The sequence below is a fragment of the Rhinatrema bivittatum genome, chromosome 16, assembly GCF_901001135.1.
Source record: "Rhinatrema bivittatum chromosome 16, aRhiBiv1.1, whole genome shotgun sequence".
Lineage (NCBI taxonomy): Eukaryota > Metazoa > Chordata > Amphibia > Gymnophiona > Rhinatrematidae > Rhinatrema > Rhinatrema bivittatum.
Window position 1 is genome coordinate 3,790,585 of NC_042630.1, and position 71,241 is coordinate 3,861,825.

Consider the following 71,241-nt stretch of genomic DNA (forward strand, 5'->3'; position numbering starts at 1 on the left):
TTGCAAATATTCTGGAAATGAAAATCTCTAAGATACGTTCGCCGCTTGCAGTGGTCAGAGGTTGGTTAATCACACGTCCTCCCTGGCTGCTGATGCTGTCCTCCTTAAGTGAATAATCTGCATCCTGGTACCAGGGGCTGGGTTTAATGAGCTTTTTTCCCATAGATACAGAATGAGAGAAGAAGTTTAGTGACTCAAGCTCTGTTTGCTATTTCTTCTCTTTCTATTTCAGGATTATCTTTCGCTTTCCTCCCTCGGGAGGGGTGGGGAAGTGAGGGCGGAATTTGATGAGGTTGCATAAAGGAGATGGAGAACCTTTCATAATTGTATGTGCACCACGCGGGGCAGATAAAATATGCACCTTCCCTGTTCCCCAGTGTGAGGGCAGCGGCCAGAGAAGGGGTGTCCAGTTCTGGGACGGGGGAGAGGCTGGCCCCGATGATGTCATTTCCATAATGGCAGCCCCCATTCAGGGCACTTTTGTATTCTGTAATCTGTTGTGTTTGTGGCCTTTACAATTCAAAAAAACATGTTGCTGTTGTCTTGGTTCTTTTAAATATTTACAGTACATACAGTGTGCAGATTGCAAGGAAGGAGATCAGTTTTGAGGATTAGAGTTGCCAACTGGTTCCAGGTCATGAGAAACCTGTGGGGCCAGTCCTGGTTTTCCACCCAGTGCATGCTGGGACTGGTAGTTCCTGTTGCTCTAGGAAGCAAGAAGTGCCAGCATCCAGTGGGCCAGAAGCAGGCCTGGCTCAGCCCCCCAGATGAGGGAAGCCTTGGCACAGGGGCCTGGTTTTCAGGATACCCTCCGGGTATCTTCAGAGCCTAATGGCATAGGGGCTCCCTCAGGACAGCTTTGGAAGGCATTGAACCGGGTCACTGGAAATCCTGCTGGCCCTGTGGGATTGGATTTCCTTCTGGAATTCTGCTCTGGATGAAGGTGTTAATTACTTCTCAGTTAAGGAAAAGACGTAGCAATCATTTGAAGGGCGCTGTCTTTATTCTGCTATTGAATTGTGATTTTTTGCATTTGCACTGCTAAGCTGGTTTTTTTTGGGTTTTTTTTGCAGGAGACTTTCTCAAGTGGTAGAATTAGTTAACAAAGCACCAATTTAGCTCCTCCCTCATTCTGGTTTCTGGACCGGGCCGTGCATTCCTCAGTTTCTTACAAATGACTGGGGTGGGTCTCCCATACTGACTATGTCACCTCCGTAAGCAGAGCTCTCTTTAAAACAAATCCAGACCCCATAGGTCAGTCCCGGCCTTGCTGTGTTCCCCAGGGCCTATTTGTTTCTGTTGTGAGTCCTGCCTATCTGCCCCCAAGGCACAGGGACTGTGCATTATGTGTCTCTGTACGTTTGGTGTGTGCAATACAAATCATGAAATAATAATACATAGCATACCTCACAGTCTAATGCATCCAAAATATGTGTGCAGGCAACTTGGGGTGCACAGAAGGACAGCTCATTAAATCCTTCTCAAATATAGGAAGGGAGAAGGATCAGATAAATATTATTAATGATTAAAAAATGCGAGGTAAAGGAAGATAAAGTGACTCCCCAGGATCATATATAGAGAGACAGTGACTAGCACTAAGGCACAGGGAGGTAAAGTCACTCCACCAAGGTCACACAGAGGGTCAATGACAGAGCTGGGGATTACAGCTGAGGCACAGGGAGATAAAGTGACTCCCCTGAGGTCACACACAGAGGGTCAATGACAGAGCCGGGGATTAGAGCTGAGGCACAGGGAGATAAAGTGACTCCCCTGAGGTCACACACAGAGAGTCAGTGACAGAGCCGGGGATTAGAGCTGAGGCACAGGGAGATAAAGTGACTCCCCTGAGGTCACACACAGAGAGTCAGTGACAGAGCCGGGGATTAGAGCTGAGGCACAGGGAGATAAAGTGACTCCCCCGGGGTCACACACAGAGAATCAGTGACAGAGCCGGGGATTAGAGCTGAGGCACAGGGAGATAAAGTGACTCCCCTGAGGTCACACACAGAGGGTCAGTGACAGAGCCGGGGATTAGAGCTGAGGCACAGGGAGATAAAGTGACTCCACCAAGGTCACACACAGAGAGTCAGTGACAGAGCCGGGGATTAGAGCTGAGCCAAGCCTTGTTTTTTTTTTTTAATTGATAATTTTATTGCTATCAGTCATGAACAATAACAATATTATCCAGAAACAAAAGTGTAACAGCATTGTATATCTTATCACATACATATAGTATACACTATATATGTATATCTTATCACATAGTATACACTATATATGTATATCTTATCACATACACATAGTATACACTATATATGTATATCTTATCAGATACACATAGTATACACTATATATATATATCTTATCAGATACACATAGTATACACTATATATGTATATCTTATCAGATACACATAGTATACACTATATATATATATCTTATCAGATACACATAGTATACACTATATATGTATATCTTATCACATACACATAGTATACACTATATATGTATATCTTATCACATAGTATACACTATATATGTATATCTTATCAGATACACATAGTATACACTATATATATATATCTTATCAGATACACATAGTATACACTATATATGTATATCTTATCACATAGTATACACTATATATGTTTTATGCTCTTTTTTTGGTGGGGAAATGGTAGTGAAAACCTCCAAGCCACCTTGTGCGCTCCCCTCAGGCCAGGACTGTGCTGTAGCACCGCGGAGGGGAAGATGCGGCCACTACAATAGGTTAGAGGGCATCAGGATTCCCAGGCAGTGGACGGGCTCCAATGGATCCTGCTACTGATGGGTCCAACACAAAAGTTTAATAAAAAAAAAAAGGCCTTTGAAATCTTATTCCTACCCTGGAAGTGAAAAACATGGTGGTCCAGGGCAGCTTGGACTCACCCTTTCCTTCGCCGGTGCAGGCCAGGCCGATCCAGTCCTGCTTTTGTACCCCCAGTGCCCTCTGGGACCTTCAGTGCTGCTTAATCTTATAGACAGCAGAACTACAAGTCCCAGCATGCCCAGCTCTGGCTGTGCCCTGGCCCCAGCTGCTCACCCTAGATAAGGTTATCTTTCCTGGAAGCTGCAATTAGTCAGAAAACCTATATTTGTTTCTTTGGGTGTGTGTGTGTGTGTGTGTGTGAGGGAAGGAGTCTCTTCTGGGAAATAATTGCATAAGGATCCCTCTCCCTCCCCCCGACACCTCCTCTGCTGACGTGAGAATGGGTGGTGCAGCTGGAAGAGGAAGATTCATTATCTCTGACATTTTAGTTATAGATCGGCTGCTATTAAGCATCACAGGAGACATCCAGTGGGGGGGGGGGGGAGGAACCAGCAGCCTCTCTGTAACACTAATGTGGGGGGAGCTTTCACTGTCTGGCTTTGGGAGCTGATTTTTCCGGCGCTCCTGCCCACGGTGCAGACACCCAGAGGGTCCCTGTGAGAGAGGAGAGACCACCATAAGCAGCGTAGGACACCTCGTGTTTCCTAGCACGAGGGGTCTGCAGGGCCCCTGAAGCCACCAGTGACACACAACATGCGAAACCGGGCGTCGGACCTCTGTGCTTAATGCAACTGCCACCCTGTCCCCTCTTGCCCCCAATGACCCCTGTGCCACTGCCCCAGGGCAGGTAAAGCACCATCTCAGCGACCCATAACCATACTGTCCTTCAACAGCTCTGCCAGCTGCCAGATACATCTGACTGAGATGTGCCGCCTGCACACAGGGCTGTGAGTGTGAATATGCGAGAGAGATGCAAATGCCCACCGGCAGCAATGATGATATCTGCACAGAAATTATGATCAATATTCCCACTGTAGAGGGAATGGGGAAATCGTAAATCAGCTCACTGCCTCTTTAAACACACAGACCCAGCAGCGTGGGATTCACTGATGTATCAGCTCGCTCGCTTCTGCTGCCCCTCCTTTTGGCCTTATTCCTAGCGCTGTTTATTTTCTGACCCTAACATATTCTGTTTCCTGTGGGTTGTTTGCATTTTTTTTGGAGGGAATAGAAAGTCTGAATGTTTAATTAAAATAGCAAAACCTTACATCCTATTTTTAAAAATCTACTCCAACCCTGTCCATTCTGAATTCATGCTTTATGTGTGTCAGTGTGACGCCTGCATGGGGCTCTGATGAGGATCTGCTCTTCAGCTGTCTGTGCTGTATTCATGCTTTATGTGTGTCAGTGTGACGCCTGCATGGGGCTCTGATGAGGATCTGCTCTTCAGCTGTCTGTGCTGTATTCATGCTTTATGTGTGTCAGTGTGACGCCTGCATGGGGCTCTGATGAAGCTCTGCTCTTCAGCTGTCTGTGCTGTATTCATGCTTTATGTGTGTCAGTGTGACGCCTGCATGGGGCTCTGATGAAGCTCTGCTCTTCAGCTGTCTGTGCTGTATTCATGCTTTATGTGTGTCAGTGTGACGCCTGCATGGGGCTCTGATGAAGCTCTGCTCTTCAGCTGTCTGTGCTGTATTCATGCTTTATGTGTATCAGTGTGACGCCTGCATGGGGCTCTGATGAAGCTCTGCTCTTCAGCTGTCTGTGCTGTATTCATGCTTTATGTGTGTCAGTGTGACGCCTGCATGGGGCTCTGATGAAGCTCTGCTCTTCAGCTGTCTGTGCTGTATTCATGCTTTATGTGTGTCAGTGTGACTCCTGCATAGGGCTCTGATGAAGATCTGCTCTTCAGCTGTCTGTGCTGTATTCATGCTTTACACGTATCAGTGTGACGCCTGCATGGGGCTCTGATGAAGCTCTGCTCTTCAGCTGTCCGTGCTGTGTTCATGCTTTATGTGTATGAATATGACACCGGGACAGGGTCTGATGAAGCTCTGCTCTTCAGCTGTCCGTGCTGTATTCATGGTTTATGTGTATCGAATGTGGCATTTGCATGGAGCTCTGATCAAGCTCTGCTCTTCATCTCTCCATGCTGTATGCATGCTTTACGTGTATCACTGTAACACCTGCACTGGGCTCTGGTGTAGGGAGATCTTTTTACTGGGCTGGCTCTCCTGAGCTCATCATGAGGCCCAATAAAAGGACCTCACCTGTTGGCTAACCATTGTGGTTTTTTCTTTTTTTAATTCTGTCGCTTTAAGACGGAAAGTTGAGAGCGAGCATGGCGCTTGGCATTCTGCCTCTTAGCCGAATGTCCCGCGAGAGAAAAGAAGAAACTTTCTCACTTGCTTTAAGCTAATTATTAATGGAAGAGCAGGACGCGTCGCGCTGATGGATAAATTCAAATGAGGCTCGGAGGGACGCTGTCTTCTCCCCGCTTGTTTTCAGAGGTTTAATTGCAGAGCGCACACAGGGGAAGTGCCTGGGGGAGGTTATTAAAAGTTTGTGTTTGCAGAACTGAATCCTCTTTTTGTCACCGCTCCAATCTTCTTGTGTTAATTTTATATCCAGTCCTCCGGGTCCCTGCCTAGATCTCAGCAGCAAGAAATCAAAGCCACTGATTCAGGGTCAGGGCTAAAATGTCATGTTTAGAAGTAAAACATTTCATGTAAGCTGTCTGTCATATTAATTATTATTGAGACACACACACAGCTCTGCCAATGCATCTCACTCCTGCCCTGCAGCACCCCCTGCTATTCCAGTACTGAGACCCTCACATGCAGCTCTGCCAATGCCCCTCACTCCTGCCCTGCAGCACCCCCTGCTATTCCAGTACTGAGACCCTCACACACAGTTCTGCCAATGCACCTCACTCCTGCCCTGCAGCACCTCCTGCTATTCCAGTACTGAGACCCTCATACACAGCTCTGCCAGTGCACCTCACTCCTGCCCTGCAGCACCCCCTGCTATTCCAGGACTGAGACCCCACACACAGCTCTGCCAATGCACCTCACTCCTGCCCTGCAGCACCCCCTGCTATTCCAGTACTGAGACCCTCACACACACAGCTCTGCCAATGCACCTCACTCCTGCCCTGCAGCACCCCTGCTATTCTAGTACTGAGACCCTCACACACAGCTCTGCAATGCACCTCACTCCTGCCCTGCAGCACCCCCTGCTATTCCAGTACTGAGACCCCACACACAGCTCTGCCAATGCACCTCCCTCCTGCCCTGCAGCACCCCCTGCTATTCCAGTACTGAGACCCTCACACACAGCTCTGCCAATGCACCTCACTCCTGCCCTGCAGCACCCCCTGCTATTCCAGTACTGAGACCCCACACACAGCTCTACCAATGCACCTCACTCCTGCCCTGCAGCACCCCCTGCTATTCCAGTACTGAGACCCTCACACACAGCTCTGCCAATGCACCTCCCTCCTGCCCTGCAGCACCCCCTGCTATTCCAGTACTGAGACCCTCACACACAGCTCTACCAATGCACCTCCCTCCTGCCCTGCAGCACCCCCTGCTATTCCAGTACTGAGACCCTCACACACAGCTCTGCCAATGCACCTCACTCCTGCCCTGCAGCACCCCCTGCTATTCCAGTACTGAGACCCTCACACACACAGCTCTGCCAGGGCTCCTCATTCCTGCCCTGCAGCACCCCCTGCTATTCCAGTACTGAGACCCTCACACACAGCTCTGCCAATGCACCTCACTCCTGCCCTGCAGCACCCCCTGCTATTCCAGTACTGAGACCCTCACACACACAGCTCTGCCAATGCACCTCACTCCTGCCCTGCAGCACCCCCTGCTATTCCAGTACTGAGACCCTCACACACAGCTCTGCCAATGCACCTCACTCCTGCCCTGCAGCACCCCCTGCTATTCCAGTACTGAGACCCTCACACACAGCTCTGCCAATGCACCTCACTCCTGCCCTGCAGCACCCCCTGCTATTCCAGTACTGAGACCCTCACACACAGCTCTGCCAATGCACCTCACTCCTGCCCTGCAGCACCCCCTGCTATTCCAGTACTGAGACCCTCACACACACAGCTCTGCCAATGCACCTCACTCCTGCCCTGCAGCACCCCCTGCTATTCCAGTACTGAGACCCTCACACACACAGCTCTGCCAATGCACCTCACTCCTGCCCTGCAGCACCCCCTGCTATTCTAGTACTGAGACCCTCACACACACAGCTCTGCCAATGCACCTCACTCCTACCCTGCAGCACCCCCTGCTATTCCAGTACTGAGACCCTCACACACACAGCTCTGCCAATGCACCTCACTCCTGCCCTGCAACACCCCCTGCTATAACAGTACTGAGACCCTCACACACAGCTCTGCCAATGCACCTCACTCCTGCCCTGCAGCACCCCCTGCTATTCCAGTACTGAGACCCTCACACACACAGCTCTGCCAATGCACCTCACTCATGCCCTGCAGCACCCCCTGCTATTCCAGTACTGAGACCCTCACACACACAGCTCTGCCAATGCCCCTCACTCCTGCCCTGCAGCACCCCCTGCTATTCCAGTACTGAGACCCCACACACAGCTCTGCCAATGCACCTCACTCCTGCCCTGCAGCACCCCCTGCTATTCCAGTACTGAGACCCTCACACACAGCTCTGCCAGGGCTCCTCATTCCTGCCCTGCAGCACCCCCTGCTATTCCAGTACTGAGACCCTCACACACAGCTCTGCCAATGCACCTCACTCCTGCCCTGCAGCACCTCCTGCTATTCCAGTACTGAGACCCTCACACACAGCTCTGCCAATGCACCTCACTCCTGCCCTGCAGCACCCCCTGCTATTCCAGTACTGAGACCCTCACACACACAGCTCTGCCAATGCACCTCACTCCTGCCCTGCAGCACCTCCTGCTATTCCAGTACTGAGACCCTCACACACACAGCTCTGCCAATGCACCTCACTCCTGCCCTGCAGCACCCCCCTGCTATTCCAGTACTGAGACCCTCACACACAGCTCTGCCAATGCACCTCACTCCTGCCCTGCAGCACCCCCTGCTATTCCAGTACTGAGACCCTCACACACAGCTCTGCCCATGCACCTCACTCCTGCCCTGCAGCACCCCCTGCTATTCCAGTACTGAGACCCTCACACACAGCTCTGCCCATGCACCTCACTCCTGCCCTGCAGCACCCCCTGCTATTCCAGTACTGTCACACCCCCCGCCCCACCATTCCCCTCCACACAGGTCTGCAGGTGTCACACCAATACACACAAAGCATGAACACAGCACAGACAGCTGAAGAGCAGATCTTTATCAGAGCCTCATGCAGATATCACACTGATACACGTAAAGAATGAATACAGCATGGACAGCTGAAGAGCAGATCTTCATCAGAGCCTCATGCAGGTGTCACACTGATACACATAAAGCATGAATACAGCATAGAGAGGTGAAGAGCAGATCCTCATCAAAGCCCCATGCAGGAATCTCACTGATATAGGTAAAGCTTGCTTACAGCATGGACAATCGAAGAGTGGGGTGTGGCCATAATTAAAGGTGCAAATCTCTTCTACCAAAAACTGTTATTAGATAAGAAATAAGTTATAGCAGGGAACGTAAAGAAAGGAGACCCAGTGATAAGACTTGTCCGTGAAGGCCGGCTGATTATACTGAGTAACAGAGACGGTCGCTCTCAAGCAGTGTCCCTTCTCTGACAGCAGGATGCGTATGAGACTGGGCATGAGCGGCCGCAGCCGTCATGGTGAGCTCGGGGTGATGCCCCCCTGACCTTGACCTGATTAGCCAGGTAGAGTGAAGAAAGCTTTCGCTCTGCAGGGGATGGTCAGGGAGGCAGCAGATTCGAATCTCCCTGGCTGAGGTAACTGGGGAATCGGCAGCGTAGCCTCTTGTACCCCACTGAACCAGGGGCAGTATTGCTGGGGAGAAGGAGAGGGGCATTGCGCCGGGGCAGGTGTACACGTGTGCGTTGCACTCTTACTCTGTGGTTATTTAATGTCATCTCTGCTGCACATGACAGGAAGGAGAGGAGAGGAGCAGAAGGGGTCATCCTTCGCCGGCTGTGACCCTGGCTAGAGAAGAGGGGTGGATGCCCGAGTCCTTGAGAGCTCGCACAGGAGTCCTGGGGCCTCTGACGTGACCCTGTGTGCGTGGTCTGGAAACACCAGTCCCACGCCAGCTCCTGGGGTGAAATGAAATGCACTGGAAGGAGAGGACTGGGGCCGCCTCCTGCATACACAGCGTTACCATTAGGTTTTTCTCAGGGAAGCAGGGACCTTTCACATGACATTTTTACCACGGGGAGGGGGGGGGGGGGCTGAGGAAGGTGGGTGGACACAGGCACCGTGGCTAAGGGGGCAGAAGGTTTCACCCCCTGAAGAGTAAGAGAAGGTGGTACAATTGGGGACGATATGTGCCGTCAGTCTGACAGCACCGTGCAGTGCACACCACGTGGTAAGAGAGGCCAAGGGTCATGCAGTTACCAGGGACCCAGCGCCTCCCCAGATCTGGGGGTCAGTGCTGCTGACCACGTGCAGGGGATGTCTGCTTCCCTGCTGGGCGGTCAGAAGGACGTTAGGTTCATGCAGCTCTGCTGTCCCTTCAGACTGACTGAGTGTGTAACTGTGCTGCCAGGGTAATAACTTTATAAGAACGCCTACAGTAACACAGTGAATGGGCCAGAGCAGTCCTTCCAGCCCTCCCCCCAGTACAAAGTTTAAATGGGGGGCACATTCAGTACCAGGGCGTAGTCCTGACTCAGTCCTGTAAAACCCTGGCACGGGTCCTCTGCTGATTATCTTCAGGACCCAAGGTGGGAGGGTGCTGCAGACTTTGAGCCTTTACTAAAACAGTTCAAAGCAAACCAGTGCAAGTGTTTCAGTCGTTAAGCAAACAGAGTCCCTGAAGTGGTAGCGAGACTTATCACGGAGAGTTACCCCTCACGCCTGTTCTTCTGCTTTAGGGCTCCCTGACACCCGAGGAGCCCTTCTGATAACCTGATCCTTCCAATGCTTGCATCTCAGCCCGGGAGGGGCGGCTTCTCCTGAATACATCCTGGTTCATGCACAAAACTTACACCAGAGGGACAGGCTCCCTGCCTCCCCACCCCCGATGGCGTCCTCAGCTAAGAGCACCACCACCACAGGGGACTGCCTCTGTGGGTCTCTGTGCCTGATACAGGACTCCAGGAGACAAGGCAGGTTCCCTAAATGCCAAACTCTTCCCAAGAGGACCAGACGTCTCTCTCAGCAACAAATCTTGTGACCAGAAAATTCTCAGGTTTCTCTCTCCAAACCCTGGACTGTACTAAGGCGGTCACTCCTAGAGGAGAGTGCCATAGTGCTGGAAGGAGCACAGAGCGAGTGACGGGACCACAGAACCTTTTACATGTGTAAATGTAAATATACTTTCATTATTATTATCAGGCGAAACAATATGGTTGGACCAGTTTACCATGGCAGTGGTGAGAGCCAGAGGCGAAAATGCCTCTCTACAGGTCTTTAGTAAGACCTGATCTAGAATATTGTATCCAGTTCTGGAGACCTTCCTTCCAAAAGGATATCTAGACAGAGTGGGGGTGGTCCAGAGAAGGGCTCCCAAAACACCAATGAGATGAAGCACCTAGATGTGTATACTCTAGAGGAGAGAGAGAGAGATGGGATAGGACATTCAAATGCCTCAAAGGTATTATTAATAATAAGAACATAAGATATGCTATACTGGGTCAGACCAAGGGTCCATCAAGCCCAGCATCCTGTTTCCAACAGTGGCCAATCCAGGCCATAAGAACCTGGCAATTACCCAAACACTAAGAAGATCCCATGCTACTGATGAAATTAATAGCAGTGGTTATTCCCTATTGATTAATAGCAGTGAATGGACTTCTCTTCCAGGAACTTATCCAAACATTTTTTAAAACCAGCTACACTAACTGCACTAACCACATCCTCCGGCAACAAATTCCAGAGTTTAATTGTGCGTTGAGTGAAAAAGAATTTTCTCTGATTAGTTTTAAATGTGCCCCATGCTAACTTCATGGAGTGCCCCCTAGTCTTTCTATTATCCGAAAGAGTAAATAACCGATTCACATCTACCCGTTCTAGACCTCTCATGATTTTAAACATCTCTATCATATCCCCCCTCAGTCGTCTCTTCTCCAAGCTGAAAAGTCCTAACCTCTTTAGCCTTTCCTCATAGGGGAGCTGTTCCATTCCCTTTATCATTTTGGTTGCCCTTCTCTGTACCTTCTCCATCGCAATTATATCTTTTTTGAGATGCGGCGACCAGAATTGTACACAGTATTCAAGGTGCGGTCTCACCATGGAGCGATACAGAGGCATTATGACATTTTCCGTTCTATTAACCATTCCTTTTCTAATAATTCCTAACATTCTATTTGCTTTTTTGACTGCCGCAGCACACTGAGCCGACGATTTCAATGTGTTATCCACTATGATGATTAGATCTCTTTCTTGGGTGGTAGCTCCTAATATGGAACCTAACATCGTGTAACTACAGCATGAGTTATTTTTCCCTATATGCATCACCTTGCACTTATCCACATTAAATTTCATCTGCCATTTGGATGCCCAATCTTCAAGTCTTGCAAGGTCCTCCTGTAATATATCACAATCCACTTGTGATTTAACTACTCTGAATAATTTTGTATCATCCGCAGATTTGATAACCTCATTCATCGTATTCCTTTCCAGATCATTTATAAATATATTGAAAAGCACAGGTCCAAGTACAGATCCCTGAGGCACTCCACTGTTTACCCTTTTCCACTGAGAAAATTGTCCATTTAATCCTACTCTCTGTTTCCTGCCTTTTGCAAGCCATTTTCAGAGGAAAGAAAGTTCTAGAACAAGAGGTCGTGATAGGCTCAGAGTGGGTAGACTGAGGAGTGGAATAAGGTAGTATTTCTTCTTAGAACAGCTTCCCATGGGAGGTGAGAGGCACCCACGCTACCTGAATTTGAGAGAATGGGACAGGCTCAAAGGATCCTTAGCTGCAGGGAAGATGGAGGTGAAGCTGGATCCATGGTATTGTGGTAGGAAGGAGAGATGGGCCTTGAAGTCTTTCCCTCTCATTGTGTTGTACATTTCTCTGTCCAGTGACTCATGCCCACATTATCTCTATGGCTGTCAGAAATTAGGGATTGTTTTACATTAATATTTTTGGGACTTGAAGCTCTTCTTCCCTCGGAGACTCTCTCTGGTGTTCAGGTCGGGTCTCATGAGGATGATGTAACACTTGGGGATAAATATACACCCCAGCAGCCCGGCACCGGAGGACAGGATGGCAAATATTTCCACGGCCACCATGTACTTGCCCTTGGTGCTTAGGTAGGCCGGGATAAAGGAAATCCATACACTGGAGAAGACCAGCATGCTGAAGGTGATGTACTTGGCTTCGTTGAACGAATCTGGCAGTTTTCTAGCCAGGAAGGCTATGACCAGGCATAGGGCCACGAGGGACCCCAGGTAGCCCAGCATGCCATAGAAGATCACCAGGGAACCCTCATTGCAGGTAGCTATAATCTTTCCAGCCTCCACATGTGTGTTGAGCTCGGGGTAAGGTGGAGAAATCAGCAACCAGAGGGCACAGATCATGGCTTGGATGAGGGAGCAGAGGACCACAATGGAGTTTGGAAGCCTCTTAGATGCCAGCAGCTTCCTCCAGTGGCCACTAGCAGGCGTGGAGGTATCAAAGGCAATGACCACAGTCACCGTCTTGGCCAGAATAGAAGAAATCGAAATGGTGAAGGTGATGCCAAAGGACACCTGCCTGAACCAGCAGGTCTCCATCTTGGGTCTGCCTAGGAATATCATGGCACAGAGGAAGCAGAACTTGAGGGAGACCAGAAGGATGTAGCTCAAGGTCCGATTATTGGCCTTGACGATGGGGGTCTCTCGGTGCTTAATAAAAGTCACCAGGATGAGGCTGGTTAGCAGGAAGAGGAGGGACACAACGACACAGAGAGACAGCCCCAGTGGTTCTTCGTAGGATAAGAAGTCAAGACTCTTCAGCAGGCAGGCGTCTCTTCTAGCATTAGCCATGTGGTCATCTGGACACCTGAGGCACTCCGTTGAATCTTTGAAAACAGCAAGATGGCCAAGGTTAGCTTTAGTAACTTCAAAAGCAAATTGGACAATTCTTTGAAGTGACGAGGGATTGATGAGCATTGGAAAAGGGCAAATACAGCAACTTGGCCACTGATTTAAAAACCAGGACTTAAGGAGATCATTCGATCTGGGGGTTCAGGAGGAATTATGAAAGTTTATTCCATTATTTTTTGGTTTTAACATGCCGCATGTTTTGTGGCTGAGAGAGTGTCTCACCTGTCTTGTATGAGACCTCTCCCTCCGAGCAGGGGATACAGTCAAAGCAGCAGATGGGTTGTCCAAGGGAGGCGGCTTTTCGGTATCCAGGATGGCAACTTGCACTGCACACAGAGATGGGGGTCTGGAAAAGAGAGAGAGAGAGAGACCTGCTCAGATCTTATAAAACCTTCCCAGAGCTTTGGCAGGAGAAGAAAAGGTTAAATGAAATCCTGCAGGGTAGACATTGCTTCCGATGTGCCGACTGCTCCCTAAAGTCAGGAGGAAAGGTCGGCCCGATGAGAAAAGTAAAGTTTGCTTAAGAGTGGGGTAATGCGATCAGAGAGCCAGGAGGAGAGTTAAATCAGTGGCTGAGGTGCGATTCAAGATGATGAATGAGAGAAGCAGAAAATCAGAGTCAAAGAGCGGGAGACTGATTGAATTCCTGAGGCCTGGCTGCACCTGACCTTAGTGAGTCCTCCATTCCACATGATGGCGCTGCGGTTGACGATGAACTGCTGCCCCTCGGGGGCGCTGAGGTTGAACTTTCCGACATGCACGTACTGCAGGGCGCCACTAGCATCGCTCTGCCAGTTGATGATGTCCAGGACCACAGGGGGATTCCCGTTGCGGTCAAAGAAGATCTCGTCCCCAAAATTATTCCGGAAACGCACGTTTTTCACATAGTGGAGGAACTGGAAAGGAGAATGGGAGGGGGGGGGGGGGGGGGAAGGTGGAAAGGTTAAGTGAACCTCATGTGCAGCAGATTGACCTTGGCAAAAAAACCAAAACATTTTCTTTGGCAAATCACGGCAGCCTGGGACTAAGGATGCTGTGAGGGAGTGTCTAGGAAGCTTCCTCAGGCTACCTTAAAGGACCGGGCCCAACTATCCCGCCCGAGCCCCCAGCCTCTTAAGATAGAGAGCCGCAGGGTAAAGGGACCGGCCCTGGGAGCCGACAGATTTCTAACAAATGCTAAGACCACTTACAACTAAAGGTTGGTTCAAGACTTTTCTGTGTAAGGACTGTGGAATACCTGAGGATAACAGGGGAACTGCTGAAGTGTTTCCTTTTCGTTTGCTGCCATTTTGTTTGAGTTTTCTACCCCTGTAAATAAAGAGCACTGAAGCTCTGATTTCCTCTGACTGTAGCCTAACCCACTGACCGTTCGAGCTACCATAGATGCACAAACCCTAATCCACTAATTTAATAAAGCAGATTTGGGACTGCATGTGTCGTCGGCTTCTTGGAAGAGTTTCCGTGGTGGAGGTCAGAAAGTGGAGAAACTCCCCAGATTTGCCGCATGCTGGGTTTTGCAAACATTACAAAGGGTGAATATTTTTCCCCTCATAGAAAGCTTTCTCTGGTACACTCTGTAGTTAGTATTTCACTTTTTATTTTGGCACTTGGGCAAATGCTCAGTTTTTGTGGATGTAAACACAAATCTCTGCTCAGAAACAAGAAACCCAATCTCCAGCTCGGACTTAGCAGGTTAAATGATGTCATTTGGATATCTGGCTACGGTCAGAGGCTGCTGCTTAGCTGGCTAACACTTTATCTGGTCAAAAGTGAGTGTTGGGGTGGGATGGGGTCACCTGTCCAGCTAATGTAGCCGGATAAACGCTGATATTCAGTGTTAGCGGGGTCAGCTATTTAGTTCCCTAAAGTTAGCCAGATAAACTTATCCGCTGACTTGAAGAAAGCTGTGTATATGCAGCAGAAACGTTTATCTGGCTACCTTAGGCAACCAGACAGCACTCAATATTAGGCCCAAAGTGTTTGTCGCAAACTTTTCCAACAATTTCTTAATAGCCAGTGGCTGAAAATTCAACTTGGATTTCTTTCAAGATGTTCTCATGTCGAGAAAATTGGATTCTTTACACCCTGTGATATCTTTTACTGGATTCACAAAATAATATAATTGCAAAAACGTAATGTAATATAAATGACCTAGTTTGCTCCTATGGTGATCCTGAGATCCTGAAATGATATGTGGATCCCTTCTTTAGACAAGGATTAAAGGAGTGCCTTGTGTGGCCTGGAAAACTCTTATCCAACGTCATTTGAAGAAGAATCTCATTTTTTCTGGGAGAGCTCCTGTACAACATCGTGGGGCCTGGTAGGTTCCTGTCCATCGTCATCTGGTCCAATAAATGTAATATAGCCTACAAGGAAACCATTTATTACCTGGATCTGTTTCTTTATTAACTTGATCCCCTTACTGCTCTACATATACTAAGCACACTCTTATGGCAATAGGAAGACTCTCTCAAGCATGCATGTCATTGTATACTGAATACATTTGTACAAAAGAAAGTGTATATAAAATGTAAATGATTATTATACATTTTCACCAATGTAGATCTTAAGGCCACTTCAAAGCTCTAGATTTATCTGTAAAAGGAGAAATGTTTACCTGCCAGGGTTGAAACTTTGCAGTGTCAGCGCATTTTCCGTCACCGAAGGGCCCTTCTCCAACCTTGCAGGAAAGCAGCATGTGCAGGCTGTGCACCAAAACGTAAATGGAATTGTACACGTTGTAAGACAGCTTGAAATTGTTCACGTCCAGTACGTGATCTGGGAGGCTGTCCAGCCTCTCCAGTCCCCTGCATACTCTCTTGCCATTAACGGTGCTGTTTTCGGCAAGTTCGCTGGGCCTCCCACTGGGCCACTGGCAGTTGAAGGCGGCTTCCCAAAAATGTATGGTGAAAGTGTCACCAGGAGTGATAGAGGGATGGATTTGGAGCAGGAATTCTTTGAAGGCAGGCATGTGATGGGATGTCAAGGCCAGGTCTAGAGTCCCACTCAAGACCTTCACCATCTCTTTCTTTTTCACTCCTAAGAAGACTGACCAAGTGTGGTAGGCAATCCAGACCCTCCCACTGATGTTCTGCCTGAAGACCTCTTCCATGAGAAAGAGCAGCTGTGGTTCAGTAGTGATGACCACAATGGCCCTAGCAGAAGATCTCTTGATGGTGTCCACGACCCGCAAGATCCTACTCTGTGAGGGCAGTGTTGGGATCTTCTCCACAAAGGCAATGCAGCCCCCACCATTGTTGATCTCCCTTTGTACTATTATGCTATTCTGGAGACCATTGTCATTCTCGATGTAAAGGACCCCCACCCAAGTCCATCCAAAGTGGAGGGCAAGGCGGGCAGCAGCAATAGAGATGGTGTCCCCACTAGGGACATTGCGGAGGAAAGATGGGAACTGCCGCTTGTCGCTTAGACTGGGTAAGGTCGCTGTGCTGCTGATCTGGAGAGGACACATTTAGAGGAGAAGGAACTCTGCAGAGTCTCAATGGAAACATTTATTGATAGAGAGATAGATGCAGAGACAGGTGGCAACAGATAGAGAGCTGGACAGAGGATACTGAAAACAACAGAGAGAGAAAGATGTGGATGGATAGATATGGATATATAGATAGATGGCTTAGATAGATGGCCATATAGATATTGCTGATGACAGAGAGATGGAGATGTACACATTATAGACACTGACCTGTGGGTATCCATGGAGACCCAGTATCCTGGCCATAGGAAGAGTTGTTGCTGTTGTAGTTCCCCCTATGACACCCAAGAGTTTTGAGGTCTGGACACAATAATAGTTTGGTACAATGTTTTCCCCTCCAGACAGAAGCCAGAGAGTTCCTTCGATGGCTCTTATTTCAACACCACAGCAGTCATGGAGCCGGAAACCTAGGGTTGTGTTTGGCAGAAGGTCTGAGCTTTGATTGATTTCACTTAGGGCGAATATCATGGCCTGGAGGGCTGCGTATATCGTGAAGTCGAATCTATTCAAAAGAAAGCTGGTATGATCTGTCCCATACCATAAACAGGCTTCATAGTCATAACACTTTATGATGACATATTGTGCGCATATAAGACACATTATAAACATCTTCTCTGCACTTTTACAGATCGGGGTAAGACTAAACTCTCATGAACAAGAGAGAAACGGTCGATGTATCTTTAGAAGGCATTTGAATAGAGGCAGAGAAATTAGGAGGTCACAGCAGACAGCGGGGACAGCAAAACAGAAAAAACTGCCTTCAACTCTGGGTGAATTTTATGTTGGGAGAAAGAGGAGACGAGTAGAGGAAATGAGGGAAGGGATTTTTGGGACAGAGAGAAGAGATGGACAGATGGTAAGGAGAGAGATGGATAGAAGCCTTGGGACAGAAGGGAACGGGGAGAGATGAAGAGATGTTTGGAGAAGGAGGCAGCAGTTAGAAGAACGGAGGTATTAGGAAGGGAATGGATACGGAGGAGACAGGAGATTGGAGAGCAGAAGGGAGTGGATCAGACTTGGCACAGACAGGAGACAGAAGATAGAAGAGTAGGGGAGACAGACTGAAGCAGGGTCAGGAAAAGAGGCATTGATATGTCTAGGGGAGACTTCGTAGAACAAAGAAAGCTCTTTTGAACTGGACACTACATGAGATCGAGATCTTAGGGCCACTTTTCAAAAGGTTTAACTGGTTAACAGTGGGAGTGAGCCAGTTAAACCTCTGTTTCTAAAACGGCACCCTCCACCCCCTCTGACCTGTTAACTTAGCCTCTTAAATTCACAAAGTGAGCAAGTGTAGCCAGCAATAACGGGAAAACTCTAGGGGTGTTCCTGGGGTGAGCAAATGTCTTAAAGATTAGAGATGATTTTCAGTTTAATGGGGCAACCTTAGCCACAAAATTAGCAGTCCTAAATCAAGGACGTCAGATTTTGCCTGGCTAGACATAAGAACATTTTAAGCTGAAAATCTACTCAGTTATTTTCAGCTGAAATTTCCCTAAAAATATTCGGCTAAAATGAACTAGTCATCCTTCCTGTTCTCGGGTCTGAGAATTTATGCCTCAGGAGTTTCCTCAGGATTTGGGTGACATGGTCCTATTTTTTTGGTATAGGAGATGAGATGAATGGCAATATTCTGAACACACTGAAAGTGAAAGAGTTTGGACTAAGGAGCCCTCGGACCAGACAGCTGCTGAAATCAAGATAAGATACAGTTTCAGCAGAGACAGAGCCAAGGAAGTGGTAAACATGAATAATGCAGTGCAGATGTTGAAAGAGAGTTCTACCGAGATCAAAGAAGTGAGACAAGCTTTCAGGGAATTCTAAGTTCAACAAAACAATAACTCTGACTCTGACTCTGACTCTCCCAGGTTAAAGCACCTCTAAGCTCGTAACCTTACGCTTATGGTATCACTGGTTTATCTCCGGCCTTACCTTCCTTCCAGCTTGCTTGCAAGCTTCCAAGTTCTCTCTCCCTGTTGATTGTAACTTTGACTTATTCCTACCTATTGTTTATCTTTCGCTCATTTGAATTTGTTACTCCTTTTATACCCTTGTTAAATGTAAACCGATCCGATATGGTTATTCACTATGAAGGTCGGTATATAAAATCTGTTAAATAAAAATAAAAACACATTTCCCATACCTTTAATCTTAACAGAGATTCTCTACATCACCCATCACCTCTATAATTATCCTCATCTCACAGTCTAGGCTGTTCTTCCCCTCCTCATCATTAGGATCGCCATCATCCTTAACATCTTCTTCATCATCACATCCTTAGCATCACAACCACTATCATCACATTCTGAACGTCCTAACCACCATCTCCCTCAATGTCACCACTACCATCATCCTCAGTGTTTCAGCCACCATCACCCTTAACATCTTCTTCATCATCACATCCTTAGCATCACAGCCACTATCATCACGTTCTGAACATCCTAACCACCATCTCCCTCAATGTCACCACTACCATCATCCTCAGTGTTTCAGCCACCATCATCCATAACATCTTCATCATCACATCTTTAATATCACAACCACCATCATCATGTTCTGAATATCCTAACCACCATCTCCCTCAATGTCACTACTACCATCATCCTCAGGGTTTCAGCCACCATCATCCTTAACATCTTCATCACATCCTTAATATCACAACCACCATCATCACGTTCTGAATATCCTAACCACCATCTCCCTGAATGTCACCACTACCATCATCCTCAGTGTTACAGCCACCATCATCCTTAACATCTTCTTTATCATTACATCCTTAGCAACACAACCACTATCATCACATTCTGAACATCCTAACCACCATCTCCCTGAATGTCACCACTACCATCATCCTCAGTGTTTCAGCCACCATAATCCTTAACATCTTCATCATCACATCTTTAATATCACAACCATTATCATCACGTTCTGAACATCCTAACCACCATCTCCCTCAATGTTACCACTACCATCATCCTCAGTGTTACAGCCACCATCATCCTTAACATCTTCTTCATCATCACATCCTTAATATCACAACCACCATCATCACATTCTGAACATCCTAACCACCATCTCCCTCAATGTCACCACTACCATCGTCCTCAGTGTTTCAGCCACCATCATCCTTAACATCTTCATCATCACATCCTTAATATCACAACCACCCTCATCACATTCTGAACATCCTAACCACCATCTCCCTCAATGTCACCACTACCATCATCCACAGTGTTACAGCCACCATTATCCTTAACATCTTCATAATCACATTCTGAACTTCATAACCACCATCTCCCTCAATGTCACCAGCACTATCATCCTTAGAGTCACACCTACCATCAGTCTCATCATTTTTATCATCATGATTCCCACTATCAATATCATCATCATCATCATCCTGAACATCATCACAACCACCATCGTCACATTCTGAACATTATGACCACCATCATCCTTAACATCACAACCACCATTGACGTTATCCCCAGAATTCTTCTCAGCATCATCTCTATAACGACCCATCATCACTGTTTTTATAGTCCTGATAAATACCTCATCCTTACCCTATTCCTTTCTCTACTATCATCAGTATTTTCAACATCACAACCACTTACAATTTACAGTACTGGGGCTTTGGGAATTTGGTAAACTGAGGTTGTGGGTAGACGTCACTGCGATGGATAGCAAAGATCCCACCGATGTCCACCTTTCCAGGTCTGCTGTATCCGGACCCTTTCAGGATCTGCAGGTCACATTTTGGCGGCTCTGTTGTGAGGACTCGGCTCTCTAAAATCCCTAATGTTAGGACCAGTATTGCCTTCATGGTGACTGTTGCATGACTCTATATAGGCGAGGAAATATGTTTATGAAAAATAAGTAAGACTTGGATGCTTAAAAGCAGAGGTGTTAAAACAGGAAGACAAATTGAAAAATAATGCAGAGCCTATCCTAGTAATCTACGAATTATAAAGAGCTCAGACTGCGTAATTAGGTCGTAGGCCAGGTACAGGCTTTTAGGTCTCTGGGAACAGGGAATACTTCCTGCGCCTGAATGTAATTTGCTGAGCTAAATCTAGATAACAGATAATATTCCCGATTCCTCTCTCGCTGGTGTCTCGCCCTTCGGCTCGCACAGTCGTAAGCAGCGTCCCTCCTGCTCCTAGGCTCACTCCAGGGGCTCTGAGATGGAAGAAGGTGGTGGCCCCGAGAGTGAGGGCAACTCTTTATAAAAGAGCATCCAGAGCTAGGGGAGGGGGTGGGTGGGATCGAGCTCTCCCCCCCCCCCCCCCACCGACCCTCAGCTGCGTCAAACAAGTTCAGGCATCACCGAGTCTCTCAGCGCCTAATCACTGCCTTCTACTTCGGCCTCCCCCAACCATCCCCGGCGGTGCGTCCCCGGGGTCCGGAACGCCCCTGTAATTGCCCCTTGGCCACGTTTACTAATCCCGTGGGAGGAGAAGAGTTTCCATTGCGACCAGGGGGGAGGCAGGATTGCACCCAGCAGGTGCAGCCCGGCCTATAATTATGACAGCCAGAGGCCTGAGCGCCTGCAGCTGGGCACGGGGGGGGGGGGGCACAGGGGGGGGGTGTTGTTGTTATTTTACAACTTCTCTCTTGGATTTGTGCGTCCTGTGTTGGAGCAGAGGCCAGAAAACGTTTCTGGATTCTGCTGATAAAGTCCCGGGGGGGTCAGATAAAGACTTTGCTGAGGGGCTTCCGTGCCAGTTGCCTCGTGGCTTAGCAGATAATATCTCTCAGAGAGATGACCACAAGCCGCCCCCATCGGCCCCGAGGATCTCTGCTCCGGGTCGCTGAGTGGGGGAGATGCGTGCGGTCTCGAGAGCTCACGGACGTGGTCTCGTTTCACAGATAGAATTTGCCTTTCAGCAGTTTGAGGTTTGAGAAAAACCACAGGGCAGAGGAAACTCGAGCGAGAGAGAGAGAGAGAGAGAGAGAGGGCGCGGCCTTCCAGTAATAATAATAATAATAATAATAATAGCAAGAATAATCATGATCATAGCGCGCTCTCCTTCTGATCTGTGCCGGGAGTCTGCCTCCTCAGGGGGAGGGCCCTCTCCGGCCCGGCGGGGGCCACGCTGCCTTTCCGTGCGAAATTCGAAAGCGGGAAGTAGCGTTTCTCGGAAACCGGCCCAGAGCTTCCTCAGACTCCCTTCAGCACTTGCGAGATGAGACTGGACTTGTAAATATGGGAACCCCAGAGGGGAGGGGAGGGGAGGGGAGGGGGGAAACCCCAGAATTACCTGGAAGGCAGTGATGGAAGCAGGGAGAGCAGGACAGGAGGCTGCAGTGGGGGTGGGAAGGCCCGGGGGGCAGGGAACGGGTAAAGGCCTCTCCGGTGCACGTGGTGGGGATGGAAAGATTTTATTAAAACCCGGGATGAGCGCAGAGGATCCCTCGTGGCAATGAAGTGAGGGGGGGTGAGGGGTGACCCGCTGGGGTCTGCAGTGCTTTCCCTGCTGTTTGATTTCAGGTTCCTATCTGGGGGCGGGCGGAGGAGGGGGAAAGCTGGTGAAGTGCCCTTGCTTGCCTGTCACTAGCGCCTTTCCCCACACTACACGCGTGTGGCGTGAGATTCTCACCACTGTGCATTGGGGGGGGGGGGGGGGGGGGAGCGGTCTATTTGTGTGACTGCAAATTCACAAGTCACGTGGCCGGGCCGGGATCGGAGCCTGCACAGGGTGAGGGGAAGGAGGGGCTGGGGAGCGTCCCGGCCCAGGGCACGCGGTGTCGGTCTCCCGTGGCTGCCGCGGCCGCACCAAGCCTGCGTCACACCGTCTTCTCAGGCAGAACGGTCTTCCTCTCGCTTCCCCACCGTCTCAGCAGGTGCAGGCCCAGCGCCTCCGCTCCGCCTTCCTCCCCCCTGCTGCTTTCGCTTTCAACCACATCACAGGTCAAGGAAGGTATTTTAAGAAGCAGGAGGCCCGGATCTTAACGTTCCTCTCTCTCTCTAATCTCTGTCTCTCTCTCTCTCCCTTCCACTTCTTGGATGCAGATTCGGAGATTTTCTGGGCCGGAAGACGATACCGGGCCTTGTTCAATAAAGATGGGGGAAAAAAGTGCTTTTGGGATGAGGCCCGTGGAAGTGGTAAAAGGGAGGGACGGGACAGTGAGAGAGTAGGAAGGGCACAGGGGCAGTGAGAGAGTAGGAAGGGCGCAGGGGCAGTGAGAGAGTAGGAAGGGCGCAGGGGCAGTGAGAGAGTAGGAAGGGCACAGGGGCAGTGAGAGAGTAGGAAGGGCGCAGGGGCAGTGAGAGAGTAGGAAGGGCACAGGGGCAGTGAGAGAGGAGGAAGGGTGCAGGGGCAGTGAGAGAGTAGGAAGGACGCAGGGGCAGTGAGAGAGTAGGAAGGGCACAGGGGCAGTGAGAGAGTAGGAAGGGCGCAGGGGCAGTGAGAGAGTAGGAAGGGCACAGGGGCAGTGAGAGAGTAGGAAGGGCGCAGGGGCAGTGAGAGAGTAGGAAGGGCGCAGGGACGGGGCAGTGAGAGAGTAGGAAGGGCGCAGGGGCAGTGAGAGAGTAGGAAGGGCACAGGGGCAGTGAGAGAGTAGGAAGGGCGCAGGGGCAGTGAGAGAGTAGGAAGGGCGCAGGGGCAGTGAGAGAGTAGGAAGGGCGCAGGGACGGGGCAGTGAGAGAGTAGGAAGGGCGCAGGGACGGGCAGTGAGAGAGTAGGAAGGGCGCAGGGGCAGTGAGAGAGTAGGAAGGGCGCAGGGACGGGGCAGTGAGAGAGTAGGAAGGGCGCAGGGGCAGTGAGAGAGTAGGAAGGGCGCAGGGGCAGTGAGAGATTAGGAAGGGCACAGGGGCAGTGAGAGAGTAGGAAGGGCACAGGGACGGGGCAGTGAGAGAGTAGGAAGGGCGCAGGGGCAGTGAGAGAGTAGGAAGGGCGCAGGGACGGGGCAGTGAGAGAGTAGGAAGGGTGCAGGTGAGACCCGCTCCATCGGCTTGTGCCCCCTTCACCTTGGCGCTGGGGGTGACGTGACCTGAACATGTAAGTCGGGGAGTTGCCTTTGGAGCTGTGAGGGGGATGAAGGCCGGGGACGATGCGTTTGCAGGAAGCGATGAGGTCCTCGCACAGCAGCAGCGTTCTCAGCCGCAGGCTCTTGGGTTGCAAAGAGCCTTCCCTTCCCCTTCAGGGTCCCACCGCCCTCGCTCATTGGGAGGGGGGGGGGGTAAGAGAGCAAAACCACCAAAAAACCTCGAACCAGCGCAAGTCGTAACAATACTGAGAGCTTACAGTCACCGTGTTCCTGTCCCGGAGAGCTTACAGCCTTATAGCTGGAGCCAGGGTGGAGCGGGCATCCTCCGGGCCCACAGCCTCACCCTCATGTGTGCCCTCCCCCTCCTGCTCAGGGGACCGCCCCTGAATATTCCTTGCGCTCCTCCCTCCCCATCCTTCTCCCGTCGCTGCTCAGCCAAAGGGAAACTCGTAATTTCATGAGCTGGGAGGGAGATGTGGGAGGAGGAGTGTGGGGAGGAGCTGGAGAAGCAGGCAGCCATCTTTAAAGGCTTGATGATGTCACATAGCGTTTTTAAACCCGAGGCACGGGGCATCTCGAGGTCTGGGTCCTCCGGCCTCTGCTCCCTCCGCGCGCCCCCTCATTTGCGCATAAAAAGCCGCAGAGCACGGCCGGCTGCACGCTGCTGAGGGCGCCGTGGGTGTGAATGTCTGTGACTTCGTGGTAAAGGCTCTGCAATCCTTCCCCTCTCTCTCTCTCTCTTTCTTGACTCTTGGACCTGTTGCCAGGATGTCATGTGACTGTCAGTTCCCTGCCCAGCCCTTGGTGTCACAGGCTGGACCATGGTGACAAATCTAGAGGAAAGAAGCCAGCCTAGGCTTTGCATCATCTCTTGCTAGCCAGTCGAGGGGGGGAACATGGCCTGGAAGTGTCTGTACCCAGTCCTCCTCCTGTCCCACGCCGGGGCTTACGGATCAGGTAGTAAGTTATTTTGGAAACTCTTTTTTGCAAACTTCCCATTATGAAAAACTGTGTGCATGCATGTGGGTGGGTAGGAATGTCAGACTTCATGTGTTTGTGTTGGGAAGGGGGGTGCTAGGATTTGTGTGTTTCTGTTGGGAAGGCTATCAGGGTGCATGCATGTGGGTGGGTAGGGATGTCAGACTTCATGTGTTTGTGTTGGGAAGGGGGTGCTAGGATTTGTGTGTTTCTGTTGGGAAGGCTATCAGGGTGCATGCATGTGGGTGGGTAGGGATGTCAGACTTCATGTGTTTGTGTTGGGAAGGCTATCAGGGTGCATGCATGTGGGTGGGTAGGGATGTCAGACTTCATGTGTTTGTGTTGGGAAGGCTATCAGGGTGCATGCATGTGGGTGGGTAGGGATGTCAGACTTCATGTGTTTGTGTTGGGAAGGGGGTGCTAGGATTTGTGTGTTTCTGTTGGGAAGGCTATCAGGGTGCATGCATGTGAGTGGGTAGGGATGTCAGACTTCATGTGTTTGTGTTGGGAAGGGGGTGCTAGGATTTGTGTGTTTCTGTTGGGAAGGCTATCAGGGTGCATGCATGTGAGTGGGTAGGGATGTCAGACTTCATGTGTTTGTGTTGGGAAGGCTATCAGGGTGCATGCATGTGGGTGGGTAGGGATGTCAGACTTCATGTGTTTGTGTTGGGAAGGGGGTGCTAGGATTTGTGTGTTTCTGTTGGGAAGGCTATCAGGGTGCATGCATGTGAGTGGGTAGGGATGTCAGACTTCATGTGTTTGTGTTGGGAAGGGGGTGCTAGGATTTGTGTGTTTCTGTTGGGAAGGCTATCAGGGTGCATGCATGTGAGTGGGTAGGAATGTCAGACTTCATGTGTTTGTGTTGGGAAGGGGGTGCTAGGATTTCTGTGTTTCTGTTGGGAAGGCTATCAGGGTGCATGCATGTGGATGGGTAGGGATGTCAGACTACATGTGTTTGTGTTGGGAAGGGGGTGCTAGGATTTGTGTGTTTCTGTTGGGAAGGCTATCAGGGTGCATGCATGTGGGTGGGGTAGGGATGTCAGACTTCATGTGTTTGTGTTGGGAAGGGGGTGCTAGGATTTGTGTGTTTCTGTTGGGAAGGCTATCAGGGTGCATGCATGTGGGTGGGTAGGAATGTCAGACTTCATGTGTTTGTGTTGGGAAGGGGGTGCTAGGATTTGTGTGTTTCTGTTGGGAAGGCTATCAGGGTGCATGCATGTGAATGGGTAGGAATGTCAGACTTCATGTGTTTGTGTTGGGAAGGGGGTGCTAGGATTTGTGTGTTTCTGTTGGGAAGGCTATCAGGGTGCATGCATGTGGGTGGGTAGGAATGTCAGACTTCATGTGTTTGTGTTGGGAAGGGGGTGCTAGGATTTCTGTGTTTCTGTTGGGAAGGCTATCAGGGTGCATGCATGTGAGTGGGTAGGGATGTCAGACTTCATGTGTTTGTGTTGGGAAGGGGGTGCTAGGATTTCTGTGTTTCTGTTGGGAAGGCTATCAGGGTGCATGCATGTGAGTGGGTAGGGATGTCAGACTTCATGTGTTTGTGTTGGGAAGGGGGTGCTAGGATTTGTGTGTTTCTGTTGGGAAGGCTATCAGGGTGCATGCATGTGGGTGGGTAGGAATGTCAGACTTCATGTGTTTGTGTTGGGAAGGGGGTGCTAGGATTTGTGTGTTTCTGTTGGGAAGGCTATCAGGGTGCATGCATGTGAGTGGGTAGGGATGTCAGACTTCATGTGTTTGTGTTGGGAAGGGGGGTGCTAGGATTTGTGTGTTTCTGTTGGGAAGGCTATCAGGGTGCATGCATGTGGGTGGGTAGGAATGTCAGACTTCATGTGTTTGTGTTGGGAAGGGGGTGCTAGGATTTCTGTGTTTCTGTTGGGAAGGCTATCAGGGTGCATGCATGTGGATGGGTAGGGATGTCAGACTTCATGTGTTTGTGTTGGGAAGGGGGTGCTAGGATTTGTGTGTTTCTGTTGGGAAGGCTATCAGGGTGCATGCATGTGGATGGGTAGGGATGTCAGACTAGATGTGTTTGTGTTGGGAAGGGGGTGCTAGGATTTGTGTGTTTCTGTTGGGAAGGCTATCAGGGTGCATGCATGTGAGTGGGTAGGGATGTCAGACTACATGTGTTTGTGTTGGGAAGGGGGTGCTAGGATTTCTGTGTTTCTGTTGGGAAGGCTATCAGGGTGCATGCATGTGGATGGGTAGGGATGTCAGACTTCATGTGTTTGTGTTGGGAAGGGGGTGCTAGGATTTCTGTGTTTCTGTTGGGAAGGCTATCAGGGTGCATGCATGTGAGTGGGTAGGGATGTCAGACTTCATGTGTTTGTGTTGGGAAGGGGGTGCTAGGATTTGTGTGTTTCTGTTGGGAAGGCTATCAGGGTGCATGCATGTGAGTGGGTAGGGATGTCAGACTTCATGTGTTTGTGTTGGGAAGGGGGGTGCTAGGATTTGTGTGTTTCTGTTGGGAAGGCTATCAGGGTGCATGCATGTGAGTGGGTAGGGATGTCAGACTTCATGTGTTTGTGTTGGGAAGGGGGTGCTAGGATTTGTGTGTTTCTGTTGGGAAGGCTATCAGGGTGCATGCATGTGGGTGGGTAGGAATGTCAGACTTCATGTGTTTGTGTTGGGAAGGGGGTGCTAGGATTTCTGTGTTTCTGTTGGGAAGGCTATCAGGGTGCATGCATGTGGGTGGGTAGGAATGTCAGACTTCATGTGTTTGTGTTGGGAAGGGGGTGCTAGGATTTGTGTGTTTCTGTTGGGAAGGCTATCAGGGTGCATGCATGTGAGTGGGTAGGGATGTCAGACTTCATGTGTTTGTGTTGGGAAGGGGGTGCTAGGATTTGTGTGTTTCTGTTGGGAAGGCTATCAGGGTGCATGCATGTGGGTGGGTAGGGATGTCAGACTTCATGTGTTTGTGTTGGGAAGGGGGTGCTAGGATTTCTGTGTTTCTGTTGGGAAGGCTATCAGGGTGCATGCATGTGAGTGGGTAGGGATGTCAGACTTCATGTGTTTGTGTTGGGAAGGGGGTGCTAGGATTTCTGTGTTTCTGTTGGGAAGGCTATCAGGGTGCATGCATGTGAGTGGGTAGGGATGTCAGACTTCATGTGTTTGTGTTGGGAAGGGGGGTGCTAGGATTTCTGTGTTTCTGTTGGGAAGGCTATCAGGGTGCATGCATGTGGGTGGGTAGGAATGTCAGACTTCATGTGTTTGTGTTGGGAAGGGGGTGCTAGGATTTGTGTGTTTCTGTTGGGAAGGCTATCAGGGTGCATGCATGTGAGTGGGTAGGGATGTCAGACTACATGTGTTTGTGTTGGGAAGGGGGTGCTAGGATTTCTGTGTTTCTGTTGGGAAGGCTATCAGGGTGCATGCATGTGGATGGGTAGGGATGTCAGACTTCATGTGTTTGTGTTGGGAAGGGGGTGCTAGGATTTGTGTGTTTCTGTTGGGAAGGCTATCAGGGTGCATGCATGTGGATGGGTAGGGATGTCAGACTACATGTGTTTGTGTTGGGAAGGGGGTGCTAGGATTTGTGTGTTTCTGTTGGGAAGGCTATCAGGGTGCATGCATGTGAGTGGGTAGGGATGTCAGACTACATGTGTTTGTGTTGGGAAGGGGGTGCTAGGATTTCTGTGTTTCTGTTGGGAAGGCTATCAGGGTGCATGCATGTGGATGGGTAGGGATGTCAGACTTCATGTGTTTGTGTTGGGAAGGGGGGTGCTAGGATTTCTGTGTTTCTGTTGGGAAGGCTATCAGGGTGCATGCATGTGAGTGGGTAGGGATGTCAGACTTCATGTGTTTGTGTTGGGAAGGGGGTGCTAGGATTTGTGTGTTTCTGTTGGGAAGGCTATCAGGGTGCATGCATGTGAGTGGGTAGGGATGTCAGACTTCATGTGTTTGTGTTGGGAAGGGGGTGCTAGGATTTGTGTGTTTCTGTTGGGAAGGCTATCAGGGTGCATGCATGTGGATGGGTAGGAATGTCAGACTTCATGTGTTTGTGTTGGGAAGGGGGTGCTAGGATTTGTGTGTTTCTGTTGGGAAGGCTATCAGGGTGCATGCATGTGAGTGGGTAGGGATGTCAGACTTCATGTGTTTGTGTTGGGAAGGGGGTGCTAGGATTTGTGTGTTTCTGTTGGGAAGGCTATCAGGGTGCATGCATGTGGGTGGGTAGGGATGTCAGACTTCATGTGTTTGTGTTGGGAAGGGGGTGCTAGGATTTGTGTGTTTCTGTTGGGAAGGCTATCAGGGTGCATGCATGTGGGTGGGTAGGGATGTCAGACTTCATGTGTTTGTGTTGGGAAGGGGGTGCTAGGATTTGTGTGTTTCTGTTGGGAAGGCTATCAGGGTGCATGCATGTGGGTGGGTAGGGATGTCAGACTTCATGTGTTTGTGTTGGGAAGGGGGTGCTAGGATTTGTGTGGGAACGCTATCCGTGTGCGTGAGTTTGCGGTGGGAAGGGCTGTCAATGTGTGTCAATGTGTGTGAAAGGAATGCTAGGAGGAGTAGCTGAAGAGGAAGACTCAGGAAAGGAGATGGGCATGAGCTTAATAAAAATGCAGACCTTTTATTCCCAAAGTGATTAAAAAAAAAAAAAAAAAGTACCATCTGAAGACAAAAAAAAAGCAAAAAAGAAAGGAGACCTAGGAGTAAGAAACAAATAGGCAAGGGTGCCACAAATGTGGCAGGGGATTGCTTTCTAAAGTCTGGAGGAGGGAGCATGGCAGATTGAAGAGTTTGTGCCTTGAGTGGACAATTTTGACAGCGTGGACTTTGGGGAGGCTGGTGGGGGTCAGAGAGCCAAGGTCCCAGCATGCGACCCTCCCAAAAAAATACAAAAAATCTAATATTGCCCCCACAGTGCAGGGGACGGAGCGAAAAGCAAAAATGCAAAAAGAAATAGGAAGACAGCGCAATCTATAAGCAGAGATGATTCGGTCACCCTGAGCTTTCTTACTCTCATTCTGTGCTCTTTAAAATGAAAGCCACTTTATCCTGCCTTCACCTTCTCTCATCCTGCTGCTTCTGTCCGTTTTCTCCTGCTTCCTTCTCCTGTCCCCTTGCTCCTTCTCTCCCTCACCTGCTCTTCACTCCCTGTATCACCTCCCCCTCTGTCTCCCTCAGGGTGGGGGCGAGGGAGGGGGGAGAGGGGGAGGTGGAGCGCCCCTGGAGAGGAGGTGGAGGGCACTTATGGGGGCAGCAACCTGCTTTTTACCACAGCAGGAAGCAGAAAACTGCCTGAGCTTTGTGCGCTGTTTCCTCTCTGCAGTAAGTCCCGCACTGCCTGAATTGAGACATTTTCTTCAGATGTGGGGAGGGGCCCCAGAGGTTCTGCAGATAATCTGGGGGGGGGGGGGGGGTAGGTCCTGATTTCTAGAGCTGTCACAGCCCAGGGCAGACTGGGAGCAGGACATCGACCAATCTTCAGTAACTTTTATTTCCAGGTAGGTACAAGAGCTGTGGATTTGCTTTTGAAAGCCCAGATGTTACAGAAATGCATGTTAAAGCTTTACCTGCTTCTCCTCCTCTCCTGGGAGGAGAGAACCCCTGAAATAAAAAGCGTAAGAGAAGAAATGATTTCAGTGCCGGCTGAGATCCCCTCCCTGCGCCACAGCTCTGCCGATGCCCCTCGCTCCTGCTGCCCCGGCGCCGAGCCCTCCTCCCCACCACAGGAAGTCTGCTGATGGCGCACAGCCAGAAGTCTCTCTCTCTCCTCTCTCTCTCCTCTCTCGTAAATTACTTTTGCTTTTGCCTTCCCCATCATGAGAGATCCCCCGAAACGATGGACCACAAATATGAAATCCTATACAAGCAGCAAACATGCAAAGCGCGACTACATGAGAAGTACAAATGAGGACAGGTAGAGAGGAGTCTGATCCTCGCCGCCCCTCACTCTTACCTCTCAGTGCAGGGGCTCTCCCCCGCCCCCACGCACAGGATCCCCAGCCCAGTGCTCTTCTCTCGGCAGCGGGAGCTCGCCAGGCCTGCATCTTCCTGCGGAACGAGAGCTAATCTGACGAGGAAGACGATCCCAACGTGCAGGGGAGGGGGCCGGGGGCCAGGGCAGAATAAGCGCCTGACCGCCTCTGCATACCCCGCACCTCCCGAGACTGCGGCCGAGGTCTGGGCAAGGAACGTGTGGCTTCAGAGCCCAGAGAGTGGGTGACTGTGCCCCAGAGAGGACCTAACGCCTTCCCCTTTCTCTCCCCTTCCCACCTCCTGCCAGGCATTTCCCAGGTGCAGCTTGTGGGAGGAAGCTCCAGGTGCCAGGGGCGGCTGGAGGTCACCTACGATGGCAGGCGGGGGAGCGTGTGCCCGGACAGGTGGAACATCCGGCAGGCGGCCGTCGTCTGCGCCCAGCTGGGCTGTGGCCCCGCTCAGGAGTCCCTCACCGACCCCCAGTTCGGGGCGGGCAGCGGGCCTCACTGCTTGTCGGAGATCGACTGCTTTGGCCCGGAGAAAGAGCTGTCAGCCTGCGACCGGGGGGCCCTGTCTTGGACGCCTACAGACCACCAGTGGGACGCGGGAGTCATCTGCTCGCCTTCTGGTACAGTAAATATCCCATTCCTAACTCACTAACCAGCCAACTGCCACTGACTTAACTCCTTCCCTAGCCTACAATCTCACTTACTTACCGGCTAATCCTTACCCACTAACTAACCATGAACCAGTCACTACGCAATAAACCATCTCACGCTCTAACTAACCAACCGCCAGCCCAAAATCCATCTAACGTGGACACTAAGTACGTGCTGGTTACCAACAAAACTAATACGAAAACATCCTAATAACCAGACAAATAGTATTAAGCAACCAGCTAGTTTATCTGTTGGCCAGTGGAGCTACTAACCAACCAGTTAGCTAATTAACTGGGAATAGCCACTACGCATCACTGTGATAGCAGCATGGGATGTAATATTACTGCTTTGGATGCATGGAAAATTCTTATCTACAAATTACTCATGAACCAACTAGTAAGTTATTAGCAAACCAGTAACTTAACCAACTATCCAAATATCTTACTAAGCAGCCGACCAACCAAGCAGTCAGCTGACTCTCAGTAAGCCAAGATACTAACAGCCATTAACTTATTAAATAATTAGCCACCAGTCTTGTTTTATAAATACAATAAACTTTATTGACAATAAATACATTAATGATATACATTTACGCCCATTTTACAAAGCAATCATTAGAGGCGTTGTGATTAACGCAGCGCTCCCTAACGTTGCATCAGAAAACGAGGGCATTGCTAATAAGAGAGCAGTTTTTATAATTAGTTCTGGCCATTGGATCAGGTACTTAAAGCTGAAGAGTAAGCTGAGGTGGCTCCCGGTGCTCGCTGTCCAAGAATCTCGGATTACGTCACAGGTGCCGGGAACGAAGGTTGCCTTTCAGACTTAGCGTAACCCACGGTTATAATGATCTGAAAAGTTAACGAGCGCTAGCATTTGGCTGCCTCAGGATCAGAAGCAGGCAGATATCTAACCTGCCCTCTTAAACAACCCAGCAATGATGAATCACTAAACTCCTCCACCACAGGCAGCACAGTAACCGGCCATCTATCAATGCAAATATTTTTAAATGAATATTTGTCACCTACTGTAAACCGGTTTGATATGTTCGCATGAAAAATTCGGTTTATAAAAATTATTAAATATTTGTTGCCAGAGGATGTGGTTAGTGCAGTTAGTGTAGCTGGGTTTAAAAAAGGTTTGGATAAGTTCTTGGAGGAGAAGTCCATTAAAGGCTATTAATCAAGTTTACTTAGGGAATAGCCACTGCTATTAATTGCATCAGTGGCATGGGATCTTCTTAGTGTTTGGGTAATTGCCAGGTTCTTGAGGCCTGGTTTGGCCTCTGTTGGAAACAGGATGCTGGGCTTGATGGACCCTTGGTCTGACCCAGCATGGCAATTTCTTATGTTCTTATTAAATAAATAAATAAATAAACCAAGGAAGTTAACTAGAAAACAAGCCCCCCAGCTCCAGATACTGGTCTAGATCTGTCTTTACTAGTTACTTTGGTTAGAAGACTGGGCAGTGATGATTAACTTTCCTAACTCCAATATCATTTAACTCCCTTCAATCATCATGCTTCGCTAGTTATAGCATTAATAACCACCTCTTACAATGTTATCATTTACATATATAATTATCTGATCTTTTTTTTCCTTCTTAATCCAAGTTATTGTTTCCCTGTTACATGTAACTGCTTTTCTGCACTATTGTTCAAATTGTAAAGTTTATTATATTGTGCACCCCTGTTCCTTGTGAACCAGCATGATGGGACTTCTGTCTTGAATGTTGGTATATAAAAAAACTTAAATAAATAAATAAATAAATAAATTAACCCTCTTGTATCTGGTGCCCTAATTTTCAGTTATTGGTGGAGCAATGCTGCCATCTGTTGGCTGTTTTGCAGATTGCAGGTGCTTTTCTGATTTATATTCCGCCCTTCACACCCGTTGGACCTGTTTCAGGTGTCCTCTCTTTCATTTCCCCCCCCCTCCCTCCCCACCAGGTATTTCCAATGTGAGGCTGGTCGGTGGTCAAAGCAATTGTATGGGGCTCCTTGAGGTTAATATCGGGAGCAACTGGGGAACCGTCTGCGACAAGGACTGGGGGAGCCAGGACGCTGCCGTGGTCTGCAAGCAGCTGAAGTGCGGCTCTGCCCTGGAAGAGCTCGAAGGAGGCCCCATCAGTCCCAGCCACTCAGGGTCCTGGCTGCTGACCTCAGCCTTCTGCGCTGGCTCCGAGTCCAGCCTGTCAGAGTGTGGGGCGAGCACGTGGTCTGGTGGGACTGACTGCCAACGTAACGGGGATGCCAACGTGAGCTGTGCCCCTGACTCAGGTAAGAGGGGACCCTGCTGCTCAGGGTGAGATCATCCCTTCATGTTATGCACAGAGAGCGGGGGTATCCGAGGCATGGGGGAGAGGGAAGGAGGCGGACCTTTTCCAGTTTAAGGGGCCAACGAAATAAAGTGCGTTCAGCCCTAGCGCGCAGGTTCACGCTCGGTTGGACGTGCATTTTGGATGCGCTAGCAGAACTCCCGATGCAACGAGGGGATTAGCGCATCCAAAACGCGTGTCCAAAGAAACGTGTAAAACAACACCGCACTAGAACGCTGACAATTATTCCAAGTGTTCCCAATCACTTTTTACATTAAATATATTTTTTGTATTTTAATAATTTGATGTATTTTTTTGTCAAGGTAAGGACCTCCTATAATGTCAATGAGAGTACAAGGATCCGTACTCACAGTCTCTGGTGGAAACTTCCACAATAAGATTTCTATTGGCGTATCATTTTTGCCCTCAAATCTTTATAATCATTGGTCCAACCTTAATTTCTAAATTTTTTCTTTAAACAAGCAATATTACTTAAATTTCTTATATTAATGTGCTTTGACGTTATAAAACAGAATAGCACTTATCAGATGAAGGAAAGCTGGATCGTAGCCAACATATCGCACAACGAGCTGCCCGACACGGCTCGTGTTTCGTCAACTGCTTCCTCAGGGGCTCTCGATATGTAGAAAAGTTTGACTACAAAAATCAAACAGAATAAAGGATCATTTAACTGTTCAAAAAAGAAAGTTTTAAGCAATCCAAACATACATACTTTGCACGATATTTTTCTTCAGTTCTGCTTGTAACAAGTCCCACAGCATTTCCTCATAGTAAACCTCCATTTTGTAATGATGACATCATTTTCAAACCCTACCATAGACTGTTGTAGCAGCCAATCAGAACACATGCCGAGAGAAACCAATCAAAAGCTTAACATAGCTGTTCTTCAAAGCAACGTAAGCCATTCAACTGAATCGTTCATGCCAAATGGTGTATAACACTTCAAAGTAAAAGTCCATTTTTGTTCAGTATAATTCAGTAAAGAACGGAGATCACCTCCCCGTTCTGAAGATGTCAACTGGTCCAAAATTGTCCACTGCAGTTGATCAAAGGAATGAAAAAATTCCATGCAGTGTTTCACCAACGGGGCTTCTAAATACTGGGTGTTCAAACGACTTCTGTGTTCTCTCAGCCTGATTTTAACTGGTATAGAGGTGCGTCTAATATATAACAAAGGATATGAACACTGGATCACATAAACCACATTCTTAGAGGTGCAATCGGTTATGTATCTTTTTTTTATATATTCTGCCCGTAATTGGATGCTGCCACTCTGCGCCAATTATCGCTTGAGAACACATTTCACAAGAGTTACATTTATTATGTGAACCCATGATGTTATTATGATTCCTTGAAGTTGGTAATACATGGACTACACGGTCCCGGATGTTTCTCCCTCTTTAATAGGAGATCAAAGGTGGATCTGTAAAAATGTTTTTATGTAACTGTAAGACGTGCCAATGTCTCCGAATGCTTGCTGCAATTGAATGAGATCTATCGGAGTGTTGTAATACACATACATTTGTTGTATTCTCATGCTTCGACTGGTATTCTAAAAGGGCTGATTGAGAAGAATATTTAGCCCATTTATATGCTTTATACACGACTGCCCAAGGATAGCCTCTTTCAAAAAACTTCAAGGCCATAATATGTGATTGAGTTTTAAATTCTTTATCTGTGGAACAGATTCTCCGTAGTCTAAAAAATTGACTGATGGGAAGGCCATTTTTGAAAGCAGTAGGGTGAAAGCTATGGTAACGAAGCAGATTATTCCGCTCAATAGGCTTCCGATAGATCGTCGTATCAATTGTATTACAATGTTTAGTAATCAGAATGTCCAAAAATGATATCTGCCGTTGACTATATTCAAAAGTAAATTTCAAGTGAACATCAATTGTAGTCAAACTTTTCTACATATCGAGAGCCCCTGAGGAAGCAGTTGACGAAACAAGAGCCGTGTCGGGCAGCTCGTTGTGCGATATGTTGGCTACAATCCAGCTTTCCTTCATCTGATAAGTGCTATTCTGTTTTATAACGTCAAAGCACATTAATATAAGAAATTTAAGTAATATTGCTTGTTTAAAGAAAAAATTTAGAAATTAAGGTTGGACCGATGATTATAAAGATTTGAGGGCAAAAATGATACGCCAATAGAAATCTTATTGTGGAAGTTTCCACCAGAGACTGTGAGTACGGATCCTTGTACTCTCATTGACATTATAGGAGGTCCTTACCTTGACAAAAAAATACATCAAATTATTAAAATACAAAAAATATATTTAATGTAAAAAGTGATTGGGAACACTTGGAATAATTGTCAGCGTTCTAGTGCGGTGTTGTTTTCATATTATATGTTACGGATTACAACACATTTGCAGTTATTTGGTTGCACAAAGAAACGTTGGGTCAGTAGCGCTCATCGCGTGCGGATTCCATGCTGAGGAGGCTTTGAGCAATTGCCCCCTGATGCAGAAAATCACTGGGCGCCCAACGCGCAATTTTTAATGCGGCAATTTAACTCCAGCCCCGGAGCTGGCCTAGGTCATACTGCGAGTCAAGGGCTCATGGAAAAACAAAAAATACTGCTTTTGAAATAAAACACATTAAAAAAAAAAACAACAACACGCTAAACCCCTTCCCCACCTCTGGGAATTTGGCAGGGGGCAAAGTTCAACCAAAACAAGTCCCTTAATTTCAAAAGTCACATTTCTACAGCCATCACACAAGCAGGCTTGATATCAAGAATTCAATCACGAATAGCGAATGCCTTTTTATTCACCAAACAAAAATTAAAATAGATTTAAAATCGATTGTTGATGGAGGGCGAGGAGACACAGGACCTTCAAGAGAGGCGCACACAGCCATGGCTCCTGGGCGCCCGATGCTTCTGAGTGCTAGGGGCACACAATGTTTACCTAGCGCGTCCTTTGAGCGTGGCAGATCATTTAAATAAGGCATCGGGCACCCAGGAGAAGTGGATGTGCATTTTAGGAAACCTCCATACGAGCGCCCGTTATACTGCGCATCTTATTGCATCGGCCTGTAAGTGTTGGCCTGCTGACTCTTGGCATAACCCGCAGTAAACGAGGGTCTCAGAGAGCTGGCCAATCCTGATATTCAGATTTGCATATCTTTGCTGCCACCACTCCATGGATAAAGCAGAAAGCCGCACGGGCATATCCAGTCCTGGGTTCTGAACTGACATCTCGGTGTGGTGTTTATGTTCCTGGATTGTTCATTTGACATCTTATCAGCCAAATCCATGTCACGCGAGAAAAGCTGAGCTGGTCCTGGTTTTACTGCATACAGTGCATGGACTGCTCATTCCTGCTACTCCAGGCAGTGCATTGTGGGTAAAAAACTTGGGTAGGCTCAGCCTGTGCTAGGTAACTCTAGCAAAATGAATCCCCCTGAGTTGGTATCAGAGAAACAGACATGAACCTAAAGCCTCTGTCTGGGAGTCGAGCTGGGTTCCACCAGCCCTGGCATTTCCTTCTGCCAACGCCTTCCTTTTTGACTGTGTTCTGGGCTTCCTCTGATCTGCCGTCCTGTTCCTAGGTGGCCTGGAGCTGCGCCTTGTGAATGGAAGCAGCAGCTGTGATGGGAGAGTGGAGGTGCGGTACAAGGGCACCTGGGGCTCTGCCTCCCAGTTCCACTGGGATATGGAGGAAGCCCAGGTGGTCTGCAAGCAACTAAGATGTGGCGAGGCCAGAAGAGTGATGAGAAATGATTACTTTGGACCTGGCCCTGGTTTGATGTGGCTGAAGGCTACCTACTGCAGTGGGTCAGAAACTCAACTGTCTGACTGCGGGCTGCTGATCTCAGGCCAGGCACTATCTCCTAATTCAGGGGATAATGTTGGGGTCATCTGTGGAGGTAATTACTGCCATGAATTGAAATCGTAAAATGTGTGAGAGCCATGGAAATCATAGAACGATGACACTAGAAGGGAATTTAAAGGTCACCTAGAGTCAGAGAAAGATGTGACTGGAAGGGACCTGGGGAGGTCATCCAGAGTCAGAGAAAGATGGGGCTGTTTGGGAGGTCATCTAGAGTTAGAGAAAGATGAGACTGGAAGGGACCTGGGGAAGTCATCTAGAGTCAGAGAAAGATGGGGCTGGGAGGGACCGCGGGAGGTCATCTAGAGTTAGAGAAAGATGAGACTGGAAGGGACCTGGGGAGGTCATCTAGAGTCAGAGAAAGATGGGGCTGGGAGGGACCGCGGGAGGTCATCTAGAGTCAGAGAAAGATGGGGCTGGGAGGGACCTCGGGAGGTCATCCAGAGTCAGAGAAAGATGGGGCTGGGGGGACCTTGGGAGGTCATCTAGAGTCAGAGAAAGATGGAGCTGGAAGGGACCTCGGAAGGTCATCTAGAGTCAGAGAAAGATGGGGTGGAAGGGACCTCGGGAGGTCATCCAGAGTCAGAGAAAGATGGGGTGGAAGGGACCTCGGGAGGTCATCTAGAGTCAGAGAAGGATGGGGCTGGGAGGGACCTTGGGAGGTCATCTAGAGTCAGAGAAAGATGGTGCTGGGAGGGACCTTGGGAGGTCATCTAGAGTTAGAGAAAGATGGGGCTGGAAGGGACCGTGGGAGGTCATCTAGAGTCAGAGAAAGATGGGGTGGAAGGGACCTTGGGAGGTCATCTAGAGTCAGAGAAAGATGGGGCTGGGAGGGACCTTGGGAGGTCATCTAGAGTCAGAGAAAGATGGTGCTGGGAGGGACCTTGGGAGGTCATCTAGAGTCAGAGAAAGATGGTGCTGGGAGGGACCTTGGGAGGTCATCTAGAGTTAGAGAAAGATGGGGCTGGAAGGGACCGTGGGAGGTCATCTAGAGTCAGAGAAAGATGGGGTGGAAGGGACCTTGGGAGGTCATCTAGAGTCAGAGAAAGATGGGGTGGAAGGGACCTTGGGAGGTCATCTAGAGTCAGAGAAAGATGGTGCTGGGAGGGACCTTGGGAGGTCATCTAGAGTTAGAGAAAGATGGGGCTGGAAGGGACCGTGGGAGGTCATCCAGAGTCAGAGAAAGATGGGGCTGGAAGGGACCTCGGGAGGTCATCTAGAGTCAGAGAAAGATGGGGCTGGAAGGGACCTTGGGAGGTCATCTAGAGTCAGAGAAAGATGGGGTGGAAGGGACCTCGGGAGGTCATCTAGAGTCAGAGAAAGATGGGGCTTGGAGGGACCTGGGGAGGTCATCCAGAGTCAGAGAAAGATGGGGCTGGAAGGGACCTCGGGAGGTCATCTAGAGTCAGAGAAAGACGGGGCTGGGAGGGACCTGGGGAGATGTAGTTCATTCTGTAGCCTCCTGGCAGGATCCCCTATGTCTAAGCCATCCTGGATGGATTGTTTGTTAACTCTCTGATATATTTTCTCCCATCCTGGCAGGTCCGTTGTCCCAGTGGAGTGTGGTGTTTGTGCTGCTCCGTGGCATCTTTTACTTTTGCACCTTCGCAGCGATTCACCTCGGCTACTTCATTACAGGGAGGAGCAGCTCCAAAAAGCACGAGAGGGGTAAGCCAGTCAATGCGCACCCTACGGAAGAGCCGGGGCAATAAAGCGCGCCAGCCTAGCGCACAGGTTTACGAGCAGCTGGGTGCACGTTTTGGACGCGCTAGACTAGCACCCGATGAAATAAGGAGAGTTCATCGCATCCAAATCTCTTGCCCACAGTTTTGTAGCTGCTAGCGCCCTTCACATGTAAATGCCGTGAGGATGAGGCGCCCAACGAGCTCCTTTTAATGCAGCAAGTTTAACTCCAGCCCCAGAGGTGGCGTAAAGTCAATCTGTGGGTCAAGGGCTCATGAGAAATGTAAAGACGCCGTCCTCTGCGGCTCCTCCTACTCAGTATTGTTGTGACACTTAAATCTACTGCTTGTGGTGTTGATTAAAAGCAAACATTCTGGACGCACAATTCACATGTCCACAGCACGGGGCGCTTAGCTATGGGCGTCTTCAGCAGCCTCTGCAAGAGCGGGGTAAAAGCGGAGGATTGTACCGCGCGCTCATTGTAACTGGGGGCGCCCGACGCTAACGACGCACAATTCTCCCCAGCGCGTCCTTTTTCATGCAGCCCCTCGTTTAAATACTGCGTCGGGTGCCCAGAGGATGTGGCTGCGTGTGCGTGAGGAAAACGGGCGCTCAGTATGGAAACCCGTGTCAAGGCGCGTCTTCTTTCCTCGGCCCAGGAGTGCGCGAAGAGAAGGGTGCAGTGCCAGGAGAGGAGAGCACGCTACCTGTCACGTCCGACGTAAGCCCTGGCAGAGGCGCGGGATAAAATTACAAAGCAATCCCATCTGACTCCATAACGTCACCGCCGTCTCATCGTCTCTCATGCACATAAATACCACTCAGCGGGGCCGCGGACTAACGCGCGCTGAAGCTGCCGCGTGCCTTCCCGTGGAAAGCCCTATACGGGGTTTTCTGCCCAGGAAAAAAAGTGCGCACAAATGCACTTTTTTCTGCGCAAACGCATCCTAATGGCATGGAAAGGAGGCGATTTCCCAATCATGGGCGAGGCAGGAGCCTTGCTAATGCTAGTGCGGGTTTTTTTACTGCCACGGTCAGGGCCATTTCGCTCTGTGGTGCGGCTGCGTGTCCGTGCGGCTCTTCCCGATGCTGTGGTGTAGCCTGCAGCCCGGCCGAAGGCTTGGCAGGTGACAGAGGTCATGGCACTCAGTTATTGGAAATATTAAAAATGCATTCCGGGGCGACACCTTCACCGAGTAGGGAGACCCGTTCGCTTGCTGGCTTTTACGCGCCGATGATCGGCGTGGACGCGGCTGCTTATTACACGGGGCCTCACCGAGCTCAGGGACGCACATTTCTTCATGAGCGCGCGGATTCCTGCAACACAAACCGTTTGCGTAATTTATTATTTTTTTAATATCCCGTGGAAGCGCCGGCCTTAGCCGCAAGCGGTGATCGAAACCCGCACTCGGAGCTAGCGCCTGTTTTGCCTCGGGTCTTATTACATCGACCCCATTGTGCGATAACGCTAGCCCCAGGATCGAGAAAGTTTGCTTCTGCGAGGGGGGGGGGGGTGGATGGGGCAAGCTGAGCGAGCAATGCCTGCAGGCAGACGCCTTGCCCGTGGAGGAAAGCCTGCGTCACAGCCCTTTCATTTCCCCCTGATCCCACCTCTACCGCCCACCCCACTCCCACCCGTCCAATTCCTTCCAGCTCCCCAACTGCCCTCATGCAGAGCAAAATAACTTTCCCTGAACCTCCCTTCTTATTTACTGCTCAGATTCCCCACAGTTCAAACATGAAAAGAGAGCAGCCTTTCCAGTATGTGCAGGTGGTAATTACAACAGGCCTCAGCAGATTTCTCTGCCAGGGATGCATTCCTGGCTGCCCTCCCTCTATCTTTCCTCGTCCTAGGGCAAATCTCTGAAGGCTCCCATAAGTAAGTTGGGCTACGAGCCGCTGGGTGTCTCATTCATGGAGCGCTGGTGCCACCTGCGGGCCAGAGATGAGATGGTAGCTCTGCTAATGTAATGGGCACAATTTCCATTTCTATTGAAATAATTAATAAAGGCTCAGTGTGCTGCAGCAGTCACAAAACAAACAGAATGTTGGGAATTATTAGGAAGGGAATGGTTAATAGAACGGAAAATGTCATAATGCCTCTGTATCGCTCCATGGTGAGACCGCACCTTGAATACTGTGTACAATTCTGGTCGCCGCATCTCAAAAAAGATATAATTGCGATGGAGAAGGTACAGAGAAGGGCTACCAAAATGATAAAGGGGATGGAACAGCTCCCCTATGAGGAAAGGCTGAAGAGGTTAGGGCTGTTCAGCTTGGAGAAGAGACGACTGAGGGGGGATATGATAGAGGTCTTTAAGATCATGAGAGATCTTGAATGAGTAGATGTGAATTGGTTATTTACACTTTTGGATAATAGAAGGACTAGGGGGCATTCCATGAAGTTAGCAAGTAGCACATTTAAAACTAATCGGAGAAAATTCTTTTTCACTCAATGCACAATTAAACTCTGGAATTTGTTGCCAGATGATGTGGTTAGTGCAGTTAGTGTAGCTGTGTTTAAAAAAGGTTTGGATAAGTTCTTGGAGGAGAAGTCCATTAATGGCTATTAATCAATTTTACTTAGGGAATAGCCACTGCTATTAATTGCATCAGTAGCATGGGTTCTTCTTAGTGTTTGGGTACTTGCCAGGTTCTTATGGCCTGGTTTGGCCTCTGTTGGAAACAGGATGCTGGGTTTGATGGACCCTTGGTCTGACTCAGTATGGCAATTTCTTATGTTCTTATGTAAAGGTTAGAAAAGAAACGGAAAATCAGGAAGCCTCATCAAAAGGAGCTGAGCTAACCTGTTGGCTTTTTGAGAAATTATGTAACCTTCCTTCTCCCTGATCAAAGAACACATTTTGCTATGAGGCAGTGATAAAGGGAAGTGTCAGCTCTTGAATATTAACAACATGTGGATTAGGTCAGTCCTGGATAAAAGTCGGTGGACAGAGAATGAGATAACTTCTTCCTAATGTAATAATACAGACTGTCCCTCCCCCACCTCTGAGGATCCTCTGTGCTTATCCCAGGCTTTACCCCTCACTCCCCCACCTCTGAGGATCCTCTGTGCTTATCCCAGGCTTTACCCCTCACTCCCCCACCTCTGAGGATCCTCTGTGCTTATCCCAGGCTTTACCTCTCACTTCCCCACCTCTGAGGATCCTCTGTGCTTATCCCAAGCTTTACCCCTCACTCCCCCACTCTGAGGATCCTCTGTGCTTATCCCAGGCTTTACCCCTCACTCCCCCACCTCTGAGGATCCTCTGTGCCCGTCCCAGGCTTTACCTCTCACTCCCGCACCTCTGAGGATCCTCTGTGCTTATCCCAGGCTTTACCCCTCACTCCCCCACCTCTGAGGATCCTCTGTGCTTATCCCAGGCTTTACCCCTCACTCCCCCACCTCTGAGGATCCTCTGTGCTTATCCCAGGCTTTACCCCTCACTCCCCCACCTCTGAGGATCCTCTGTGCTTATCCCAGGCTTTTTTGAAGCTCAGTATGGATTTTCTCTCCCCTCCCATCTTCCTGTGTATCCTGCACGCTTTCCTTATGTTGCACTTCACGCTCTCCGCATGAGACTCACGCTCTGACCCTTTTTTAATTAAAGTTCCTTGGTCCTGGGACATTGTTAAGCCCCTTATCCCTTCCTCACTAAAATCATTGCCAGGATGGCTTCCCCTGGGAAAAGCAGTCCATGAGGTCACCGAGTACGAAACTGCGTCCTGCGGCTCTTCCTTCCCCACCCAGCGCTATTTGGGCAGCCGGAGATCTGCATTTATCCCCTCCCCCTCCGCAGTGCCAGAGATTTTTAGGGAAAGCTCTTTCTGGACTCTCTGCATCAAGTCTCAAAACTCTCGGTTTTTTTTTTTCCCCAGAACTGCGCCGGAGGTTTCGGAGATCCGAGGGGGCCGTGGAAGAGGAGGTTGAGGTTTAGCAGGAGGAAGAGGAATAGGAGAGCTTCCCCCTTCAGTGCACAGCAGCCCAGCTGTTTCCTGACTCACTCAGAAACCACACCTCTCTGCCCTTGTGTTTTGATTGTAAGGTTGGGTCTTTGTTTGAAAACAGCAGGATTACCAAACTTCCTCTTCTTTTTTTAATAAGAACTGACTCTGTAACCAGAGGTGATCAGCACTATGAAGTTGTTTTTTTTTTCATTTAAAGATCCCACTCAGCTGCTCCTGCCAATTGAAATCAGGGTATTTTGGGCAGGGGGTGCTGCTGTGCTGATCATCATCATAGTTCCTTCCCCTCATTTGGGCAGAATGCTGATACCTCATTAACTCGTCACACTGATACACAGAAAGCATGAATACAGCACGGAGAACTGAAGTACGGAACGTATGGAAACATTTTTTTTTACAAAGAAGGGGTGAGGCCATAATTAAAGGTTCCTGCATTTTATTCTTAGAATTTGTTAAAATATAAGTAAAAAGTAGATATATGTTAAGATCATTGAGATAGGTGATCCATGAATAAGACCTGTGTGTATGTTGCTGCCCCTGGGACTCCAATTTCAGATCCCTTCACTTTATTGTTTTAACATCAGTTTTTGGTTTCTGTAGAGAGAAAAAAGTGTCTACCATTTTCTCTGTGGCTGAAGCCACTGGAGAGTCAGCGGGAATGCCTCTGGACCGTGCTCGTCTCTGCTGACCGCTGATGTTTCTCACTCATGTCCTGGAGGGTCAGCGGGAATGCCTCTGGACCGTGCTCATCTCTGCTGACCGCTGATGTTTCTCACTCATGTCCTGGAGGGTCAGCGGGAATGCCTCTGGACCGTGCTCGTCTCTGCTGACCGCTGATGTTTCTCACTCATGTCCTGGAGGGTCAGTGGGAATGCCTTTGGACCGTGCTCGTCTCTGCTGACCGCTGATGTTTCTCACTCGTGTCCTGGAGGGTCAGCGGGAATGCCTCTGGACCGTGCTCGTCTCTGCTGACCGCTGATGTTTCTCACTCATGTCCTGGAGGGTCAGCGGGAATGCCTCTGGACCGTGCTCGTCTCTGCTGACCGCTGATGTTTCTCACTCATGTCCTGGAGGGTCAGCGGGAATGCCTCTGGACCGTGCTCATCTCTGCTGACCGCTGATGTTTCTCACTCGTGTCCTGGAGAGTCAGCGAGTCAGCGGGAATGCCTCTGGACTGTGCTCGTCTCTGCTGACCGCTGATGCTTCTCACTCGGGTCCTGGAGGGTCAGCGGCAATTCCTCTGGACCATGCTTGTCTCTGCTGACTGCTGATGTTTCTCACTCGTGTCCTGGAGAGTCAGCGGGAATGCCTCTGGACTGTGCTCATCTCTGCTGACCGCTGATGTTTCTCACTCGTGTCCTGGAGAGTCAGCGGGAATGCCTCCGGACTGTGCTCGTCTCTGCTGACCGCTGATGTTTCTCACTCGTGTCCTGGACGGGGGGGACACCCCCGAGGTTCACGCCTTTGCTGGTTCAGAGTCTGGAGCGCGCGCGCCCTTACATCATCAGGAACATGGCAGATCCGCAGCGTCAGGCCAGGCCTGGGATTCCAGGAAGAAAATGGCGAGAAGAAGCCATGGCAGCATCTGTCCGTCAGACCCAAAGGGAGTTGCCACAATGTAGAGAGGGTGGAGCGAGGGCGAGAACAGGCACGAACGCAACCATATGCATTCAAGTTGAAGTAACAGGCTTAGGTTTAGGGTAGTAACCACCTCAACTAGCAAGTTACTCCCATGCTTATTTGTTTACTGTGCAATTCAGTCCTTGTTGGTTGTTGTCTGAATTTAAATACTCTTTTCTTCATTCCCCCACTGCCGTTGAAGCAGTGAGCTGCGCTAGATATGCATTCAAAGTGAAGTATCAGGCTTAATTGGTTCGGTGTAGTAACCGCCGCAACAAGCAAGCTACTCTCACACATATTTGTCCACCCAGACTGTGGAATTCAGTCCTTGTTGGTTGTTGTCTGGATGTAAATCCTCTTATCTTTATTGTCTGCAGAAGGGTCATTGCAGTCTGTCTCTATAGTGTAATATGGTGACATATAATATTGCATGGTAATGTATGATATAGTGATGTATGTATATGTTTAGGTATTTATTGGATTCATGTCTGGCAGTCTGGGGATGGGAGGGTCAGTTTTGCACTGTTGGCGATTGATCACCCTTTCTGCTGACTCAGCTAGCAATGCCCCTGCTATGAAGATCAGTGCCGTCCTCGGCATAAGCAGGAAGCACTGTGGTCATTACACTATTCATAATTTCATTTAATTGCTCCCTTTGAGGGCACTTTTCGAAGGGATTTGAGCAGGTAAAACAGTGTTTTATGTGCACAGGTGACCTTTTATAAAATCGCCTGCCTGATATGTGGGTAAACCTCTGAGCGTACGTCATGTCAATGTTTAAATTTTCCCAGACTGAGCAGAGGCATTGCTGGGGGAGAAGTTGGGGAGTGGTTAGGATTTATGTACACCCCTTTGGATTTTAAACAGGGCTCGTGTCAATCTTGCCAGTACATTTCTGCACACATAGTTTATAGTTTATTAGATTTTTTTATACCGCCGTATTGGCGTTAGCCTTCACAGCGGTTTACAAGATACACATTTGAAAAACAGTAAAACAGTTGCATGGGGTAGATTTGCAGGGAGTATGTTTGCTGACTTTCTCATGTGGGCAGATTGTAAGTTACCCTCCTGATGACCATCTCTGCCAACGCTTTCATCTCCCTGTACAGCCTCTCGAAATCTGCTGAACTATTTGTCAAACCACTAATCAAAGGTCATCTATGAATGTGGCTTTCTTAATTTTCATGTCTGCATGTAATTAATCAAAAACATAATAAAACCTTGCCTGCCTTAATAGAGAAGACCAACGCTTGCTACTTTCTAAGGGATGTAATATTTCTCAATGCCCTCTACACCTGATCCACAAATCTGTTTCTGATCTGTTGCAATCTCTTTTCCTCCAGGCAGAGTTTTGCTGTTTCATTGTCACATAGCAGAGGATCGGTTTCCCAGTCAGCAGGCAATTCACTTGCCATGTGATACAGATTGATCTTTAACACCTTTATGTGCCAGCCACAAAGAGTTCTGACGTCTTTATGATTTATTATTAGTCTTTATTTAGTTGATTGAAATTTCATCTTTCAGGCACATCAAAGCAGATCACATTCAGGTACTGCAGGTGTTTCCCTGTCCGCAGAGGGCTCACAGTCTGCATTTCTACCTGAGGCAAGGGAGCATGAGGTGACCTGTCCAAGGTCACAAGGAGTAGCCACATGGCCCCTGGGTGTGATAAATTCCACAGCCCTGCCACAGAGGGAGGCTCCTGCTGAGTTCCCCAGTAATGCACCCCCCTCTCCTCTACAAGATGAGCATAGAGCAGGAATCAGATGGAAGCCTGGGCAGTGTTAAGTTACTTTATCCATGTTGCCTCTCTGTACTGGAAGGGTAGGTAGCATTATCATTATAAAACTGGGTTTATCTTTTCATTGGCATGCAGAGTTATCAAATCAGGAAAATTCACACACATAGTCTTCACGCTAAAGCACAGAAACACTAGCAGTCACAAGAGAGTAGTCTGGCAACCATCTAGCAGTGGGAGGTCCAAGGGGAGATGGCGGTCACCTAGGAGTGACCAGGAAGGTGCATCACAAAACTGGTAGATGAGTAGCCAGTGTTACATGTAGTGACTGCATGACCCACTAGGGGCACAGCTGAGGGCTTCACTTTTGTTGAGCGCCAGGTAGAGAGGGGATTGGTTGCCACTCTTTTCAATTTCCAAAGTGGAGTTGGATTTGGTGGGATCCGGTAGTGTCCAGATGTCCTGATTCCAAGACTGAAGGAAGAAGAACCATCTGGGAGAGTGCTACCATTTCCATGAGGGAAGAGATGGACTTTCTGACTCCAGGGGCTTCCAGGAGAGAAGACACCTTGGGGAAGCTGCGAGAGTCTTCCGAGCTCAGCACTAGTACTGCCTTATCTAACAACTGGTTTATTCTAGGCTCTATTTTATATATTTTTTTCCCATTGCTGCACTATTTTCCAGTAAAATTCTTTCTGGTTTGGGATACAAAAGTTCTGTATGGACTGTTTTCATTTTTGAGAGGGATCCTTCTCAGGGTCCTAAAGGTTGAACCTGTTCCCATCACAGAACCCCTGTACCAGAAGGTGCACCAAGTTGCCCATGCACTGAGGTCTGACCCCCCCTGGAAAGGGGAGGGGTTACATTAGGTAAAATGTTTTCTATTAAAGAAAAAGTCTTCTTAGGGCTCCTTTTACCTCCCTATTTTTCAGGCTATAAATCATGGGGTTAAACATGGGGATTAAAACATTATACAGCAGAACAAAATACTTGTTTTGATTCCCTGACATCATGGACGCTGGTCTCATATACAAACCAATGAGAGTCCCGTAGAAGAGAATAACGACCGTGAGGTGGGAGGAGCAGGTGGAGAAGGCTTTGCGCCTCCCCTCTGTGGAACGGATCCTCAGGATGGTGGAGATGATGTAGACATAAGATGCAAGGGTTAAGAGAAAGCAAGGCAGGTAAAAAAATGCACCCAAAATATAAGTCACACAATCAAATGCATAGGTGCTGGAGCAAGAGAATTTCGTGAGTGCTGAAGGGTCACAGAAGAAATGATTAATCTCATTGATCCCACAATAGGAGAAAAGAGAGAGAAGGACCGTGTGTGCCACAGGGACCAGAAACCCAATGATCCAGGTCCCTGTGTTGATCAGCACACAGAGCCTCTGGTTCATAATCACAGCGTAGCGCAGGGGGTGACAGACTGCCACGTAGCGGTCATAGCCCATGAGGGAAAGCAGAATAAATTCTACAGATGTGAAAGCCAGATATAAATACATCTGTGTAAAACACCCAACTGCAGAAATCCTCTGATGCTTCCTTATGAAGATATCCAGCAGTTTGGGGAGGGTGAGTGAGGTGGAGGAGATATCGAGGAAGGACAAGTTACAGAGGAAAAAGTACATGGGGGTGTGCAGGTGAGGGTCCAGGCACGTCAGGGCTATAATAGTGAGGTTCCCCATCAGGATGATCAGGTAAATCAGTAAGAACAGAAGGAAAAGGGGGATTTGCAATTTTGGAAATTCAGAAAACCCAAGAATGATGAATTCTGTTACTTTGGTGAGATTTTCCTCTTGCATAGCTCCTAGAAGGAAGGAGAAGCAATATTTTGAGATACAGAACTTACTCTAATAACACAAGTGCCATTGGTTACTAGAGAACAGCCACGTGTATAATGAATTATGCTGCCTTACCATGTTGGACCCTGAAGTCCAGCCTTCTGTGCACAGCCTGTGGTGGGGATATTTGATGTAATTATTTGTTTAATACATGCTTTATGTGGGTGTTGGGCATCATCCCAGAAGCTACTCCATGCTAGGAGTGATAAAGCTGAGTCCTTCCTTGCCCTCGCCTGAGACTCTCGGTGAAGCTCGCAGCTGCGATGGACATCGGGCTCAGACGCGACTGAAACTTTCTGCAATGAGATGGGCAGTTCTGTTGTGGTGTTAGAAACTGTAAGGAAATAAGTTCATCTTCTCGTTACCTGAACATATGGAGAATTTTTTAAGGGATAAAGAGCTTGAGAAAATGAATCAAGCTTCAGCAACAAATGTGGGTTGAATAAAATTGTAATGTGTCCTCCTATCTTCATTAGTTATTTTTTCCTATATGGTTATTGTTTTAAGGCTCCCTTTATGGGTTAAATGATGCAATTGTTATATCATTTTTCTTTTTGTAATGTTATATTTTGATGTTTATGTATTGCACATTTATTTACTTTGATTGTGAAGGAAAATTATAATCATGTAAGAGTGATTGAAACTTAATAAAAATTAAATTATAAAAAAAAAAAGAAACTGTAACAGATCTGAAGATCTGAAGAGAGGGCAGGAAGAACATTGCAGAATGTTTTTCAGTTCTTAGAGGTCTCATTTCTCTCCAGCTACTTTGCTGTGTCACTTTCACTGATTCTGGGGAAAAGTTTAAGGACTGGGTACGAATCTCAAAAGTGCTTTTTCTGCATCTCTTCCTAGTGTTATTACTATTCTTCATTACATTCAGAAAATGCCACTATTACAAAACTTGCAGTGATTTACTACTTATGGAAAAATCAATCCCCCCCCCCCCATGACAATACAATAAAACCTACATAAATGAGAGAAATAAAAACAATATGCACCCCCCCCCCCCCCCGTTGGAGCAGGGAAATGCAGTCAGGAGCTCAGCGCTGAGTATCAGCATCTTGCAGCTAACGCAGGGGCCTGAGTCCTGGCAAGGGAAGGCCTCAGCTTCTCACGCTGCTGCATTTGCATGCAAGATGCATAAATATTTCATTACAGTGCATCGGCTCCTGCTATTCCAGTGCCACTCGAACTCCTTCTTAGACCTAAAATCCTGACCTGCTGGGTCTCTGCCCATTCGCCTAAACAAAGTCCTGCCAGATTGACCTCAGATTTCTAAAGTTTTGTTGCTCCTTCCTCTCTTTCCTCCCAGTTTCTCTGAAACTTCTCGCACTCAGCTTCCTATTTCTTTATTTTTCTCATATGCTCTTGGCTCTTCTGCATTCTCGTTGCACACAGCACCCAGGTCTCATTGGGCTTCTCTATCGGATTCCTAAATAATCTCCTTCCTCCATGCCTTCTCTCTCCACCCCTGGATTTCCTTCTCCCTCTCTCCTCACCAGCACCTCTCCCCCCACCTCCAGATCCTGTCTCACTTACCTACCTGCTTTGGAGATGTTATCAAGTAAAGTCCCCGATTCCTCTTCTCTGCATCCATCACTCATTGCTTCTCTTCTCAGGTGACTCCCCCTTAGTTGCTGGTATCTTCCATCCACTTGTAAGCTCTTAGGGGTAGGGACCCGCAGACTCATTCTGCTGCTCTCTCTCTCTCTTGGATACTGACAGTGCATCACATGCGATGCTAACAATACTAAGGTTTGTAATAGTGGCACACTCAGGAGTCCTTACCTTCAGGGTAGGGGGTGGGAGTGCACGTCCTCTGATCTGCTGATCCTCAGCTCTCAGAAGTGTTTATAGTCACTGCAGAGCCATCTGGGACAGGATCTCTGAGGCAGACGATGAGAAATCACAGCTCACACCGCGGAGATTCAAGGAAACTTTGGTTTGTGCATTTGGTAAGGTTATGCGTTATCACAGGATTAGCAGGAGTCATGAGGGTAAAATATCCAGCAGACCTCCAGCCTGTGAGGATGGAGACCTCCATGAGGGGAGAAGCTTCTCTGGCTGGCAGCTGGGGTAGATCCCTGCAGTGTGGACAGGGATAACTGGGGAGACTGGCTGGGTCTGTTGGTCTTTATCTGACATCATCTCTGTGGCTATGATGAGGAGAGAAAAGTGTCTTTGATAAGGGCAGAGTGTGTGTCATCCTGGTTTTATTCTCCTCGCATATTTATCTCTTTTGCTGAATAATTAATATTGTGGTCCTTTGTTCTTCTCAGATACATTACACCTGTCTTCATTTAATCTCATTTCTCCCTTTGCAAACAACAACCAAACTTGCCCTGTTGCCTTTCAAGGAATGCCGGACTATGGTCTACTATAATCTAAAGTAACCTGGGAAAATGAGTAAATTAGCTTTCATCCCTGTCTACATTTTTTTATAAATAAATATACATAATAGAGGAGTTGTGTCCCAATAGAGATCCCCGTCCATCTCCACTTTCCAAGCTCATAACATTGATCCCTTCCTTCTACACCTGTCCAACCAGTCCTTTTTTACATTTCTCATTATTCAGTTTCAAACATAACATAATCAAATGAATCTTGATATGAGAAACGCACAGTGATTGCTGTTCTTTAGAGCAGAAACGAGGGAGAATTACCCGGAAGAACAGAATATAAATATAACGGTTTATATTCATAATGCCTCTGTATCACTCCATGGTGAGACCGCACCTTGAATACTGTGGACAATTCTGGTCGCCGCATCTCAAAAATGATATAATTGTGATGGAGAAGGTACAGAGAAGGGCAACCAAAATGATAGGGGGAATGGAACAGCTCCCCTATGAGGAAAGACTAAAGAGTTTAGGGCTGTTCAGCTTGGAGAAGAGAAGGCTGAGGGGGGATATGATAGAGGTGTTTAAGATCATGAGAGGTCTGGAACGGGTAAATGTGAATTGGTTATTACACCTTCGGATAATAGAAGGACTAGGGGGTATTCCATGAAGTTGGCAAGTAGCACATTTAAGACTAATTGGAGAAAATTCTTTTTCACTCAGGGGCGGATTTTAAATGCCCTGCGCGCGTAAATCTGGGTGGATTTACGCGCGCAGGGTCCTTGTGTGCCGGCGCGCCTATTTTCATAGGCCGCTGGCGCGCGCAGAGGCCCAGGACGCGTGTAAGTCCCGGGGCTTTGTCAAAGGGGCAGGGAGGGGGCGTGTTGGGGCGTTCCCGAAATGACGCGGCATTTCGGGGCGGGCCGCCGGCCCGGGGGCATGGTCGAGGCCTCCTGACCAGCCCCTGGGTCGGGTGACGGTGCGCCAGCAGCCCGTTGGCGCGCGCAGATTTATGTCTGCTTTTAGCAGGTGTAAATCTGCCAACAAAGGTAAGGGTTTTTTTTTAGATAGGGCCAGGGGGGTGGGTTAGGTAGGGGAAGGTGGGGGGAGGGCGAAGAAAAATTCCCTCCGAGGCCGCTCCGAAATCGGAGCGGCCTCGGAGGGAACAGGCAGCGCGCACTGGGCTTGGCGCGCGCTGGGCTCGGCGCGCGCAGGTTGCACAAATGTGCACCCCCTTGCGCGCGCCGACCCTGGATTTTAGAAGATACGCATGGCTATGCACGTATCTTAGAAAATCCAGCGTACTTTTGTTCGTGCCTGGTGTGCGAACAAAGTACGCGATTGCATAATTTTTTAAAATCTACTCCTCAATGCACAATAAAGCTCTGGAATTTGTTGCCAGAGGATGTGGTTAGTGCAGTTAGTATAGCTGTGTTTAAAAAAGGATTGGATAAGTTCTTGGAGGAGAAGTCCATTACCTGCTATTAATCAATTATACTTAGGGAATAGCCACTGCTATTACTGGCATCAGTAGCATGGGATCTTCTTAGTGTTTGGGTAATTGCCAGGTTCTTGTGGCCTGGTTTGGCCACTGTTGGAAACAGGATGCTGGGCTTGATGGACCCTTGGCCTGACCCAGCAAGGCAATTTCTTATGTTCTTATGATTTACAAGGACAATTAAAAAGGCTTAGGTCATCCCATATTATGCCAGAGGGTTAACTGGCATTCTCTTATTCTGAAGAAAACCTTCCAATCGACTTGGATCAAAACCACATTTGATTCCTTCTAATTTAACAAGACATTTGTAGGGACATTATAAAAAGTTGAGCCTCGGTCAATCATTCTATGATTTGTCAGAAAAAATTAACTTTCCTTTTCTGCTCAGTTTTTTTTTACAATATCAGGAAATACTGTTATCACATGGTCTAAAACCGACCTCTCTTTATGGTGGAAAATACATTCATCATCCACTGTTTATCTGACTCCTGTGCAAATGTTATTAAGAGTGTTACTCTTCCCAGAATTTCAGAGTTAAATTTGATCTTCCAGGTTTTCTAGAGAAATCTATCAGAGGAAATTATCGGCTTCACCTTTTCAAACCAGAATAAATGTCTCTATGATCATGCAAATAAAATACCTCAATAACTGAAAAATCACTCAAGGAAATCCAACAAGTCCAAGAGTCGAGCTGACTATTTTGCTTTCATTCTGTTGCATCATGTGACCTAAATGTTGCGCTGTCCTTCCCCATGTAGTCTTCAGGCAAAACAGGGAAGTGTTGGGGACTTAATGTTACATATATTATTCACTACCATCTGAATATTGAATTGAAGGCTTCATTAAAAACTCTGAACCTTTTCACATTTTCATTTCTCTAAGGGACAGGTCTTGACGTTCTGCTACATGGACTGTTTTATGCTTTCATATGGGCTCATATAACATACCGGATTTATATATTTAAAAATATTTATTATCTGCCCAGTCATGTATATATTTTATGGGGATATTTTTAAAGCGGGCAATTCTGTGTTTAACTGCATTAAAACTTAATTAAAAAATTGACCCTCCTCCTTGTGGGTAAAAGTGCGGAAAGGACATGAAAGAAGGGAAGAGAACTTCCAGGTCAGGAAAACCAGTGAAAAGCTGAAGCCTTAGATGTCTGCCAAGAAGGTAGCGGACATACACGATGAGAGAAATGTAGAGGAGTCAGAGCAGGGAGGCAAAGCCAAGACACAGACACATCCAGAATTCCTGACCCATTCCCTTTAACTACTGTAATCCAGAAACCAACCCTATTTCAAAAGAATAACAAGCTGCAGGATTATGTAGGCAATCGTCTTATGTTTGTAGGACCGATACAGCATCAGCTGTAATACCACATATGTAAGCTGAAAGGCAGTTTATATGCTTTTTTACCATTTTTCAAATATATGCAAGTAAATATAGCCACTCTATTTAGGACACAAAAGTTGCCCAAAATAAGGGCATTAGAAGTGAGCACGATAGCCAATGAAGCAAATAGTTCTAACCAAAAGCAATCGTTAGCTAGTATATCCAAAATGAAAGTAACCCCGATATGGATCCATGTTTCGAAAAAAAAAAAGTCTGCTTCAGGGGGATTTAATTATCTTTATACCGCTCACTTGTGGTCAGTCCTTCCTTTGCTCAGCATTTCAAAGATCTAATTTGCTCACTTGACATCCAGCTAGAAGTAGCTGGAAGAAGGAAATGGACTTAGCATCATCAGATGGTGCTTTGGTCAGCGTTGACATGCCAATCTTTCAGATGTCAGGGATGGAAATTTGCCTGCATAGAATCTGGAGGACACTGGACTCTGATCACCCTTCCTCTATGAGCCTCTTGTAGTGTTGTGGCCAGAACTGGACATTGGCACGGTGGATCCTTGTGTGGTTTGTGGTTGCAGCCCTGAACGAGACTGCAGTAGCTGGAAGGGCACAGTCTGGGAAGGCCTCAAAGCTCTCAGAAAGGGCCCTGCAGTCAAACCAAAAGATTGATCTCAATAAAGCTCTCATTGCTCAGGTCAGCAGCGATGGTCTTTGGACTGATGAACCATGTCAAGGCTAGCTGCAATCATCATGATCGTGTCATTTTATAATATATTCTGGAGCAGCCCTTTAGCAGACATAAGGAAATCATTGTGCCTGTGCTGTACATGACATTCATTTGTTTATAATAATATAGAAAAGGCCTTAATGGGCAATACGATATGACAATCAGATACAAAAAAAGACGTATCCACCAAGAATGACAATAATAATCTAAGGGACCATCATATAAACCCCTCACTTTGATATCTTTTAGAGCCTTACGAAATGCTCTATCGATAGATCAAAGGGGTACACTTTTAATCATTGGTCCAATTTTTTGAGAATTTTTTTGAAGCATTTTTACAATAAAATATAATTATTAAAAAGTGTACTACGTCCCTTTTTTTTTTTTTTGAAGTTAATTCAAGCCCAATACGGTACCATCTTTCGCAAACTGATGCTTCGGGGCTGGAATCAGCATATTCTCAATCCAAAAGATTCCTTCTTTTCTTTTCAGTCCCATTTTACTTTTCTGCAAAACAGTAAATGCATACTTCAACGTCTCGAAAATGCTGAATGGGAAAAAGACTCACATTGACTGAAGGGACTAATCATTTCTTCACATAGCATTTTCACCCACCAAGGATTCAGCATTTTAGCTGTGGTGCCAAACCTAGCTTTTTAAATTTTCCACGTGATGATGTAAACGTGATGACTCTATTCAAGAGAATTTAAAGGGACTGCCAGAGATTACCTGAAAGAGAACTTACTAAGTCCACAAAGATTTTCCACGCGATGACGTAAACGTGATGATTCTATTCAAGAGAATTTTAAAGGGACTGCAAGAGATTACCTGAAAGAGAACTTACTAAGTCCAAAATGTCATCGGCAAAACAATCACTCAGTAAACCTTTGAAAATGAACTGAAATGGATCTTTCAACAAAACGAAATTTTTTAATAATTATAATTTTTTGTAAAAATGCTTCAAAAAATTCTCAAAAAATTGGACCAATGATTAAAAGTGTACCCCTTTGATCTATCGATAGAGCATAACGTAAGGCTCTAAAAGATATCAAAGTGAGGGGTTTATATGATGGTCCCTTAGATTATTATTGCCATTCATTTATTTATAGACATTGATATTCTGCCTTTTACCATGAATGACCTCAAGGTGGATTACAGTCAAATTTAGGAACAAACATATTGCAATTAGATACATTTATAGTGGAGTTTAATTAACAGATGAAAAAGAGTTGTGAGCGCAGGGTACATAAGTACATAAGATTTGCCATACTGTATCAGATCAAAGGTCCATCAAGCCCAGTATCTTGTTTCCAGCTGTGGCCAACAGTAGATTTCTTAATAATAGTTTATGGACTTTTCCTCCAGAAACTTGTCCAAAAGTTTCTTTAAACCTGGCTACGCTAACATCTTTCACCACATCCTCTGGCAATGAATTCCAGAACTTAATTATGTATTGAGTAAATAATTATTTTCACTTATTAGACTGTATCACCTAGTAACTTCATTGTGTGTCCCTGGTCTTTGTACTTTTTGAGATTAACGTTTACTCATTCCACTCCACTCTATCATATCTCCCTTCTACCGCTCTTCTCCAGGCTGAAGAGCCCTAACCTCTTTAGCCTTTCCGCATAAGGGAATTGTTCCATCCCCTTTATGATTTTGGTTGCCTTTCTCTGTAGCAGATTTGTGAGGCAGGACTTCCCTTGGCCAGATCCCTGTTGGCTTCCAGTCCTTACTTGGCATGAGGATTTGGATGAATGGAGTCTCTGCAGGGATGGCCTGCCTAAAGAGCTAAGTCTTGACTTTTTTTTCCTGAAAGTGAGGTAGCAAGGCTCAATTCATAGGGGTAGTTGGTGTCCTCTTCCAAATTGTTGGTGCATAACAGCTGAAAGCATGATGTCTAGTGCAGAATATAAGAACATGACATGCCATGCTGGGTCAGACCAAGGTCCTTCGAGCCCAGCATTTTCTCTCCAACAGTGACCAGTCCAGGTCACAAATATCCCTCAAATCCCCAATAGTTGATCTATTTCTTGTATCTTACCCCCAGAGATAAGTGGTGGCTTTCCCAAGACTACTTGTCTAATAACTGTTATGGATTTTTCCTTCAGGGAACTTGTCCAATCCTCTTTTAAACCCCATTAAGTTAGTTGCCTTGATCCAGGTTGTTCAACAAACAGATTCTGTAGCTTGACTGTGTGTTGCATGAAAAAATGTTTCCTACTATTTGTTTTAAATCTGGAGGAGAAGGAGAAGAAAGAAGAGCTATTTGGGAGGTCAGAGATCACTTGAAGTTGTGTGTAGAAGAATAGAATTTAGGGGAGGTACTCAGGTGCTTGATAATTCACAAACTTATAGATGAAGCAGAGAGTTTAAAATGTTTTCCTGCTTTTGACTGGGAGCCAGTGCTGTTGGGGGAATACAGGTTTTATATGGTCAGTTGATCTGGCTCCTACCAAAATTCTGGCAGCAGTACTTTGAAAGAGCTGGAGACACTTCATACTGTGTAGTGTGAGACCATTAAAGATGGAGTTGCAGTAGTCAGTTCGACTGGCGGTTCTTGCATGGATTACAGTAACGAGATTGTGTCTGTTGAGGTAGTAGTGCAGTGGGTGGATCTGTCACCAGGGTCGGCAAAAGCACTAGGCGAGCTAGGCATGGGCCTAGGGTGCTGACCATTAGGGTGCATGAGTGGCGGCAGCACAGAGGAGTGGGGATTTGAATCTCCACTCCTCTTTGCCACCGCCGCCGCTCGTGAGAGGTAGGAGTCGGGGTTGCGACCAGTTGGAGTGGGGGCAATGCAAGGCAGAAGGTGCTTAGGGCACCTAATCCCCTTGCACCGGTCCTGTCTGTCACCGGTACATAAGGAAGTCCTTACCATTTTTGAGATTCCATGTTGATGGGCATCGTACTGTTTCTTTAGGCTGTAACAGGGTGCCTGACAGGGAAGGCAATGGTCGTAGGTGATGACACTGTCGGCTGAGCCAGACAGGTACTAATTCGGAGGGGTTTAGTTTGAATTTGTGGTCACTGAGCCATTGGGCAGTAGGACGATTTTTGAGGTTTGCACTGGATGCAGTTTGGTCTGACCCCTTTGCGATGCACAGTTGAACGTCTTCAGTGAATAGTTGACATTCAACACTGAAAGACTGAATGAGACCACAAATAGGATGAATGTAAGTACTGAAAAGGATCAGGGAGAGGGCAGAGCCTGAGATCTCTGGGACTGGATGATTTATTGGCCCATGCGACAGTTTGGGTTCTGTTGGATAGGAACGATTTGATCATTTTAGGACATTGTCTTTGATGTCAATGTTCCTTAAGCATCGAATCAGCAGTTGATTAATTGGGAGTGTTGAAAGGTCTAGCAGGACAAGGAAGGGGTCGCCAGCTTGGTCCACATAGAGGTGGACGCGCTAGTTATCATGTCTTGATAGCGTCATAATGTAAATGAATATGGATTTGTGTGGGAAGTTATGAAAACTTCCCACACAAGTTATAAGCATTTCCAGACCTAAACTGAACCTTAATCCGTCATTAACTAGTCGCTTAGACTTTGCCTTAACATGGTAATTAATTAACTCTACAGCATCAGGGCAATTCATTAATGCTTCAATTGCATTGATAGGCATATATGTACTCTCTATTAAAACCCCAGCTTCTTTTCTCTGTTCCAAGTTATATTAATCCCTTGTTTTATTGTAACTGCAACTCTTAGCTTTCACTTGTTTAATGTTTACTATTACTGTTACTATTATTTGGATCAATGTTATTTATTACCTGTTGTTTTCCCTCTACACTTGTTAATTGTAAACCGACATGATGCGATATTTATCGCGAATGCCGGTATGGAAAAACTTAAAATAAATAAATAAATAAATAAATAAAACAGTGCGGACTGATGTCTTTTTTCTTTTCCAAAGAGAAGTGTGGGAACTTGGTGCCTGTGAATAAACTTTCATTGCCTCATGTCTTGTACGTCTGCTCCATCAGTAAGCTCCAATACTTGGTGGTGGTTGAGCTCTTGAAATATCATTCATGCTAAAATGTTAATACCTGGTTTGAGGAAGGGGTTACATTTTAGGTCTTGGTGAGTGCGTTGAAGACAACACCTGGAGGAGGGCATACAGGCTGTTTAGCAGGCCACAGCTAAAGCCTAATTTCCATCTGACGGTTCCTTCATTTACATTCCTGTATGTGTTAATTTTAGCAGGTACAAGCTCACAGGGATGGTTTAGCATGCCCACTAGTAATTTAGTCCTCAGCATGCTATTCCCAATACATGCAAAATGTCCTTGGTGTGTGCGCAAAGCTTTACTGAATCACCCCCAATGTAATATACTGCAGTATACCATAGTGGAAGTTAGTATAAATGTTTTATAACGTAGTGTGGAGAATGTCTTGTACCTTGCAATATGAGATGCACAACTCACTCCTGTGTAACAGATTCTGGTGTAGTGGAGTGGAGCACAAACAGGGTAATTTATTCTCATCATATGCCTCCAATAACGCTTTAAATTAAGATACTTGCATGAAAGAATCAAGAATTATTCTCTGACTAAATGCTGCCATCCTGCTTTATTTCACCCCTCCTTGGGTGACTATCACATTCAAAAAGGCAGGCAATAACCTCAAATAATAAATAAATATTACACATAAACAAAGACATCAAATGTAGAACTAAGTACTGCAACATAAATCAAAAACATAGGTCAAAATATACATCAGATAGGTGCAGCATAAAACCAAGTAGATCAGTAAGCATATATTAACATGAATTAGAAAAAGCAGGAGTCTTGAACAGATCAAAATCTGAGCCTAATCAAAAGCCCGCTGAAATAAAAATGACCTTCCCTATAAGATAGATAATCCATCTCCTGTCACAGATAAATATAAAAAGAGAGGATGTCCCAAATCGAGTGTGCTACAGACATAGCTGAGGCACAAATTTCCAGTGAAGGAACAGAAGAAAATGCCATACTGGGTCAGACCAAGGGTCCATCAAGCCCAGCATCCTGTTTCCAACAGTGGCCAATCCAGGCCAAAAGAACCTGGCAAGTACCCAAAAACTAAGTTACCAAGCTGAAAAGTCCTAACCTCTTTAGTCTTTCCTCATAGGGGAGCTGTTCCATCCCCTTTATCATTTTGGTTGCCCTTCTCTGTACCTTCTCCATCGCAATTATATCTTTTTTGAGATGCGATGACCAGAATTGTACACAGTATTCAAGGTGCGGTCTCACCATGGAGCGATACAGAGGCATTATGACATTTTCCGTTTTATTCACCATTCCCTTCCTAATAATTCCCAACATTCTGTTTGCTTTTTTGACTGCCGCAGCACACTGAGCCGACGATTTCAATATGTTATCCACTATGAAGTCTAGATCTCTTTCTTGGGTTGTAGCACCTAATATGGAACCTAACATTGTGTAATTATAGCATGGGTTATTTTTCCCTATATGCATCACCTTGCACTTATCCACATTAAATTTCAAAACCCCCGGGCTCTGCGTCCATCAAACACTGCCCCCACCCGCTGTGACTCCCTCTTTCACTGTTTTTTTTTTTGGGGAGGCTGCATGATGTGCAATACTTTGCCACTGGGGGCGCTCCAGGAGGTGGAGCTGAAACAGTTTAGGAGGGGGTTGAGGAAGGACCTTTTCATTCCCCGGGGCTTGGGTTTAATATGTTGCTGGTGTGTTCTATTTTTTTGTATTGCATGTGATTGTTACAAATGCTTATATTGTAACCCATTCCGGGCATTCATGGTAGGATGGGCAATAAAACTAATTTAATGAATGAATGTGCGTAAAACTGCTATGAAAATTCCAGCTTTCCACACACCGACTCTAGCCCTTAGTGAGCTGTTGTAAAATCACCTTCCTTATGTGCACGGTAAAAGATATCACTCCAGATGCAATTCACTGAATTGTGAGCGCCAGGCCTGGGAACGTTTGAGTGGTGGTCACCCTGAGATTACTATTGATTCGTGCTTAATGGGGGGAGTGGAGGGAGGCAGGATAGTTGAGGAATAATGGATATCGGCTTTCTCCTTTCCACCCCCCCCCCCCATTAATCCACACTTTCTTGCCTCCCCAAGCACCCGTGGTAACCATTTTTTCTCCTTCCAGGGATGACCCCTCCAGTATTCTTTCCCTTTTTCTCTCCCTTCCACCAGCACTCTCTTTGCTCCCACCCCCCTGTAAGTCACAACTCCCTGATGGAGGCAACAACACTCTTCCATGCTGGAATCACAGCTGAATTTTTAACTTTAGATGGATAACTTGTCCACTAACTGTCCCACTGAATATGACCCCCTATCAAACCAAAATGTACTCACTCAGTCCTAGTACATTTTCAAAATGGCCAATTTAGGAGCCTAACTCCAAAATAAACCCTTTGAAAATTGACTCCATTTTAAATAATGGCACTTAAAGACAAAAAATGGCCCATCTGCTCTGGGCAGCTGAGATTCATCCTCTTGATAGATGTGAATATAGAAACCCTAAATGCCTCCCAACATCAAACCCCTGTTTGGGTTTTCCAGCCTATCTCTCAACCCAGAGTTCACAAATGCAAGCCAATATCAACATCTTCCTAGGGCCTTCCACCCAATCTCTCCATCCTCCTCTCACATCTGTCCCAAGCATGGTCAAGTCCATGATAATCATGACATTGCTGGGCTCTCCATGCCTTCTTTGATCCCTGATGAAGTCCAGTCACTGCTGTCTTGGGTAATAACTGCTGCTCCTGCAGTTTATTCCCCTTGCAACTCTACCAATAATACATCAACTCTCCACTGCAAGGCGACCTTCATAGAACAGCAACGTTAGGAAGCAGATTCTGAGTCAGGGCAGTGTTAAGATACTTTATTCATATTGCCTTTCTATATTGGAAGCTTAAATGGAATTATTATTAAAAAACTCAGTTCATCTTTTCATTGGCATGCAGAATTAACAAGGAAGGGACATTGACACTACACAATCTTCACGCTAAAGCACAGAAAATGTTCTCTTTATTTTGGTGTATATCACACTAGGATTCAGAAGAAAGTAATCTGGGAATGACCTAGCAACTTGAGGTCCAAGGGGAGGTGAAAATGTATAAGGAGGGTCATACCCATAAGGGTAGGCAGTAGCCGGTGTTACATTGAGGAGAGCCTGCAGGAGATTCCATGAGAAGAGCGGTGAGGAGTAGCTGTGCACTGTGCTTTGGTTGGGCTCCCAGGAGAGAGTGGGTTGGTTACCTCTCTCTTCCATTGTCAAAGTGGAGCTCTATTCTGTGGGAATCCAGTAGTGTCCAGACCTGAGAAGAGGACCTGATTCCAAGGTTGAAGGAAGAAGGAAAAGTCTTTGCTAAGGAGTTGGGATGAACCAATGGGTAGGGTGCTTCCCTTTCTGGGGATGGCAGGTGGGAGGAGAGGAAGAAATGGATTTTCTGACTCCAGGGGCTTCTAAGAGAGAAGAAACCTTTGTGAAGCTGCGAGAGTCTTCTGAGCTCTTCATTGGTACTGTTTTATGGAAGAAGCTGTTTTTCTTTTCTCTGTTGTACTCTGGAATGTTTTCTATATTTTTGTTCAGTCTTTCAGTAAAATAATTTCTGTTTTGGGACACACAAATTCAGTATGGATTGTTTTCATTTTGAAGAGTGATCTTCTTTCAGATCCTGCAGGTTAAGCCTCTCCCCATCACAGAACCCATGTACCAGATGCAGCATCGAATTGCCAGTGCACTGAGGTGTGACCCCCTCTGGAGAGGAAGGTGTTATATTAGAAAAAATGTTTTCTATTAAAATTAAAAACTCTTCTCAGGGCTTCTTTTACCTCTTGGTTTTTCAGGCTATAAATCATGGGGTTAAACATGGGGATTAAAACATTATTCAACATAGCAAAATACTTGTTTTGATTCACTGACATCATGGACGCTGGTCTCATATACAAACAGATCAGAGTCCCATAGAAGAGAATAACGACTGTGAGGTGGGAGGAGCAGGTAGAGAAGGCTTTGCGTCTCCCCTCTGTGGAATGGATCTTCAGGATGGCGGAGATGATGTAGACATAAGAGGTCAGGGTTAAGATAAAGCAAGGTAGGTCTACGAATCCACCCAAAATATAAGTCATACGATCAATTGCAAATATGCTGGAGCAGATGAGTTTCATCAATGCCGAGGGGTCACAGAAGAAATGCTTAATCTCATTGGATCCACAATAAGATGCATGATAGAAAAGGACAGTGTGTGCCACAGGGATCAGAAACCCAAAGATGAAAATCCCTGTGGTACTCAGCACACAAAATCTCCAATTCATAATCACCGTGTAGCGCAGGGGGTGACAGACGGCCACATAGCGGTCATAGCCCATGACTGTGAGCAGAAGAAATTCTACAAGTGCCCAATATATGAAAAAATACACCTGAGTAAAGCACCCAACTGCAGAAATATGTTGCCTCTTTCTTAAGAGGATGTCCAGCAGTTTGGGGAGGGTGACTGTGGTGTAAGTGATATCGAGGAAGGACAAGTTACAGAGGAAAAAGTACATGGGGGTGTGCAGGCGAGGGTCCAGGCACGTCAGGGCTATAATAGTGAGGTTCCCTGTCAGGATGATGAGGTAACTCAGTAAAAACAGAAAAAAAAGGGGAATTTGGAGATCTGGAAATTCAGGAAACCCCGGAATGATAAATTCCATTGCTTTGGTGTTATTTTCCTCTTCCATGGCTACACCCTCCAAGGACACTGACCTCTTCCTTGCTCTGCTGAATAAATTTAATCAGAAAAGCTGGCCAGCGGCACCCGTAGCTGAATCATCACAGATTGACCCTTATTGTGCCCTCGTCTGACGCTAGCATTGAAGTTCACAGCTGAGATGGGACATTGTGCTCAGATGTTATTGAGATGGACGGCTCTGTAGAAGGAGAGAGATGCGGCATTAGAATGAGAATCCCCTTCCGGAGGAGGTGGTGAGGAGTAAGTCAGTGAAATATTTCAAAGGGGCATGGGATAAACACTGTCAATCCCTAAAGCTTAGAGGATGGGAATGAAGATACGAGTGCATGGGGGTAACTTGCTGATGCAGCTGTTTCTACCCTTAACGAGTAAGTCTTCATACTGTTGATGCATCTCCAGCATTGCTCTCTGCTTCAATGTCAAGAGGGAATGGGAAATTGGACTCAGACAATAACCAGCAAGAGCCTTGATTTTGAAGGTTTGGGAAACTAAATATGGGGATGACCTGTAAATATGGGGGTGACCTGTAAATATGGGGGTGACCTGTAAATATGGGGGTGTCCTTTATGGCACGGCAGATGCTACCATAAGCTTGCTGGGCAGACTGGATGGACCGGTTGGTCTTTTTCGGCTTCATTGTCTATGTTTCTATATTTCTAAATTGTAATAGATCTGAGGAGATGGGAGGAGGAGCATTTTCAATGTCCTAATGATAATCTCTGTCCAACTGTGGGGAAAGATAGCAACTTAGCTCTGATTTTCAGCAACAGACTCCTAACATAGGGGCTGACGTCGTGGCATCTGAAGGGCAGGGATCAATTTAGGAGTCCAAGTTAGGCTTAAACCAGTGAGAGCTGATCGTTTACTGAATATTAGTCCCTAAGTGCCTGACGTCTCTGGGAAGACTCTTAGTGGTGCACACAAAATTATTTCCTTGAGAGGAGCATAGAAGGCCCAATGTTTTGCTTAGTGTCAAAATTATGCCTTGGACAAAACATGCACAATTTCAACATTTTGCAAGAGAACAATATTTGCCAGCAATCCTCAGGTTACAATGAGATGAAACCTGATTTCTGAGATTTCAGATTCTTATTATGCCCAAAACAGTAATCTGATGGGCTGGGACTCCTGAAAAGAAACCAAAATAAGAATAAAACAATGTTTTAATGCCTTAGCAATCAGGTCATGAGTCCGTACTTCAGATCTCTGACATCCTTTAGCCTTGGTTCAATGTAAGCACCACAAGGTTTTCAAATTCAAGTTTTCTCCAGAAAAAAATGGCTTTGAGAACCCCAGAGTGTTTTTACAAATTAAAATAAGATTTCTACATATCACTGAGCCTCTAAATCTCCAAGAGGCTCATCCTACATAAATATCTTAATTCATTTTATTTTTAGTTTAAAACAAGCTTTATTGTAATAATGAAAGACAATGCAGTAAGAAGTTAAACAGGAGCAAAAACATACCAGCGAAAATGTGAATGATATTGTTCAGCAAAGAAAGGCAGAATATACATAACTTATTATGCTATCACAATCCCTCGCTACCCTGATTTTTTCTTTACCTGCAAGTTTCAAAAATGGATTCCAGTTTGTAGTATAAAAGCTAATAAACAAATAAATAAATAAATAAATGTTTCACATGCAAAATATATTAATTCCATAGAAAATACAGACCAACATGCTTGGATCCACCTTTCAAAAGAAGGCTTAAGTGTTAACTTCCAAAATCTATGAACCGCACAGCTCACCGCATCAATCAGATGCATCAGGAAAGGAATGTCCCCAGTGATGGAAGAGCTAATAATATTATTCCTGGATCACACGGCAATTGTATGCTCATTGCCTCCCGAATCCATGTAGGACTTCCTCCCAAAATACAGAGATCCAGCACGTATGAAAAAAGGATCCCACTACCCCACAATCCCTCCAGCACCTGCCTGAGTCACTCAGATTCATTCTGTGCAACTGCACCGGATTTAAGTAGCGATGATAAAACATTTAGCCTTTCTCCTTTTTCCCCCACTGACTCTCCATACTCCTCATCAACCTCCCCCCCTAAATCTTTCATCCAAAGATCTTACATCTCACTATTGGGCCGGCTTCTTCTCACATAAGAATTGGGGGGGGGGGGGGCACATTTTCCACGTACTATCACCCCTTACAGTATAAGGGGTTACAATAGCGCATCTAAAACGCACGGCCAAACGGGGATTGAGTGCACCGTTCTGTATCAGCCTGTGAAAGGCTAAGATCTTTGTACCGAATGAAGATGCAAATTGACCTGCATTCAAAATTCCCTGAAGTTGTAAATATCTAAATATTGGGATATCAATCACCCCCCCCCCCCCCCAATTTAGCCTTAAGTTCTTGGCTGGAGAGAAATTGAAAGCCAGGTTCATAAGGGGCATTGGAAATTGCTCTCAGGAAGCTGCTGTTATTATGCCCAGAACTGTGATCTGATGGGCTGGGACCCCTGAAACTGGAACAAAATAAGCATCACAAGGTCTTCAGAACCCAAATGGCTGTAAGCACTCCGCACTGTTTTACAAATTAAAATAAGATTTCTACATATCACTGAGCCTTTAAATCTCCAAGAGGCTCATCCTACATAAATATCTTAATTCTTTCTTTACAAACTACTGAAAATTCTACTGAATTGTTTGACTGGAGATGTTGTGGACATCAGCAGAGCGGGCAAACATGATGAAGGGTAAAGTTACAGCCACCGCTGACCATTATATTTAGCCTGATAAACGTCCAGGTAACACAGCTGGGCTCCTGTGCTGCAGGGCCGTGCCCCTGAATACGCCCGGCTATGGAAACGTTATCCGGATAGGTTTATCTCCAGCAGTGCTAAACGTATCTAATTATGTTAAGGGTGGTCAGCTTAGTGGGATATTTAGATTCTGCTGGTGGTCTGGCTAAGTGCTAAAGCTAGCCGGACAAATGCACTGAGTACTGGCCTCAAAGAGATCCTGAAGTCATTGGCCCTAACCCACCCTGAACTCTTCACCAGCCGTGAACTTTCACAATTCATCAGAGGCTGTGCCTGTGTTGCAGGTTCTGCAGTTTTTCTAGCTAACATCATTTTGTGTTTCACCTTCAAAGAGAACCTACCTGCGTGTTTATCTTTGTAAGGTAATTATGCAGAAAGCACCCTCATACTTTGTACCTGCTTGGGGTGGGGGCAGTTATTTACCTGTACAAATGGTTTGGAAATGCCCCCCTCCCTCTCTGTGCTCCAGCACCTTCCTCCTAGCCAAGCAGTGCTAGCCCAAATTATTCTGAGCTAGCCCAGGGTGTGCTGGGATTCACACTGCTAAATTAGGAATAAAACGTACATGACAAATCAATTCAGAATGTATTCTAAGTGAATACAGCTCCTGGTATCCAGATATCGCTACATTTATTTTATTACTGGACCTAAAATCCTGATCCTCTACCCAGATATTTCCTGGTTTATTTAGTACAACCTAACCCTGGCGGGTCTCCCTCTGTCTCTCCTCATTCACCTAACCTCTGCACGCTGCTGCCAGAATGACCTCAGATTTCAGACGCTTCACCTCTGCTTCCTCCCCTGGATCCCAATTTCTGCCTGAGTTAATTTCCAACTTCTCACACCCCCTTCAAAGTCCCGCACTCATCCTCCTGCTTAATCCTTCTGTGCTCATCTATTCCTGGTCTTCTGCTCACAGCACAGTCACCACAATATCTTCCCTCTCTGACTCCTCAATACTCTTCTTCCTCCATGCTTTCTTCTTGCCCCTGGATCTCTTGCTCCCTCTCTCCTCACAAATCACCTTTCTCCCCACCTCCAGATCCTGTCTCACTCGCCTACTTGCTTTGGAAATTTTATCAAATAAAACCCCCGATTCCTCTTCTCTGCATCCATCACTCATTGCTTCTCTTCTCAGGTGACTCCTCCTTAGTCGCTGGTATCTTCCATCCACTTGTAAGCTCTTAGGGGTAGGGACCCCCAGACTCATTCTGCTGCTGCTCTTTCCTCACTTCTTGCTGCCTTTGTGTAACTCCTGAGTCCTGCTTTGCTCTCTCTCTCTCTCTCTTGGATACTGACAGTGGATCACATGCGATGCTAACAATACTAAGGTTTGTAATAGTGGCACACTCAGGAGTCCTTACCTTCAGGGTACGGGGTGGGAGTGCACTTCCTCTGATCTGCTGATCCTCAGCTCTCAGAAGTGTTTATAGTCATGGCAGAGCCATCTGGGACAGGATCCCTGAAGCAGAAGATGAGAAATCACAGCTCACACCACAGAGATTCATGTAAACTTTGGTTTGGAGCAGTCAGCTGCCCAAAGTGTGTGTTACCATTCACACCCCTGGTACTGCCTAATGGTGTCACCTTGGTCTTATTATTCACACATGTTTATGTCTTTTACATTATACCCGTCTTCAGTTAATGTCATTTGTCCCTTTACAACCACCTCCCCTGTAAGTGGCAGCTTTCAGTAGGGAGAAATGATAAAGTCTAAATCCTGCCACAGAGGCTCCCCATGAGTTTCCCCAGTAATGCATCCCCACTCCACTACAGGCGACCTTCATAGAGCAGCAAGGTCAGCAAGCAGACGCTGAATCTGGATAGGGTTAAGATAGTTTCATTCTATAGATTAATTTTGCATCTATATAAAAGAAGGCTGCACATATTTATCATCATTAAAATTCAGTTCATCTGTTCATTTTGCTTCAGAATTATCTAAGAAGGAACATTCACACACATAATCTGCAGGTTAAAGCACAGTTCTCTGTTTCAGAGAAGTTTTGAACACGGGGCGGACTTTCCACATTTGAGAATCAGATGGGATTAAATCCTCCTGAAGCAGGCTGGTTCCATGTCGGGGAACCTTTCAAAGTCGATGGACATAAGCTAAGTATCGCTTCTTTCTTCGCTTCTACTCACCGTCATTTGTTTAGGATGACGTCAATGTGGGTCCTATCTGGATTATTACATAGTATTAGAGATAACAATTTTATATGCATCTATATTAAAACTACTAAAACATGTTTAACTTTAGCCGGATAACTTGTCCACTTACTGCCCCACTGAACAAGACCCCCAATCGAACCAAAATGTACTCACTCAGTCCTAGTACATTTTCAAAATGGCCAATTTAGGAGCCTAACTACAAAATAAACCCTTTGAAAATTGACTCCATATTAAATAATGACACATAAAGACAAAAAATGGCCCATGTGCTCTGGGCAGCTGAGATTCATCCTCTTGATAGATGTGAATATAGAAACCCTAAATGCCTCCCAACATCAACACCCCTGCTTGGGTTTTCCAGCCTATCTCTCAACCCAGAGTTCACAAATGCAAGCCAATATCAACGTCTTCCTAGGGTCTTCCACCCAATCTCGCCATCCTCCTCTCACATCTGTCCCAAGCATGGTCAAGTCCATGATAATCATGACATTGCTGGGCTCCCCATGCCTTCTTTGATCCCTGATGAAGTCCAATCACTGCTGTCTTGGGTAGTAACTGCTGCTCCTGCAGTTTATTCCCCTTGCAACTCTACCAATAATACATCAACTCTCCACTGCAAGGCGACCTTCATAGAACAGCAAAGTTAGGAAGCAGATTCTGAGTCAGGGCCGTGTTAAGATACTTTATTCATATTGCCTTTCTATATTGGAAGCTTAAATGGAATTATTATTAAAAAAACTCAGTTCATCTTTTCATTGGCATGCAGAATTAACAAGGAAGGGACATTGACACTACACAATCTTCACGCTAAAGCACAGAAAATGTTCTCTTTATTTTGGTGTATATCACACTAGGATTCAGAAGAAAGTAATCTGGGAATGACCTAGCAACTTGAGGTCCAAGGGGAGGTGAGAATGTATAAGGAGGGTCATACCCATAAGGGTAGGCAGTAGCCGGTGTTACATTGAGGAGAGCCTGCAGGAGATTCCATGAGAAGAGCGGTGAGGAGTAGCTGTGGTCTGTGCTTTGGTTGGGCTCCCAGGAGAGAGTGGGTTGGTTACCTCTCTCTTCCATTGTCAAAGTGGAGCTCTGTTCTGTTGGAATCCAGTAGTGTCCAGACCTGAGAAGAGGACCTGATTCTGTTGTTCTCTGGAATGTTTTCTATATTTTAGTTCAGTCTTTCAGTAAAATAATTTCTGTTTTGGGACACACAAATTCTGTATGGATTGTTTTCATTTTGAAGAGTGATCTTCTTTCAGATCCTGCAGGTTAAGCCTCTCCCCATCACAGAACCCATGTACCAGATGCAGCATCGAATTGCCAGTGCACTGAGGTGTGACCCCCTCTGGAAAGGAAGGTGTTATATTAGAAAAAATGTTTTCTATTAAAATTAAAAACTCTTCTCAGGGCTTTTTTTACCTCTTGGTTTTTCAGGCTATAAATCATGGGGTTAAACATGGGGATTAAAACACTATTCAACATAGTAAAATACTTGTTTTGATTCACTGACATCATGGATGCTGGTCTCATATACAAAAAGATCAGAGTCCCATAGAAGAGAATAACGACTGTGAGGTGGGAGGAGCAGGTGGAGAAAGCTTTGCGTCTCCCCTCTGCAGATCGTATCCTCAGGATAGCAGAGATGATATAGATATAAGATGCAAGGGTTAAGATAAAGCAAGGTTGGTCTATCAGTGCACCCCAAAAATAAGTCATACTATCAATTGCAAATGTTCTGGAGCAGATGAGTTTCATCAATGCTGAGGGGTCACAGAAGAAATGCTTAATCTCATTGGATCCACAATAAGATGCATGGTAGAAAAGGACAGTGTGTCCCACAGGGATCAGAAACCCAAAGATGAAAATCCCTGTGATACTCAGCACACAAAATCTCCAATTCATAATCACAGTGTAGCGCAGGGGGTGACAGACGGCCACATAGCGGTCATAGCCCATGACTGTGAGCAGAAGAAATTCTACAAGTGCCCAATATATGAAAAAATACACCTGAGCAAAGCACCCAACTGCAGAAATATGTTGCCTCTTTCTTAAGAGGATGTCCAGCAGTTTGGGGAGGGTGATAGAGGTGGAAGAGATATCGAGGAAGGACAAGTTACAGAGGAAAAAGTACATGGGGGTGTGCAGGCGAGGGTCCAGGCACGTCAGGGCTATAATAGTGAGGTTCCCCATCAGGATGATCAGGTAAATCAGTAAGAATAGAAGGAAAAGGGGGATTTGGAGATCTGGATATTCAGGAAACCCCAGAATGATGAATTCTGTCACTGAGGTAAGATTTTCCTCTTCCATGGCTACACCCTCCTAGGACACTGACTTCCTGCTTCCTCTGCTGAATAAATTTAATCAGAAAAGCTGGCCGGCGGCACCCGTAGCTGAATCATCACAGATTGACCCTTATTGTGCCCTCGTCTGACGCTAGCATTGAAGTTCACGGCTGAGATGGGACATTGTGCTCAGATGTTATTGAGATGGACGGCTCTGTAGAAGGAGAGAGATGCGGCATTAGAATGAGAATCCCCTTCCGGAGGAGGTGGTGAGGAGTAAGTCAGTGAAATATTTCAAAGGGGCATGGGATAAACACTGTCAATCCCTAAACCTTAGAGGATGGATATGAAGAAAAGAGTGCATGGGGGTAACTTGCTGATGCAGCTGTTTCTACCCTTAACCAGTAAGTCTTCATACTGTTGATGCATCTCCAGCATTGCTCTCTGCTTCAATGTCAAGAGGGAATGGGAAATTGGACTCAGACAATAACCAGCAAGAGCCTTGATTTTGAAGGTTTTAGAAACTAAATATGGGGGTCACCTGTAAATATGGGGGTGTCCTTTATGGCACGGCAGATGCTACCATAAGCTTGCTGGGCAGACTGGATGGACAGGTTGGTCTTTTTCTGCTTCATTGTCTATGTTTCTATATTTCTAAATTGTAATAGATCTGAGGAGATGGGAGGAGGAGCATTTTCAATGTCCTAATGATGTAATCTCTATCCAACTGTGGGGAAAGATAGCAACTTAGCTCTGATTTTCAGCAACAGACTCCTAACATAGGGGCCGACGTCGTGGCATCTGAATGGCAGGGATCAATTTAGGAGTCCAAGTTAGGCTTAAACCAGTGAGAGCTGATCGTTTACTGAATATTAGTCCCTAAGTGCCTGACATCTCTGGGAAGACTCTTAGTGGTGCACACAAAATTATTTCCTTGAGAGGAGCATAGAAGGCCCAATGTTTTGCTTAGTGTCAAAATTATGCCTTGGACAAAACATGCACAATTTCAACATTTTGCAAGAGAACAATATTTGCCAGCAATCCTCAGGTTACAATGAGATGAAACCTGATTTCTGAGATTTCAGATTCTTATTATGCCCAAAACAGTAATCTGATGGGCTGGGACTCCTGAAAAGAAACCAAAATAAGAATAAAACAATGTTTTAATGCCTTAGCAATCAGGTCATGAGTCCGTACTTCAGATCTCTGACATCCTTTAGCCTTGGTTCAATGTAAGCACCACAAGGTTTTCAAATTCAAGTTTTCTCCAGAAAAAAATGGCTTTGAGAACCCCAGAGTGTTTTTACAAATT

General features: G+C 46.9%; 2 protein-coding genes across 4 annotated transcripts; one reads left to right on the plus strand and one right to left on the minus strand.

The window, feature by feature from the left end:
* Positions 1-11,636: 11,636 nt before the first annotated feature.
* Positions 11,637-22,130, minus strand: LOC115078004 (extracellular calcium-sensing receptor-like). 2 transcript variants are annotated; one of them, XM_029580542.1, is made up of 7 exons: positions 21,755-22,130; positions 20,108-20,334; positions 16,701-16,992; positions 15,615-16,454; positions 13,666-13,893; positions 13,220-13,343; positions 11,637-12,972 (listed from the first exon to the last, which is right to left on the minus strand). In XM_029580542.1, the coding sequence occupies exons 2-7, from the start codon at positions 20,314-20,316 to the stop codon at positions 12,047-12,049; spliced, it is 2,619 nt and encodes an 872-aa protein (XP_029436402.1). In that variant the 5' UTR covers positions 20,317-20,334; positions 21,755-22,130; the 3' UTR covers positions 11,637-12,046. The 2 variants fall into 2 exon arrangements, with proteins under 2 accessions (XP_029436402.1, XP_029436404.1); XM_029580544.1 differs by lacking the exon at positions 21,755-22,130 and having other exon boundaries at positions 20,108-21,484.
* A 466-nt stretch (positions 22,131-22,596) lies between these two features.
* Positions 22,597-44,423, plus strand: LOC115078005 (deleted in malignant brain tumors 1 protein-like). 2 transcript variants are annotated; one of them, XM_029580545.1, is made up of 7 exons: positions 22,597-23,494; positions 24,251-24,443; positions 30,688-31,008; positions 32,985-33,314; positions 36,932-37,249; positions 38,755-38,880; positions 42,775-44,423. In XM_029580545.1, the coding sequence occupies exons 2-7, from the start codon at positions 24,380-24,382 to the stop codon at positions 42,831-42,833; spliced, it is 1,218 nt and encodes a 405-aa protein (XP_029436405.1). In that variant the 5' UTR covers positions 22,597-23,494; positions 24,251-24,379; the 3' UTR covers positions 42,834-44,423. The 2 variants fall into 2 exon arrangements, with proteins under 2 accessions (XP_029436405.1, XP_029436406.1); XM_029580546.1 differs by having other exon boundaries at positions 22,597-24,440.
* The last annotated feature ends 26,818 nt before the right edge of the window (positions 44,424-71,241 follow it).

Bases quoted from the DNA above. Each gene is read 5' to 3' on its own strand.
- LOC115078004 (XM_029580542.1), bottom strand. From the start codon at position 20,316: ATGAAGGCAATACTGGTCCTAACATTAGGGATTTTAGAGAGCCGAGTC. The intron at 16,455-16,700 runs GTCAGTGTCTAT...TGTCCTCTCCAG, and splicing joins GTCTCCATGGATACCCACAG to ATCAGCAGCACAGCGACCTT. The intron at 12,973-13,219 runs GTGAGACACTCT...CTGTTTTCAAAG, and splicing joins AGAGGTCTCATACAAGACAG to ATTCAACGGAGTGCCTCAGG.
- LOC115078005 (XM_029580545.1), top strand. From the start codon at position 24,380: ATGGCCTGGAAGTGTCTGTACCCAGTCCTCCTCCTGTCCCACGCCGGG. The intron at 31,009-32,984 runs GTACAGTAAATA...CCTCCCCACCAG, and splicing joins AGTCATCTGCTCGCCTTCTG to GTATTTCCAATGTGAGGCTG. The intron at 33,315-36,931 runs GTAAGAGGGGAC...TCCTGTTCCTAG, and splicing joins GAGCTGTGCCCCTGACTCAG to GTGGCCTGGAGCTGCGCCTT.